Consider the following 72,089-nt stretch of genomic DNA (forward strand, 5'->3'; position numbering starts at 1 on the left):
CTTTGAAAGCTTCATGGTCTTTCTGAGCCATGGATCAAAGCTGATCTCTGTCTGGAGCCATATCCGAGTTATACTTGTATTGTCGGACAAAGGCCTTGCCTAGGTCATTGAAAGTTCGAATATTAGTGCTATCCAAACCTGTGTACCACTTCAGTGCGGCACCAGTCAAACTGTCTTGAAAGTAATGGATAAGCAACTGATGATTATCTGCATAAGTAGACATCTTTCTGGCATACATCACGAGATGACTTTGCGGACAAGAACTACCTTTATACTTCTCAAAGTCAGGGACCTTGAACTTAGCGGGTATTTGTACACTGGGAACCAAACATAGCTCCTGGGCATTCTTTCCAAACAAATCTTTTCCACGGATAGCTTTAACTTCCAGTTGCATCTTGTTAAACTGCTCTTGGAGATCTTCCACAAGGTTACGCTGATTCGTGCTATCACCCTGATCATGATAAATCTCATTACCGTCATAAGGAACAATGTGAACCGTAGGGGTCGGAACCATCATAGTGGGTTGAGAAAGTGCCATAGTGACTTGAGAAAAAGTTATCCCCTGATTTGGAGTGAACTGTGAACTCTGAGCAGCAGGCGCTTCAGTTGTGGATGTTTGAACCCCAGAAACATTATGGCGGAAACCTGTACCAAAGCTGAAAGGCGTGCCCCAACCTTCTGGCATGGAGAAAGATGGAATGCCGAATGCAACCGTAGAAACTGGAGTAGTGACCTCAGATGTTACTGTTGCTTGACTGTTAGGTGGCGGCGGCTGATTCTGTGCGGCCATTAAAGAGTCAACCAGAGTAGTGAGACTTTCCAACTTTTCCTGAAGAGTGGTCACTGTACCACGGAGCTCAATATTCTCTTGTTCAGAGTGTTCCATTACTCTTCTTCTGCTTGAACGAGTATTGTATCTGTGATCTGATTGCGAGCGCGGTCGAGAAACTTTGAGACGCGACAGCTTGACGATCTATTGGAGAAAGATCCAAAAGATGAGACTCTATACAACAGACTCGATATGCAGAATGATGCATGCAAAAAGAAATTTTATGATTTTTCCAAACATTTTAAAGATTATTCTCTTGCAAACATTTGAACACAAACAAATCTTTTATTCATTCATTTTTTTTTATTTTATTACAATAATTGGAAATGTTACAACATTGGAGCGTAGCTCCTTACAAAAGCAAATGATAAATAAAAAGCTAAACAATCCTAAGCATCTTCATCAGACGAAGAACCAAATGCATTGTGCAGCTTGAGCTTCATGATTTCTTTCCCATAGTAAGCTTTCAATTCGGCCTTTTCGGTCTTTAGCTTGTCAACAATATTCTTCCAATCGTCAGGAGTTGGAGCGTTGCTTGTTGAACCTTCAGGTTTTTTCTTGCTTTCTTTGATGTACCTCTTGATTGCAGCGTCTTTCTGACGAATCTTCTCATCTTTACTCATGAGCCATCCATCTTGACAGTAGAGAGTTTCTTCGTGATCTTTCACTTGTTTCTTCAACCTTCTGTTTTCCATATCGGTCCTACGAAACTTGTGCTCCCAAGCATTTTTCTCTAACCTCATCTTGGCTAAAGTGTCTTGGTATTCCTTCATAGTGGGAATGGGAATATTGGGTAGTTGAGGTACCACAAGTGACATGGGTCTTTCATAATCATAAGGCATTTGAAACTCCTTTGCTCTTTTCTTTACCCAGCAGGTGTAGGCGTCCGTAGCAATGCAATTCTTTTCCTCACCTTTTTCTTTCCATCGGACGTCGTACCAAGCTCTCATCATTCTTGTCTTCAACCTTTGAGGATCTTCCTTTTCTTGATAGAAGTAGCTTTCTACTGCGAGACCAACAGGTTTAACTGAATTTGCATACCCGAGTTGTCGTCGGGCTAAGATCGGATTGTAGTTAATTCCTCCTTGTGTACCAATGAGAGGTACGTTGGCGAATTCTCCGCAACTATCAATGGTCTCTGTACCACAGCGAGCCAAGGTATACCAACGGATATCATTATTAGTAAGAGACATAAGTCTTCGAGGCCAACGCAAACCTTCTCGGTTTTCTGTGAAAATAGGAGACTCAGGTAAGTGTGAAACAATCCATTTGAACAACAAAGGTGCACAACATACAATGATTCCACCGCCTTGGCGATTCCTATGATGGACAGAGAAATACATGTCACCAAGTAAAGTCGGAACAGGATTTCCAATCAGAAAAATCTTTATGGCATTGATATCAACAAAGTTGTCGACATTGGGAAACAGAACCAACCCATAGATGAGCAAGGCTAGTACAGCTTCAAAAGCTATCATGCTACCAGTTCCGATGAAATCAAAGGCTTTCTTTACCAGGAAGTGTGAAGTTAAACCCGGAAGGTTTCCTTTGGTAGTCCAATTACTCTCTACTTCAGATTTCTTCAAGTGGATACTTGTTGCAATGACATGTGACTTAGGAATGGCTTCCAAACCATTGAAGGGTATTTTGTCAGACACAGGGATACCCAAAAGATTGGCATATTCTTCCAAGGTCGGTACCAACTGGTAGTCTGGAAAGGTAAAACAACGGTAGACGAGATCATAGAACTGAACCAGAGTTTTGAGAAGTCCTTCATCAACATGGGTGTTCAGGATAGGCAAAAGCTTTCCATAACTTTTCCTAAAATTAGAAGGATTTTGTACAGAAGATGCTAACTCTATCAGTTTTCCCACATCAGGCGCTTTGAAACCGTATTTCTTGGTATGCCTTTTTACTTCTTCCATGACTAAATCCTAAAATGTTTGCAAAGAAAATTTCTCTAAATCTTTGGAAAAATCATGTTTTTATGGAAAAAATGGGTTTTTTTTTTTGAATGTATGAATGCGTGGATGCATGAATGCCACATATTCAAACATGGTAAAACAGACATGGTAATGCAAACATGATACACAAACATGGTAATTCAAACATAGTACACACAGGTTCAAAGGTCCGGCGTCACGAGCATGAGGTCAGAGAACCAAATAGGGATAGATCTAGTTAATCACCTGTACAACATGTTCTACTGATACGTCAGAGTCTACATTTTTCTTTCGGATATTACCGGCTTTCACGACTAAACTGATGAGCCAGAAATATTCTCAAGAAAAACTCGTCTGAGTGTGGTTCTCCGCATGACAACTATCAAAGTCTTCACCTGGATCGTTTCTGCACCACGTCCTAATAAGGCCAGGATGGGTTGGGGTTCTACGGCCAACTCAGCTTCTACAGTTCAATGCGGCAATAATGTCTTCGCTACGAAAGCATGCTAAACATATATTACCAACAAGGAACCTCCACTGAGCGGAAGGATTCTCAAGTGCGCCTGCACATGACTATACCCTCCACCTAATTTCTTATGTGTACTTAATCCGGGTTAGGATTTGTCCATAATGTATCACTTGTAACAGAACCACACAAGTAACAGAACCAAAGAATCACACATGTAACAAAAATTAAAATAAAAACAATAATTAGAAATAACCCTTCCTTTGGAAACAATAAAAAGATGGTCCCCAGTGAAGTCGCCATTTTTCTGTCGCGGGCGAAAAACCGTTTTCTGTTCCTCTTTTTTGTGGGATGAGACACCTGATGCCTTCTTTGGGCTCGAGTGCTCATAAAAAATGATTTTTCTTTTGTTCCGACCAAACTTTTTATTATTTCCAAAGGAGGAAAAGGAAAAAAGCTGCAATAACCTAAAAGTGGGGGGAGAGATCTTGGGTAAGAGGGTTGGTTATACGAAGGGAAGGTATTAGCACCCAACGTATCTGTAGTACTCTACAGGGTTCTTTATTGTTTTTCATTCCATGTTACGGTGGAGGTTCTGTTGTGAAATAGGTGGGACCTAAGGTGTTTGTTTGATTATGCTCGCAAAGATCATCGAGATCCTCTGCATACATATCCCTTAGAGGGAATCAGAGCATCTGTAGCTCGGGGTCTACGGGTGCTAAGGTTTGAATGGTTTTTTTTGTTTTGTTTTGTTTTGCTCGCCAAGGATCGACCTTGTGCCTACGTATTCTCAAAGGGATGTTGAGAAAGTCAGAGCAATCATAGTTCCCACTTATGCTAGTGGAAGCAAAGGAAAATAGACAAATGTCGTCTAAATGCTAGATGTATCTAATCTATATCATCACATACATCTATTTGATTTTGTTTGTTTGTTTAACCAGCCTTGTGGCAAAAAACTTTCAATGAAGTCAGCCTTGTGACAAAAAGTTTTGATTAATCAGCCAGCCTCGTGGCAAAAGTTTCAATGAAGTCAGCCTTGTGACAAAAACTTTGATTAATCATCCAGTATGGTGGTAAAACAGTTTGATTGATTAGCCAGCCTTGTGGCAAAAAAAGTTATTTGATTGATTGATTGTTTGTGATGATATATAAGAGATACTCCTAGCATAGAGATGAAAAATGTCTAATCTCCTAGGGTATTTGTTTTGGATATTGGGGGTGCTTATAAGAAGCCCGTGGGTCCTTGTACGAAGCCCAAGAGGAGGCTATCCGAGGGTCCTTGCATTGTAAGCCCAAGAGGAGGCTATGGGAGGGACAATCCAGGGTCCTTGCATTGTAAGCCCAAGAGGAGGCTATGGGAGGGTCACTCTTTTGTACAAAGCCCAAGGGGAGGCATGGTATAGTTGGTTTGAGCTCTTAGAGCGATTTCACCGGGAAACCATACTCTATGTCCTAACCTAAACTAGGGGAGATTCTTTGCACGAAGCCCAATAGGAGGCTATGGGGAACCTAGTGTTGTACTAAGTTGAATAAGCATATATAACACAATCACAAGTATGAACAAGTACGAACAAACATGAACAAGTATGAACAGGTTATGAATAAGCATATATATATGACAAAGTGTGTGTATATAATGGAGTTTATGAAGGAAATATACCTGTAAGCATGATCCATTTGTATACACAGGGCTCGGGACTCACACTCGGGGAGAGGTCCACTTGAATTTATTCAAAGCTATGTAAACATGTATTTACAAAGGGGCTTGGGACTTATACCTACATGGAGGCCCATGATATTTTTTGGGAAGATTAAAGAAACCTTCATTTTTGGTTTGTTATTCAAAGTTAAAAAAACAGATTGAGATACGTACAAAAGGCGTACAATGAAATACCTAATTTCATGTACTGGAATGGGTATGTACAAAAGGGCTCGGGACTTATACCTACATGGAGGCCCATGGTATATTGAAAAGTTTTGTTTCTTTGGAGTTTTGTTGCTTTGAAAATGATTTGAAAATTGTTTGAAAATTGTTTATTTTGAAGAAGTTTTATTGTTTTGAAGAATGTTTTGAAAACTGTAAGAAAAGAAATGAAATGGGACTTACACTCTCTAATATTCGAGAGGCCCCACTTCGTTTTGAAAATCAATTGATCAATTAAAAAGATTTAATCAAAAGTTTTCTTTGAGAATCAAAAAGAAATGGTTTATCGTTTTTGAAAAGAATCGCGATCGCTTGTTTTAAAACGATTTGATTTTGACAAAAGTCAACTTAATTAAGTTAAAACAAGTTTTAATGCTTAATTAAGACCTAAATGATTATGGTTTGATCACAAAAAATATTTACAAGTGATTAGGTTAAAAAAATTAAATGAAAAAACAATATTTAAAGTATTAAAAATACTTAAAAATAAGTCATTTTAAACCTAAATAAAAACATATTAAATAAATATTTTTTGATGATTTTTTTTTGATATTGTCAAAATAGGTATATTAAATAAGAAGTGTGTAAAAAATGAAGAAAAAATAATGAATTTTGATTGGTTAAATTAATTGATGAAGTTTGTTAAAAAATGAAAGAAAACAAGTGGTAAAAAATTGGTTTTGTCTCCACTAGGGTTTGAACCCACGCCCTCTCTCTCACAACTCAAAACACTTGCCAACTGAGCTGCGCGCGCAGCTTGTAATATACATGCTTCTATTGAATTATATTTTAAACTTAGCATTTGAAATTTCCAAACCAAAACTGGCGCCAAGAACACACCTTCAACTGATTTTCAAAAATCTTCAAAACTGTGTTGTTTTGATTAATCAAAGGGTCTATCTCACTCGGTTTTTCACGAGGAACATGATGATGACCTTTAATTTCATTTATTTTCACTCTAAGGGGGTCAATTTTCGCATGAACATGAAGAACCCTAAAACTGAATTTGATCGTGAAATCGTGTATGTGCAAGTTATGATGCAATTGATTGAGGGTTAATGATCCTCATGTGTGCAGAAATGAGATGGTATGTTCATATTTCATTTATGATGCGTGGAGAGTAGAGTTTGAAGTTCAAGTGCACTTACCTCAAAAACGGCCAAACTGAGAATTGGATTTTGATCTGGAGGTGTTACAGATGCTTTGTATCAATCTGAATAGCTTCTATGATGATTATGGAAGGTGTCTGGATGTCTGGAACAAGTTGAATTCATCTGAGCATAGTCATGGGACCCGATCTGCAGTTGCTTGGAGTGAGGATCGAATCTGATGATGGAGGTGTTTCAGGTCATGGATGATGATTGGTATAGCTCATATATGATATATGGAATGTGTTTGAAGCATTAGTTTGGACAGAAATGAGATTGTGTGGATTTTGGCATGATAAGGCTCATTTGATGTTCATATGGAGGTTGAAAAGTGAATCTGAGTTTTGGGGTGATTTGGGGTGTGTGAGTGGTTCAAACACATCCCATATGATGTTTATGAGTTGTTAGAACCATCACTTTGGCCATAACTTCAATGATTTGGAGGTTGAGTTTTCTACCTCTTTGAAAACTATGAAACTTGTAATTCAAGAAAGAAGAGAGAAAACCTATAATTGTGAGGTTTTGGTGTGAATTGAAGAGTGATTTGCACCTCTATTTATAGGCCAAAGTTTCTGAATACAAAGCTCTTGCAAGTTGATCAAGAATGATGATTTGGCTTAAGAGATAAAATGGAATCTTTCACATTAAATGCAAATGGTTAAAAGTGACTTAACCATGGTTATTTCTCAAGCTTCTTATCCTCTTCCATTCTGATCTCAAATCAGAAAATATCTACCAATTATTGCTTCTATGCATCATTACTTGGATCATTTGGCAAATTGGTTCATAACTTAGTGAAAATGGCATGTAATTTCAAGTGAAAAGTTCACTAATGTCAAAATTCAAAACCATGGCTACACTCCATATTTTTTCATGCTCTTGGACATTTTGGAAAGCTCATATTACACACTTCAAAACCCTAGTTGAAAGTTTCTTCAAGATCCTTAAGGAAGTGGGTGAAAAAGATCCATGAACTTTGAGAAAAATGAAGTTTTAAGTGAAATTTTCATAAGATACCAACTTTGAAGCTCCATATCTCTTAAATGGTTGATCTTATGAAAAAAAATTATATGTGACAAAGTTGTTCATTGGATCAAAATCTACAACTTTCATGTTGGAAGTTTTTTTCAGTTTGTAGGTGAAATTTTGAGTTATTCCCTTTCAAAGTTTGGAAAAAACCATTGAAAAACACTTAGAAATTTTTCTAAGTATGAAAGTCAAACTTTTGACTTTTTGATTCTTGATTGATTTTCTTGATTTTTCTTGATCAAATGACTTCTCATATCATATATTGATGATTTAAAACTTCAAAAGTCATGGTTGACCAAAATTCCCCAAAAGTCAATGGTGATCTTGTACAGTTGACTTTTTCAGACGAATCGCGTTTCTGGAGTTTTCAATGAAACAGGCTACCCTCACCAAATGAATGGTATGAATGAATCATGTTGAAGTATTAGAGGATATTGAGCCATGGTTTGAGTTGTGGCACCATGTCCTGATTAAAAATTCAGTGGTTCAGTGAATTAGGTCAAAAACCCTAATTGTCGACCTGATGAAATTTGATGACTGTGGATCTTGAATTGAGATGTAATTTCCATTGTATATTGTCATAGGGATTATTTGAGGATGATTGAAACCTTTGATTGACTTCCTGGGGGTTTTTAGGGTTTCCCAAATGTGATCCCTGATTTCAGTCCCTGATAGTTCAAAACCCTGATCTGAGGATTTGTCTGATCAATCTTTGTGCAGAAGATGTTATGAGCCAATGGATTAAGTCAAAATGATGCACTTGAGGTCTTGATATCATGTCCCAAGTCAATAGGTCAAACCATGAGCAAAAGTCAGGAGTATGCTAACTTCAGTCAAAACCCTAATCTGGTTGGTTCAGAGCCTTTGAGCTTGTTGAAATGAATCTCTGAGGACCAAATGTTGATTGTTGATGAAGATGATTCATTTGAGATGAAGGGAGAACAAAACCCTAGTTGATTGTTACTTGTACTGATGAGTGGTTTCTTGATTAAACCCTGCTGAGTCACAAGTAGCAAACACAAGCTATGCAATTTGTTAGAGATGCAAATGATGCATATGCAAATGATATGAGGTGGTATCTTAGGTCAAAAATTGGGGTATGACACAGTATTTGGTGTTTGCGTAAGAATAAATTCAACTGCAAGCCAAATTACTGTATAAGAAAGATTCTAAAAACTAAGTATTTCATATGTCAGGATATCTGTTGAAATAAAAATCCATGATTATATGAGACCCTTAATTTTCAGATTGGAGTTTTCTTGAAAAATATGTGGGCAAATTTTGGGGTATAACAGTTGCCCCTATTCAATCTTCTTAAACCTGAAGAGATTGTCTGAAATCTGAAGGTAGAAGATGATTGAATATTTAGATGCCCTGAAAATTTGCACTTACCTTGATCAGAAGAGATGTTGGAAGTTGCATTTGAATGTCGTCTGCGAAATGTTGTTGGCAGATTGAAACATTACCTGAGATGGGCTTTCAGATGCCACCTGGTAAATGGGTTGAGGGTTTGTTCATCAGAATGAATCCATTGATTATATCTTGATGAAGGATTTGAAAGTCTTTATGTTGACTGTTTCGGAACCGTCCAAGGTTACCGCTTTAAGTCTTGGAAGATAATCGTTACGGAACTTGTCCAAAGTTTTTTTTTTTTATTTTGGAAGTTGATCATTGTGGAACCGTCTGAGGTATCGCTGCAATGTTAGATCGTTCTGGAACCGTCTGAGGTATCGCTTTAGATCTGCAACGTTAGATCGTTCTGGAACCGTCTGAGGTATCGCTTTAGATCTGCAATGTTAGATCGTTTTGGAACCGTCTGAGGTATCGCTTTAGATCTGCAACGTTAGATCGTTTTGGAACCGTCTGAGGTATCGCTTTAGATCTGCAACGTTAGATCGTTCTGGAACCGTCTGAGGTATCGCTTTAGATCTGCAATGTTAGATCGTTTTGGAACCGTCTGAGGTATCGCTTTAGATCTTTGATGCTAGATCGTTTTAGAACCGTCTGAGGTATCGACTTTGATCTATGATGCTTGTTTTTGAGTTGGTAAGTGATCAGAATGAATCTTCGGCTTGATTATATCTGAGAGAACCGTTCATGGAATTCAGGTGAACACGGCATGTGATTGAGAACATCTTTGTTGAAGATATCTGCCTACCTGAAAAATCAAGTTAGTGATATGCAATGTTTATGATGCATGTAAATGTGAGATATTCCCGGAGAAATATGCATGTTATGTTGTGCATGATGTATGATGTATGACGCATGATGTATGATGTATGAATATGTGAATGTAATGTCAAGCTTCTAATTGGAAAAATAAATTCCCACTAGTCAGCTGGACATGAATGTATTGTGATCGTTGATGATCTTTTGTCTTGCTTGAGTACCCTCGTCTGGGGAAATTCTTTGAGAACCCGGGTATCCCGTTGAAGGATCTTTGACTACTGCTTGGGGAACCAAAAGTAACTGGAAGTTCTGATGCCCTTTCAAATGGGAATGAGGAAGTGTCATACCCCAATTTTTGACCTAAGATACCACCTCATATCATTTGCATATGCATCATTTGCATCTCTAACAAATTGCATAGCTTGTGTTTGCTACTTGTGACTCAGCAGGATTTAATCAGGAAATCATTCATCAGTACAAATACCAATCAATTAGGGTTTTGTTCTCCCTTCATTTCAAATGAATCATCTTCATCAACAATCAACATTTGGTCCTCAGAGATCCATCTCAACAAGCTCAAAGGCTCTGAATCGACTGAATTAGGGTTTTGACTGAAGATAGCACACTCCTGACTTTAGCTCAGGATTTGACATAATGACTTGGAACATGATATCAAGACCTCAAGTGCATCATTTTGACCTAATCCATTGGCTCATAACATCTCCTATACAAAGATTGATCAGACAAATCCTCAGATCAGGGTTTTGAACTATCAGGGACTGAAATCAGGGATCACATTTGGGAAACCCTAAAAATCCCCAGGAAGTCAATCAAAGGTTTCAATCATCCTCAAATAATCCCTATGACAACATACAATGGAAGTTACATCTCAATTCAAGACCTACAGTCATCAATTTCATCTGGTCGACAATTAGGGTTTTTGACCTAATTCACTGAACAACTGACTTTTTAATCAGGAAATGATGCTACAACTCAAACCATGATTCAATATCCTCTAATACCTCAATATGATCCATTCATACCATTCATTTGATGAGGATAGCCTGTTTCATTTGAAATCTCCAGAAACGCGATTCGTCTGAAAAAGTCAACTGTACAAGATCACCATTGACTTTTGGGAAATTTTGGTCAACCATGACTTTTGAAGTTTTGAATCATCAATATATGATATGAGAAGTCATTTGATCAAGGAAAATCAAGAAAATCAATCAAGAATCAAAAGTCAAAAATTTGACTTTTCATACTTAGAAAATTTTTCTAAGTGTTTTTCATGGTTTTTTCCAAACTTTGGAAGGGAATTTCTCAAAATTTCACCTACAAACTGAAAAAAACTTCCAACATGAAAGTTGTAGATTTTGATCCAATAAACAACTTTGACACATATAAATTTTTTCCATAAGATCAACCATTTAAGAGATATGGTGCTTCAAAGTTGGTATCTTATGAAAATTTCACTTAAAACTTCATTTTCTTCAAAGTTCATGGATCTTTTTCACCCATTTCCTTAAAGGTCTTGAAGAAACTTTCAACTAGGGTTTTGAAGTGTGTAACATGAGCTTTCCAAAATGTCTAAGAGCATGAAAAAGCATGGAGTGTAGCTATGATTTTGAATTTTGCCATTAGTGACCATTATGCATGAAATTACAAGCCATTTTTACCAAAGTTATGCACTATTCTACCAAATGATCCAATTGATGACACATAGAGGCAATAATTGAAAGATATTTCTGGTTTGAGATCAGAATGGAAAGAGATAAGAAGCTTGGCCAAAATAACCATGGTTTAGTTACTTTTAACCATTGCATTAAATGTGAAAGATTCCTTTCTATCCCTTAAGCCAAATCATCAAACTTTGAAGCAACTTGCAAGGCTTGTATTCAGAATCCATGGCCTATAAATAGAGGTCATTACCTCATTCAAAATCACACCAAAACCTCACAAAGCATAGGTTTTCTCTTTCTTTCTTGAATTGCAAGTTTCATGTTTCAAAGTGAGGTAGAAATCCCAACCTCCAAATCCTTGAAGCTATGGCCAAAGTGATGATTCTAGCAAACCATAAACATCATATGGGATGTGTTTGAATCACTCATGCACCCAAAAACACCTCAAATCTCAGAATCACTACCTCACTTCCATATATGCATAACCTAAGCCTTATCATGCCAAAATCAATTCCAGGTCATTTCTATCCAAACTAACACTTCAAACACCATCCATATACTTCATATGAACTATCCAAACACTCATCATCAACCTGAAACATCAGAATCATCAAGCTCGATTCTCACTTGCTCCTACTGCAGATCGGGTTCCACCAACTGATCCAGATGTTTTCAATCCACTCCAAGCATCCAGACACCTTCCATATGGTCCATTGAAGCTATCCAGATCATCAAACAACTTCTGTAACACCTCTACTGCAGAATTCGATTCCCAGTTTGGCCGTTTTTGAAGGTAAGTCACTTGAACTTCAAACTCATATTTGCACGCATCATAAATGAAATATTGCTTTGCCATCATGTTTCTGCATACATATGGATCATTAACCCTCAATCAATTGCATCATAACTTGCACATACACGATTTCAGATTGAATCATAGAATTAGGGTTCTTCGTGTTCATCAGAAAATTAACCATCTTAGAGCAAAAATAAATGAAATTAAATGGTACCATCATGTTCCTGGTGAAAAATCGAGCAAGATAGGCTATTCACTTGATCAAAACAACACAGTTTTAGAGATTTTCAAATTTCAGTTGGGATTGTGTTCTTGGCGCGTTTTTTGGTTCAGAAATTTCAAATATCAATTTCAAAATATAATTAAATGAACGCGTATGTTTAACAAGCCACAAGCGTGGCTCAGTTGGTCCATGTTTTGGTCTGCAAGCGTGGGTGCGTGGGTTCAAACCCTTGTGGAGACAAAACCAATTTTTTAGCACCTATTTTCTTTCATTTTCTTCACAACTTTAACATTTAATTTAACCAATCAAATTAATTTATTTTCTCTTCATTTTTTACACACCTCTTATTTAATATACATATTTTGACAATATCAAAAAAAATCACAAAAAAAGATTTATTTAATACATTTTTATATAGGTTTAAAATGACACATTTTAAGTGTTTTTAAATACTTTAAATATTGTTTTTCATTTAATTTTCAAACCTAATCACTTGTAAATACTTTTTGAAGCAAACCCTAATCATCTAAATGTTAATTGAAGACAATCTTTTTGTTTATCTTGATTAATTTGACTTCTTTCAAAATTCAAATCGTTTTAAAACGAGCGATCGCGATTCTTTTCAAAAACGATAAACCATTTCTTTTTGAAACTATTGATTAAACCTTTTTAATTGATAAAATGATTTTCAAAATGAAGTGGGGCCTCTCGAATATTAGAGAGTATAAGTCCCTTTTGTCTTTCTTTGTACAGAAAACTTTTTCCAAAACCTTCACAGTTTTTAACGCCAAATCTTTCAACTCTTTTTCAAAACCATCCACCCTGTTTTATGAAAATAAAACAAGGGCCTCTCGAATATTAGAGAGTGTAAGTCCCATTTCTTTTCTTTTTTGTACAGTTTTTCTTCAAACAGAATAAACTCTTTCAAAACAACTTTCAAACCGTTTTTCAAACGACGCGTCTGTAAATAAACAATCAACCATGTTTTAAAAAATACCATGGGCCTCCATGTAGGTATAAGTCCCAAGCCCTTTTGTACATACCCACTCTTGTACATGAAATTAGGTATTTCATTGTACACATACATTTTTGTACATATCTCATTTTGTTTTTAACTTTGAATAACAAACCAAAAATGAAGGTTTTCTTTAAATCTTCCCAAAAATATACCATGGGCCTCCATGTAGGTATAAGTCCCAAGCCCTTTTGTAAATACCTGTTTACATAGCTTTGAATAAATTCAAGTGGACTTCTCCCCGAGTGTGAGTCCCGAGCCCCGTGTATACAAATGGATCGTGCTTACAGGTATATTTCCTTCATAAACTCCATTATATACACACACTTTGTCATATACATATATAATTGTTCATACTTGTTCATGTTTGTTCATACTTGTTCATGTTTGTTCATATGTGTGATGTGTGTGCTTATTCAACTTAGTACAACACTAGGTTCCCCATAGCCTCCTATTGGGCTTCGTGCAAAGAATCTCCCTAGTTTAGGTTAGGACATAGAGTATGGTTTCCCGGTGAAATCGCTCTAAGAGCTCAAACCAACTATACCACGCCTCCCCTTGGGCTTTGTACAAACGAGTGACCCTCCCATAGCCTCCTCTTGGGCTTACAATGCAAGGACCCTGGATTGTCCCTCCCATAGCCTCCTCTTGGGCTTACAATGCAAGGACCCTCGGATAGCCTCCTCTTGGGCTTCGTACAAGGACCCACGGGCTTCTTATAAGCATCCCCAATATCCAAAACAAATACCCTAGGAGATTAGACATTTTTCATCTCTATGCTAGGAGTATCTCTTCTATATCATCACAAACAATCAATCAATCAAAAAATCAAACTTTTTTTTTTGCCACAAGGCTGGCTAATCAATTAAACCTTTTTGCCACAAGGCTGGCTAATCAATCAAACTGTTTTACCACCGTACTGGATGATTAATCAAAGTTTTTGTCACAAGGCTGACTTCATTGAAACTTTTGCCACAAGGCTGGCTGATTAATCAAAGTTTTTGTCACAGGGCTGACTTCATTGAAACTTTTGCCACAAGGCTGGTTAAACAAACAAAAACATCTTTATCATTCTAAGCACCCTAAGTGGCATGGCCCCGGGCTTATAATGAAAAGATTTTCAAACAAAATTAAACAGATGTATGTGATGATATAGATTAGATACATCTAGCATTTAGACGACATTTGTCTATTTTCCTTTGCTTCCACTAGCATAAGTGGGAACTACGATTGCTCTGACTTTCTCAACATCCCTTTGAGAATACGTAGGCACAAGGTCGATCCTTGGCGAGCAAAACAAAACAAAAAAAAACCATTCAAACCTTAGCACCCGTAGACCCCGAGCTACAGATGCTCTGATTCCCTCTAGGGGATATGTATGCAGAGGATCGCGATGATCTTTGCGAGCATAATCAAACAAACACCTTAGGTCCCACCTCTTTCTCGCAAGAACCTCCACCACAACAAGAATGGAATAAACAAAACAAAGAAACCTATAGAGTACTATAGATACGTTGGGTGCTAATACCTTCCCTTCGTATAACCAACCCTCTTACCCGGAATCTCTCCCCCACTTTTAAGGTTATTGCAGCTTTTTTCCTTTTCCTCCTTTGGAAATAATAAAAAGTTTGGTCGAAACAAAGAAAAATCATTTTTTTGAGCACTCGAGCCCAAAGAAGGCATCAGGTGTCTCATCCCACAAAAAAGAGGAACAAAACGATTTTTCGCCCGCGACAGGAAGATGCATAATCCTCCGATGCACTATCTGACCAAGTCCGGGTGCGGGGATCACACCTTCTGAAGATAGTAATCTGGAACAAACCTGCTGGGGAATAAGACTTCTTTTGAAGAGAAAATCTTTTTGAGGAATTTGCTGAGAAATGCGTTTCTCTTGGTGATTTCCTTCTGATGGAATGATGTCCAGATGATCGGGACATTTCCTGAATGCCATTCCTGTTTTTCCTGGTAAACATCAATCATATTCAAATGCATATGTTCATTCAAAATTATCATTGGGATGCTTACGTATTTAAACAGAAGAAATGAAAATAGTGATTTTTTGAAAGAGCTGCATTGAAAAGAGCCATGATAGGCGGGTTAGCACAGGGAGACAACAATCCTAGAAGTAGGAAATTGTCAGAAAGTTTTGAAAAATATTTATGAAGATAAATAGCTATGTGAAAATGATCCAGTCAAGTTTCAACTCTGCTATTGCCAATCTGTCTTCGAGCATCTCATCCCTCACTTGTTGGAAGAAAGTGATTAGACTGATTGGTGTCTTTGAGGTGTTGAATCTTGATGGTGAGTAGGCAGCTGAACGGAACACAGTTGTATGCTTCATTCCCTAACTTTTGCCTAGGCCGCCCTTTCAGGTTTTCAGCCTACCGGGATAGTATTTGTTTAGTCTCTAATTTTTGCCTGGACCGCCCTTTCGGGTTTTCAATCCACCGAGACGCTCATTTTTGCCTAAGTTGCCCTTTCAGGTTTTCAACTTAGCGAGCTGTTTTTTTTTTAAGAGAAGTATTTTTTGACTATGTCAGCATTCACAGGGTGTGGGAAATCCTCGCCATCCATGGTGGTAAGCAACATGGCGCCGCCGGAGAATATTTTCTTGATTATGAATGGTCCCTCGTAGGTGGGAGTCCATTTGCCTCTGGGATCACCTTGTGGTAAGATGATGCGTTTGACAACCAAGCCACCAGTTTGGTATGCTTGACTTTTGACTTTTTTGTTGAAGGCTTTGATCATACGCTTTTGGTATAGCTGACCATGACAAATAGCTGCGAGCCTTTTCTCATCAATCAAGTTTATCTGGTCCAACCGTGTTTGAATCCAATCGTCTTCGTCTAGATTGGCTTCTTTCATAATCCTTAGGGAAGGAATCTGAATTTCAATTGGAAGAACTGCCTCCATACCATAGACTAAGGAAAATGGAGTTGCCCCTGTTGAAGTACGCGCAGATGTGCGATAACCATGAAGAGCAAAAGGCAACATCTCATGCCAGTCTTTGTAGGTTACTGTCATTTTTTGTATGATTTTCTTGATGTTCTTGTTGGCAGCTTCCACCGCGCCGTTCATCTTTGGTCGATATGGAGAGGAATTATGATGCTTGATCTTGAACTGTGTGCAAAGTTCAGTAATCATTCTGTTGTTTAGATTTGTGCCATTGTCCGTGATAATCCGTTCAGGGATGCCATACCGACAAATGAGATTGTATTTGATGAACCGGGCCACCACATTCTTGGTAACAGAAGCAAATGAAGCTGCTTCTACCCACTTTGTGAAGTAGTCAATAGCGACCAGGATAAAGCGATGTCCGTTGGAGGCAGTAGGTTTGATTTCTCCAATCATGTCAATACCCCACATTGCAAAAGGCCAAGGAGCCGTCAGGACGCTTAATGGAACTGGAGGTACATGTACTTTGTCAGCATATATCTGGCATTTGTGACATGTTCGGTGTAACAGCCCGAGCCTTCGGCGTTCCCGGCACTGTCACCTCATGATCTTCTCTACCCCCCTCACTAGTAGAGTTTTTGCCTTTCGTGGGAATCGAACCCTGTACCCTGGGGTTCAAGTACATGTTCATTCCATTCCCACTACCAATTGAGCTAGTTAGCTCAAGTGGTAGTGGGAATGGAATGAACATGTACTTGAACCCCAGGGTACAGGGTTCGATTCCCACGAAAGGCAAAAACTCTACTAGTGAGGGGGGTAGAGAAGATCATGAGGTGACAGTGCCGGGAACGCCGAAGGCTCGGGCTGTTACATTAAAAAGGCAAGGTTAGATATGGTACTCATATGCTGGCTAAGGAAGCAGATGACTGGTGGTTAGAGACTCGTCAGAGATTGGAAGTTGCTGGTGAAGAGATAACTTGGATTGTTTTCCGCAGAGAGTTTCTGAGGAAGTATTATCCTGAAGATGTTCGTGGAAAGAAAGAGATTGAGTTCCTTGAGCTGAAACAGGGGAATATGTCAGTGACAGAGTATGCTGCAAAGTTCACTGAGTTGGCTAAGTTCTACCCGTATTATGATGGGGCGGGTGCTGAGTTTTCAAAGTGCATTAAGTTTGAGAATGGATTACGCTCTGAGATCAAGAAAGCTGTTGGGTATCAGAAGATTCGTATCTTTCCTAATTTGGTTGATAGTTGCAGGATTTATGAAGAAGATCATAATGCACATTACAAGCTTGTCAAGGATAGGAGAGGTAAGCAGAACCGTAGCACACCTTATGATGCTCCAGTTGGAAAGGGAAAAGCAGAAGTGGCTAATGGCAAGAGAACTAGTGGGGGAGGAGCTCCTGCTAGCGTGATTTGCTTCAAATGTGGAGAACCTGGCCACAAGAGTGATGTATGTACTGCTGGGGAGAAAAGATGTTTCCGTTGTGGTAAGACAGGACACGTAACTACTGATTGTAGACATAAGGAAGTTATTTGTTTCAACTGTGGTGAAGAAGGGCATATTAGTAGCAAGTGTCAGAAACCAAAAAGGGAACCAGGAAGTGGAAAAGTATTCGCTTTAGTTGGGACTCAAACAACTAATGAAGACAGGAATACCGGAGGTGCGTATTTCATTAGTAATACTTTAATTACTATTGTTGATTATTGGTGCTGCTAGTTGTTTCAATGTCCCTAATTGTGTTGAATGATTAGTATGTTAGATTTAAACCTTGTTGAGCTTGGTCGTTTCGAAGGAATGGTAGTTAGAGTGTTGTCAAGCACAATTTGGGAATCGGAGAGTCGGAAACTAGAACGAAGTTAAGGATGGTGGTATCGGATGAATTTTCGAGGACGAAAATCTTTTAAGTGGGGGAGAGTTGTAACGCCCGGAAATTCGATTATTCGCTTAATTTAGACGTTTGGAGTATTTAGTGAAATTTTCAAATTTTGGGACGATTTAGTCGGTATTAGTTCGGGATAGAGGATCGAAAATTAGTCGAGATTTTTAATATTTTTAGTATTAGAAATATTATTAGAGTGTCGGGTATTATTTTGGGAATTTTCAGAGCAAATAAAATTAGACCGTAAAATAAGAGTTAACGAGTAAATTTGGAGTTTTAATAAAATAAAATTATTGGGCTGTAAGTGTGCACATGTGTTTTGAGAGGTGGCCCAAATTGAATATTAGAGAGGTATTATATTAGGTTTAGAAACATTGACTCATAACACCAATTAGAAGAACAAGCAGCAAAGAGAAGAAGAAAATTAGGAGAGCATATCAGTGGACGCGAGAAAAAGATTTTGGGGATTTTTTCGGTCGGGACGAATTAGAGCAACCTTCGATTCAAAGGTAAGGGTGGGGTTCTTGCTTTATAAATAGGAACATGATGAATTGTATGTGGGTTTGGGGAATTTTATAGTCTCTATGTGTCGATTGAATTTTCTGCTATATGTATATACTGTGTGTGATACTGTGTTGAAACCTTGTTGTGAAAGTGTTGTCTGGTGTTGTGAATCCTAATAGCTCTGTGATGATTTTGTGGAGTTTAATTAATATGAAATTAATTATGAAATTGTATGAATCTTGTTCGGAATAAAAGTGGGAACCGTAATTGGAAAATCATTCTGGCAAAACCACTTGGGACGGACGAAGAACCCACATTTAATTTAGATTATTTCATGATATGTGATATTTTTTGATGTCACGTCACTTTTCTATAGCATTAGTTTTTGGTTCTAAATATGATTATTGTTAATATTTTATTTCTCATATAGGATTAGTATCAAATTTAAATGGAAGGTAGCAGGTGATGTTATTTCTACCTATATATTAGCTAAGCAAGTACCAATATATATATATATATATATATATATATATATATATATATATATATATGTATATAGGTTGATCTAAGCTAGTTATAAACTAGCATGTGATTTAATCACTAGTTATTCTCTTCACTATCAGTATTTTTATTTTGTACTATTAATTAAACAACTTCAGTTTCCAATGGACTAAATTAATGCCCCTATATAGAATTAACAAGAGAAAATTTAATCTTAGTAATGAATAAAAGGTATGCTCTAGTTTGGTTCTGCACAGTGTTTTAAAAAAAAATGACATTATAGTTTTATTTGGCCATTAGATAGCAGAAAAAACCAGTTAGTAATAATTGTGGTTTGCTTGGTTGCTCGACATATATGTTGGAATGACGTAGTGTGTATATGAGAAGTGTTTGGTTGTTTACTATAAATATATATATATATATATATATATATATATATATATATATATATATATATATATATATATATATATATATATATATATATATATATATATATATATATATATATATATATATATATATATATATGTGTGTGTGTGTGTGTTAATGTTAGATATGTTTGGTTGCTGGAGAAATTGATGTACTGTATTTCATACATAGCGGTACAGAGTCGGAAATATTAGTAATCCTAGCAGAAATTAATTAACCGAGTAGTATAATTTAGGCGAGTCTGAAATTAATTCGGTGTCCGTAAATCGAGGACGTTTTAGCGATGTTGTGACGCACTGCATATATTGAAATATTGTGAATTTTATGATGTTGCAGGAAATTAAAGTGGCGAGTAATTATCAATAATGATTGATATATTTTGGCGACGTAGGCAAATGCCTTATGCGACGTTGTTTTGTGATCGATTGTGGTTGTTGCATTTCATAGTGTCTCATAAATTGCATGTTGTAGCGACGGCCTGGATTGGCAAAACAGCGACGAAGGCCTATGCCTGTTTTTTTTTATGCCTCTTTTATCTGGCAATTAGCGATGGGGGCTGGAGCCCTGGGTACCACATGCATGATGCATTAGTCGTGTCTCATCCATTTGCTTTATTGTGACGTTGTGCGTGATTATGTGATTTTGATTTTTGAATTGTTTGTGATTGAAATTGAGACGTGAGATATATATTATGACTTGAACCGTAATATACTCTTTATCATGACTTTATTTATATTGTTTGATATCTCACCCTTTGCTTGTTTTCGCCGTTGCCTTTATACTGGTAACGTGCAGGTGATGCTAGTGAGTGAAGGATTAGCTGTCGCGAGTTGAGTCGGTTGTCGCTCTGATACGTAGCACTCGGGGGGATAAAACGATTGTTTTTATTATTGTTTTAATTTCTGAATTTTATTTAAGTTTTGATTTAAATTGTAACTCAAAGTTACCGTGCAAAGATGCTACGACTTGATTTAAATATTTATGAAGTTTGATGATTCCGTTGCGAAGTAAATTATTTGATGAGGTATTTTTGAGGATTAAATTAATGTTATGATTTGTCCGCTTTCGTTTAAGTGCTATGTATCTATGTGGAGGCGTAATTGCCGTAAGTGAATCAAATGACGAATGTGACATCCTATTTCATCGTATGAATTTTTTTTTAAATACTCTGATTTTCTGTATAAATTATCGGGTAGATTTGGGGTGTTACATTAGTGGTATCAGAGCTATACCTCTCCCAGTACGATGTGGTTCGAGGACGAACCATGCGGAAGCTGGTGGGCATGTAACACCTGAGGCCGAAGAAGGTGAGTGGTTGTTGCACCGCATGGAACACCTGAGGCCGAAGATGGCAAGGGTGGTCGCCACATCGGAATGAGAGGGATCCTGATGCTGTGCAGGTATGGGACTGCATGGTTGAAGGAAAGCTTATAAGGATTGATTGGTACTACCTATACCAACAAGATGCATCTTCTTTTCGGGAGCCCGTTCAATAAGAACTCCACAGTTAAGCGTGCTTGACTTGGAGTAGTATTGGGATGGGTGACCTTCTGGGAAGTTTCCCGGAAAGCGTGCGAGTGAGGTCAAAGCATGCTGAAAAGACTCGTGTTGGTTTGTGGGGTCAGTTGATCATCCCGAAAGCAGTCTGGGGCATTACATTCGGGAGTGATGATGGCAGTCTGTTTCCATGGTAGACCAGTAATAACCTGCTCTAAGGATCTTTTTAGCCATTGTATGTCCACTGGAATGAGTACCAAAGGCACCATTGTGTATTTCTTCCATGATCTGTTCTGCTTCCTTCTTGTTTACACAGCGAAGTAAAATCGAGTCATGGTTGCGTTTGTATAGGGTTCCATTGCTTAGAAAGAATTTGGCAGCAAATCTCCTTAGAAACTTTCTGTCATTAATGGATGCCCCTTCAGGGTACTCCTGAGCTTCGAGATATCTTTTTACCTCATAGAACCATGGTTTTTCCTCGGTTCCTTCGGTATCGATCTCATTGCAATAGGATGGTTCATCTTGCCTGTAGATGGTGATCATAGGCGCCTCGTTGTCCCACCTGACTTTGAACATGGATGACATGGTAGCTAAAGCATCAGCTAGTTGATTTTCCTCGCGTGGGATGTGTTCGAAAGTGATTTCTTCGAAGTGAAGAATCAAATTCAGCACATATTCTTTGTAAGGAATTAGATTTGGGTGCTTTGTGTCCCATTCCCCTTTGACTTGGTAGATTACCAAGGCCGAGTCTCCGTAGACTTCCAGGAATTTGATTCTTAGATCGATTGCAGCTTTGAGACCCAGAATACATGCTTCGTATTCGGCTATATTGTTAGTGCAATTGAAGCATAACCTGGCAGTGAATGGTGTATGACCTCCTGTGGGGGAAATGATCACAGCTCCGATGCCATTGCCAAGTGCATTAGAAGCTCCGTCAAAAACCATAGTCCACCGGGATCCTGGCCCGGGTCCTTCTTCTGGTCCTGGTTGTTTGTAGTCATTGACTAGCATAATGTCTTCGTCCGGGAAGTCAAAGTTCAATGCTTGATAATCATCCACTGCTTGATGAGCCAGATGATCAGCTACCACACTTCCTTTGATTGCTTTTTGTGAAGTGTATTGAATGTCATATTCTGTTAAGATCATTTGCCATCTCGCTATTCTTCCAGAGAGAGCAGGTTTTTCGAACACGTATTTGATGGGATCCATCTTGGAGATTAGGAAAGTGGTGTGATTTAGCATGTACTGTCTTAGTCGGCGAGCTGCCCAAGCTAAGGCACAACAAGTTTTTTCGAGTAGTGAGTATCTTGTTTCACAATCGGTAAACTTTTTGCTAAGATAGTAGATTGCGTGCTCCTTTCGGCCGGATTCGTCGTGTTGCCCTAGTACACACCCCATCGAGTCTTCTAGCACAGTTAGGTACATTATCAGAGGTCTGCCTTCCATAGGTGGCAACAAGATTGGAGGTTTTTGGAGATATTCTTTGATTTTGTCAAAGGCTAACTGGCATTTGTCATTCCACCTTTCCACTTGATCTTTCTTCAACAGTTTGAAGATCGGCACACAAGTAGTAGTCATGTGGGCAATAAATCGGGCGATGTAATTCAGACGTCCCAAGAATCCTCTGACTTGTTTCTCGGTACGAGGTATAGGCATTTCTTGAATGGCTTTAACCTTGGCGGGATCAACCTCAATACCTTTGCTGCTGACGATGAAACCTAAGAGTTTGCCGGATCTTACTCCAAAAGTACACTTATTTGGGTTCAGTCGCAACTTGTATTTCTTGAGTCTGTCAAACAACTTGTGTAAATGACCCAAATGTTCTTCTTCGGTGTTGGATCATGTCATCGACATACACCTCTATTTCTTGATGAATCATATCATGAAATAGCGCTACCATTGCACGTTGGTAGGTTGCTCCTGCGTTTTTCAGACCAAAGGGCATTACTTTGTAACAAAAGGTTCCCCAGGGTGTTGTGAAGGTTGTTTTTTCCATGTCTTCGGGTGCCATCTTGATTTGATTGTACCCTGAGAATCCGTCCATAAAGGAGAATACCTTGCATTGTGCGGTATTGTCAACCAGTACATCGATGTGTGGTAAAGGGAAATCATCTTTGGGACTTGCCCGGTTCAGATCTCTGTAGTCCACGCACATTCTGACTTTCCCGTCTTTTTTAGGTACAGGGACGATGTTAGCTATCCAAGGAGGATAACTTACAACTTTTAGGAATCCGGCATTGAACTGTTTTTCAACCTCGTCTTTGATCTTTTTTGACATATCAGGCCTACTCCTTCGTAGTTTCTGTTTGACTGGAGTGCTACCTTCTTTGATTGGTAGGCGATGAACTACGATGTCCGTGTCAAGGCCTGGCATGTCCTCATAGGACCAGGCGAATATCTCGACGTAGTCTCGCAGCATTTGAATCAGTCTTTGCTTGACGCTGTGTTCTAAATCAGCCCCTATTTTGACTTCTTTCTTTTCTTCGTTGCTGCCCAAGTTGATGACCTCAATTGGCTCTTCGTGAGGCTGTATGGCCTTGTCTTCTTGTTCTAGCAGCCTTGCAAGTTCTCTTGGCACTTCACAATCTTCCTCACTTTCGTCCTCAGTTTGGTAGATCGGATTTTCAAAGTCATGACGGGCAATAGCAGAATCGTTGTTGACTGGATCCAGAGTGTATGTGAATCTGCATGTTAATTATGTGAGTATGTGTGAAGAAAAAAACATAGCTATTAGAAAGCGAAGAAAGAAGGAAAAAGGATCACAAAATTTAAATATGCAAGCGTCCCATGATTTTATTGAATGCACATGATCATGATATGATAAGCCCTTATAGAAGGACCGGGGTGCTAAGGCACATGTCTTTCAAGCTCATGGTTCGATTGTTCAGGAACCACTTTTATCTTTGCACAATATACACAAAGAAAACAGGAAATGGCATTTACTCCTGGTCAAAGGAGATCACATCCTCAGCTTTCCAGTTGTTCAATCCACTGTTGTGAGCAGGGGGTACCCAGCTGTTCCAGTTGCAGTTGTCTTTTTCATCTCCCACAGCATTGATTTCATTAGTGGGAAAATGAGCCGGTGATCCTTCGGGATAAGGGATATACTCTGCTGGATACGAGAGCCCAGGCTGAGATATCTCTGTTGGCTGAGCGAGATGCTCGATAAGGCCGTCCCATGAAGTCGGGATGATGTCTTGAATAGAGACTTGTGCATCTTGATGAGGAGTGTATGCTGACAGAAAGCAACCCTCGTTATTTGGTATTTCCCTGGCTTTTTCAAGAGCGAAATTGTCATCGTAATGTTCATCCCATCCAGTTGGGACAATGTCCTCCATGGCAATTTGTGAGCTCGGAGGAGCGGAATATTTCACCATATAGTCATATTTGCCGCTGGGTTCTCCTAGCGTGTCCCATACTTCTTTGGGTGGATTTTGATATTGCTCAGTGGTGGGACTTGTGAAAATTTGATCATTTCCAACTTCATCACCCCATCCAGTCGGGGTAAGGTCCTCCATAGCAATATAAGAATTCTGAGGTTCGGCATACTGATAATTATACCCGCCGTTTGGTTCTCCCACAGCATCCCACATTCCCATGGAAATGGGTGGAATTTCATCTGGATATGGCTGAATGATATGGTTCAAGAACACTCCTTCATCTTCAATAGCGTTTACTTCTTGGCTGACGAAGTGTGACATTAATCCTTCAGAACGAGGACTTTGATCATTCTTTTGATTTTCACTATCATAGCCCAGACCTAGCTTGTCAGATTTGTAGGGTATATCGGGAAGCTGTCCCCATACTGTGCAATCACCCTGTTCAATCATGGCTTTGGCATCTTTGAGAGAAGCCATAGTTGTAGTTGGAGTAGCAGGAATATGCTTGGTGGTAGAGACATCTGGAGAGACCACCTCAAATGATTGGCATGGAGTTTCGATGAATTCGTCCTCCAACTCGACATATTTGGAATTGCTTAGGTGACTAACCACATATTCCTCTTCGCCATAGACTGTGACAATCTTTCCTTTTACTGGATATTTTAACTTCTGATGCAGGGTAGAAGTTACAGCGTTTTCCCCATGTATCCAAGGGCGTCCAAGTAAACAGGAGTAGGCTGGGTGAATTTCCATTACGTAAAAGATAGAATCAAAGATTTGAGAACCCACTCTGATTGGGAGATTCACTTTTCCGTATATCGTTCTGGTTGACCCGTCAAAGGCTCTTACCACAACATCGCTTGGTTGTAACACAATTCCTTCGAAGTCAAGCTTTTCTAGTACTGTTTTCGGTAACACGTTCAGAGAAGAACCGTTATCTACTAGCACATGAGATAGAGTGGTGCCATTACATTCAATGGAGATATGTAAGGCTTTGTTGTGATTTTTCCCAGCAGGGGTTAGATCCATATCAGAGAAACCGAGACCATTGCTCACGGTTAGATTGGCAACACAATTCTCAAATTGGTCGACTGAGATCTCTTGAGGTACGTGCGCAGCTTTTAGGAACTTCATCAGGGCTTTGGCATGAGCTTCTGAATATTTTAGCAGAGATAGCATTGAGATTTTTGAAGCAGTGTGCCCCAGTTGCTCAACAATATTGTAATCACTCTTGTAGATGATTTTCAATATTTCCTCCATTTCTTGCTTTGATAGATCCTCAGCAGTGATCTCCACCGGGGTTTGAACTTGTTCAACTTGTGGCTCTTTGCCTCGAGCGTTGACATTTTGATTAGGAACTGGGACTCGGACTGGACCAGCAGCAACATTTGGAGAAATTTCCGGTGAAAAGATTCTTCCACTTCTCGTGATCTTGCTGGTACCCACAATATTACCCACAGTTGGAGTAGTTAACTTTGCGGTCTCTTCAGTCGAGGTACCCTGCTTAACTCCATGAATGTAAACATTAGTGTCGTATCCCCATGGGACAGCTTTGTCTGAGGAGTATGGAAATGGAGTTGGACTAGCAATGACTACTGATGCCACTTTGAGTGTAGCAGAAATTTTGAATGGAGCCTTGGCAGAGATTTTGAATGGTAAGCTGGAGATCACTGAGGCATCCTCTATTCTCATCCCGTTTGCAAAGACTTTGCACAGCACGTCCATAGAAGGGAGCCTCTCAAACATAATGATACGGCGATCCATCCATTTTTGAATTCCCATCCTCAGATTTTCACAACCATTGGGCAGACAGGAGCAATAAAAGCAGTCGGGGTCACATCCTGGGAAGTAACCAGCTCGGATTAGCTTTCCTTTGACTTCGCAGAGTGAAGTTGATAATTCGTTCACATCATAGATGTAAACAGTGTCCAGGATAGCGTTGACAGTTTTGTCATGCTTTGGCATAGGTGCAGTGATGACATTTGGAGTTTCTGGAGGATCAAACTCAATTTCCCCAGCATCTATCATATCTTGTACTTTATTTTTCAGGGCCCAGCAGTGATCTGCGTCATGTCCTGGACAGTTTGAGTGATAGGCACATGTCGCATCAGGGCGATAATTCGGAGAGGAAGTGTTGACATTCCTTGGAGGATCTCTTAAGGTGATCAGATCTGCTTTTAGCAAGTGCTGCAATGCCTGAGAGATTGGCATGTTGATTCTGGTGAAATTTCTTCTTGGTGCATCTGGTCGATGCGTATATTTTGGCTGTTGATCTTTTTGAGGTGCAGATGCGGAGATCAGAACTGCCCCTACAGATTGATGCTGCTCACTTTTGCGACTTTTCTGAATTTGTGTTGCATTGACCTCATTTCTCCCGCTGATGGGCCTTTTTGTAGTACCAGAGGAGGAACCTATTTGAATTTTTCCATTTTGAATGCCACTTTCGACACGTTCTCCGGTCAGTATCAGGTCAGTGAAACCTGATGATGAACTTCCCAGCAAATGGCTATAGAAAGGGCCAGTTAAAGTGCCCATGAACATGTCAACTAGTTCGCGATCAGATAAGGGTGGTTGAACCCTTCCAGCCATATCTCTCCACTTTTGTGCATATCCTTTGAAACTTTCTTTTGGTCCCATAGACATGCCCCTTAGTTGAGTACGGGTTGGCGCAAGATTAGCATTGTATTGGTATTGTTTGTAAAAAGCAGCAGCTAATTCTTCCCAAGTATGAACCTTGGTATTTTCCAGCTGGTAGTACCACTCGAGTTGTGTACCCGACAGACTTTCTTGGAAGAAGTGAATCCACAATTTGTTATCCGTTGTATGAGGTTGTATCTTCCTCACATAGGATCTCAGATGTAGTTTCGGGCAAGAAACTCCATCATATTTTGCAAAGACAGGAACTTTGAATTTTGGAGGGATAACAACATCCGAGATGAGCCCCAGATCATTGAAATCTAAGCCAGGTATTTTTTGTATCTCCATAGCTTTCATACGGTCTTCCAGCTGTTGGTATTTTTCATCATCCGGTTCGTCTCCAGAATGATCATTTTCTTCATTTGAAGAGAGAGAGGGTTTAGCAGAACCCTGGTTGCTTTGATTGTCTTCTTGTTCATCATCACCGACTGTTTCAGGGATCGGTGGCTTTTTGAACTTTTTGACTGGGATTTTGATCTTCCTTTTCAGGTGACTCACGCCTACAGATCCTTTAGGCTTCTTTTTCTTCTTGATTATCAGGGCTTTCAGTTCTTGCCGCCCCTTTGCCAGTTCCAGAATTGCCACTTGAACTTGGGCATTCTGTGCTTCGAGATTCTTGATGCTCATTTCGGATTCCATCTCTTCTGACTGAAATAAACAGCGAGAAGATGAGAAATCCGTCATGCGAACCTGTTATGCAATGTGTATGACTGGATGCCATGTGTATGCAATGTATGAAATGTATATGCAATGTATATGAATGCAATGTATGAAATGTATATGCAATGCATGAAGTGAAATGTGTGTGCAATGTTTCAAGGATCTTAGAGTTTAGATTTGTTAAAGAATGTCGCACGCTCGCGAAAAATGAACAGAGTCGCCACCAATATATTTATCCCATAAGGGAAAGGAATACCGGATAACCTACAAAGGAAGGAACAGGGTCTTGCGACCAGAGAATCAAGGTACGGGAGTCGGTTACGCGAGGGGAAGGTATTAGCACCCCTCACGCCCATCGTACTCGATGGTATCCACCTATGTTTGTTTCTATCTAAAGGGTGTGTAACTATGTCTATGTCTAAATGCGAAATGAATGCAAAATGTAGGGAAAATAAAGAATTGTACTCGCACGGGCCCTACCCCGCTGCCTACGTATCCTTTTCAGGAATCAGAGTTACCGTAGCTCGGCTAACGATTTTCTGTTTGTTTTTGTGTTTTTTAGTTGGGCGGAGTCAACGTTCACGTTCTTGCATAAGGGATCGCCTACGATGCGTACGAACGGAAATGACATTGCCCTTAGGTGCCAACGAGGCAAAAGGAAAAGAAATGATTGGTTTGTGTCTTTTAGCGTAGATGAGTGGTGAACAGTTCCCAATACCGGGCCACTCACCACTTTCTCTACTTTGCTTTAGTCTGAACCATTGTTAGATGTTTTAAAGTGTTTTTGGTTGTGTGTTTTTTAAGGGAATTTACTTCACGATTCGAATCACATAAAATGTATAATGATCGAGAAGCAGATTAGAGAATGAATCCCACTCACTTCTATCCCATTATGTAATGTTTGAGAAACAGATTAGAGAATGAATCTCACTCATTTCTCTCCCATTAATTAATGTTTGAGAAACAGATTAGAGAATGAATCCCACTCGTTTCTCTCCCATTAAGTAGCGACCGAGAAACAGATTAGGGAATGAATCCCACTCGTTTCTATGCCACTAAGTGATTGAGAAATAGATTAGGGAATGAATCCCACTCATTTCTCTATCACTTGCTTAATGTGATTCGCATCTTCCTTTTATTAATGTTTTAAAGAGTTGAAAAGAAAAAGAATGCAATAGGGAACTAATCTTAAATGCTAATCTAAGTTGTCTATACAAGTCTAAATCCTAATGTTAACATCTAAACTAAATTCTAAGGGGAAGAAAGTTGTTTTAACAACTAAGGGCATTTTGGACGATTCACATGCATGGGAAATATTCATAAAAAGAAAAAAAGAGTTAAAATCTACGTTATTCACAAAGATATTCACAAACAACTCTATCTCTATTTCACGCAAGAGAGTTAATTGAATTATCAAGGAAATCTATTATTTACTTATGACTTTTTAGGTGAAAAAGAATCTATTAAAATTCTAAGAAACTACTAACTAAAAGTCAATTAAAAGAAATTAAAATTTCTAGAGAAATATAATTGGTTAGGAAAATGTTTTGTGGTTCTTTTGTATTTAAAGAAAATCCAATTAATAGGCAAAAGAATTAAAGAAAAATCAATTATATTTTTTATTAACAGCCAGGGGGTGCAAAAGCATTTTTTACATGAATCAAAATCTAGTTATAGCAAAAATAGGCTTAAAACAGGGGGTGTGGGGAGCAAGCAGCGCTGGGGCCCAGTCCAATAGGGCGCATGGTGCATCAGTCATAGCAAGGGTGTATTCAGAAAGCAATTAAGGCCCAGATCCATCACATTACTTGTTTCATTACATCAATTTTTTTAAGCATGCACTAATGTTATTGAAACGTGACAAAAATAAAACGAACATAGCATCAATCGGTCACCTTCACCTTAAGTGACAAAAGGACAAAAGAATACCATGGACCAATTAGAGCAAGCCACTTCAACATCTAATCATTTGAATAAGATAAAGATTAACAACTAAATGGGAACAAGATCCAATGGGACCATGCCACGTCTGCAGCTGAAGTAAAACATAACAAAAGGACTCGGCCGCCGGAGACGTTCACCGATCATCTTCTCCGGTGACTCTCGCGGCGGCGCCACACATGCCACGTCCAGAAAATCTTCAAATCACCATCACCTTGCTCGGAATTTCCCGTAGATTCCGGATCTATCCTTAGATTTCATTAGTTCTTTCTCTAACTCCATAACTGAACCTAGATCTAAAACCCTAACCTAAACAAACTTCAACAAACCGCGCTCTAAGCCTAACAGCGTGCACATGTTCACGAGTCGAATTCACACATTAGATTAAACACATATACCAGCAAGCATTTCATCCGAAAATGAAGTCTCATAATCACAAGATGCATGATATTTCGTTTATGGCTTATAGTGACGAAAGAGACTCAAGGAACTTACCTGAGCAAGCTTTGAACACAGATGTATGCCTCAAGTCGCGCGCTCCACGTAGCTATCGAAGATCTTGGAGTAGGTCTTCAAATCTTTAGCTTCAACTTTGAGAGGTAGCCTCAAAGTGTAGTATGCATATCGTAGAGGAGCAAAGCTTCAAGATGACACCATGACTGCAGAGCAAGGGTTGGGAACGAGATGTGAAAGTATGGATGATGTGCAGCGGCCGGAGTTGGTTGAGATTGTCAGTTACGGTGGCCGGAGTTAGTTGTGAGGTTGGTTGCGATGGTGGAAAGGGTTGCCGGAGTGAGGAAAGAGTGAGAGGGAAATGAACGAGGGAAAGTGTGGAGAATGACTCGTGAGTGAGAGGGAGTGAATGAATATGGAGTGAGAGTGCTTTTTTCAGAAAAAAAAATCTCCTTGAGTGTGTGAGGTGTTCTTGTTTATATATGGTAAGTAGGAGATAGGTGGTGGGGATTTCTTGGATATGGGACTTGTGAGTGAGCACCTTGCAGCAGCATAGTTTCCCTCGATGCGGGACACTAGAGTGTAGCTTGCAGCATGAGTTCCTTTGGTTTTCTTTAGTGTGGGACTTGGTTTGGTGTGTATTGTAGTGCAATGCTTAGTGAACAAGTATACCTCATGGAGTAAGTCTTATGCATGCTTTTGTAAGCTGAGTCTTTGCATGGCTATGTGTGGCAATGTGTTGGTGTTGTGGAATTTATGCTGCAGCAACAATGTACATGCATGCCTATGATCATAATGCTTCATGCACCTCACTTTGAGGGTTGATATCTCTCTCCATGTGTGACCAAATGATGCAAGGTTGGTATCATGGCCAAGAGGGCATGGGGGGAAGCAAGGTTGGTGTTGGAGGTATCTCAAAATGAAGCCTAGAAGTGTGAGAAAAATGATCATGAACACATGTAATTCCCACTGCCCCAGCCCTTGCGCGCAGACAGCCTTGCTCTAGCCCGTGACTCCTTCAGCATGTAGTTTGGTAGGAGCATGACTTTGAGGGCTTCTATCTGGATCAATGCATGTCCAAAACTAGTGACACCGGGCTCAATAGATAGGGGACATGTCAAGGAACAATTCAACATCAAGCTTGTTCAGGATGGTGACTTGTGGAGGAAGAAACACGCATTGACATTTGGCCCACCATGTGTTTGACAAAAAGCCTTGCGCATGCCTTAAACTTCTGCTCAGCCAGACGCATCATTGCGACTTGATGAGGGCACGACTTTGAAGACTTGTATCTCATTCAATATTTGCTCAATTGTCCCAATTCTGGTTTCAATGGATAGATGATATGGCAAAGAAGAGGATGATACCAAGTTTGCATTCACATCACTTCTGCAGAGCTCTAAAAATGGCTGGGGATTTGGCATGCCATGTGTTTGTGAAAATGCCAGGTCATGACCTGACTGATGACCTAGAATATGACTTGGTTCAAATGAGTTTCCAGCAACTTCACACTACTTTAACTCTTCATACAAGCTTCAAATGAAAAAGTGTCCAACTACAAAGTTGTTCTTCTCCATGAAAGGAACAACTTTGATGTTGGAGATTTCTCCAAAAAATGCCATCTGCCACGTGTAAATCAGGGCTGAAGTGGACTGCTCAACAAGATTCCAAAACACCCAAAATTTTTCTAAGTGTTGGAATTTTGCCTTTTTACTATTTTTTCCCAACTTTTTGCTGAACTCCCGATTTTATCCATTCTTCGACTTTTCTTAATTAATTTTCCACCTCAAGTCAATATTTGAATAATTCTTCTGATTTTGACCCCAAAAGTCAGCTGTTCCGATTTTTCCGACTATTGATGAAATTCCCGATTAAATCTCCTCCAGTCGATTACAGTCAAACAAACACATCCACCTAGTCAATATGAGAACTTTTCCACACATAGAAGCCATTCTTGATTAAAAGTCGACCAGAAAGTCAACTGGTTGACTTTGGCCAAAGAAAACCTGATTTAAGGAACCAGATGACTTGCAGGCTTGTACCTTTCAATCAATGCCTTTAATTGAGATTGAGAAAAACCCTAAGCCAGGAGGGCTTCAAATGAACAGGGATCCACATGATTATACCTCAGTCTCCTTATTCTATGATCACCATTCTTTGCAATGGAGCTTTTTCTTGATAACCCTTTGAATAGCACCAATGATATGAATGCATGGATATGGATCATGACCTAAGTGATGCATGTACGTGAATGCAAAGCCTGAGCCAGTTAGAAGTTAAAGGGTAGGACAAATTTGGGGTATGACAGCTGCCCCTATTTAATCGTCTTAAACCTGAATGCGAGATTGGCGTCGGCCTTTCGAACATTCAAGGTAGAAGAAGATTAAATATCAAAGTACCAGAAATTTGTCCTGAAGAGAAGATGGTGTGAATATTATCTTTATTTTTGTTTCGATATCTGCTGGGGAAAGAGAGGAAATTTTGTTTTTTCTGATGGAAATATTTACAGTGAGTAATTGGAAGAAGGGTAATAGCTTGTGACGTGGTAGCGGTGCCGACACGGGGTTTTCGAAGAGAATGGTTGTATGAAACAATGATCGAAAGAGAAACCTCGTGCGATTTACGACTCAACATCAGGACTGAAAGGAATAAGATCTCGTGGCGATCTTATGACTCAACATCGAAAGATGATCTCGTGGCGATCAACTCTTCAACCGAAGAAAAGGGAATGAGATCTCGTGGCGATCTTATGACTCAACATCGAAAGATGATCTCGTGGCGATCAACTCTTCAACCGAAGAAAAGGGAATGAGATCTCGTGGCGATCTTATGACTCAACATCGAAAGATGATCTCGTGGCGATCAACTCTTCAACCGAAGAAAAGGGAATGAGATCTCGTGGCGATCTTATGACTCAACATCAAAAGAAAATCTCGTGCGATTTTCCACACTTTGGAAAGGAATAAGATCTCGTAGCGATCTTATGACTCAACATCGAAAGAAAATCTCGTGCGATTTTCCACACTTTGGAAAGGAATAAGATCTCGTAGCGATCTTATGACTCAACATCGAAAGAAAATCTCGTGCGATTTTCCACACTTTGGAAAGGAATAAGATCTCGTAGCGATCTTATGACTCAACATCGAAAGAAAATCTCGTGCGATTTTCCACACTTTGGAAAGGAATAAGATCTCGTAGCGATCTTATGACTCAACATCAGGACTGAAGGGAATAAGATCTCGTAGCGATCTTATGACTCAACATCGAAAGAAAATCTCGTGCAATTTTCCACACTTTGGAAAGGAATAAGATCTCGTAGCGATCTTATGACTCAACATCGACTCGACATCGAGGGATGGAAGAAGACATTGTGTCAGACACTCATCAGAGATTGAAGATACCTCGCATCGGCACCGTGGTTGGAAGTGTTTGTAGTATGATAGCAAATATCAGGCAAAGTTTGTACAGGTAACAACTTGAGAGGATGGGTCATTATTCTGATTCAACATTGGCTCCTATTATCTGGCTTATGCTTTGTATGCATGTTTGAGTTTTTACGGCGTAATGATCCATTGTAATGGCTATGCTACGCTTTCGAGGATGCAGTGTTATATGCAATGGATACTATATGCAGAGAGTGCCAAATAAGGGCCCTTGGTGGAACAGAAGAGTAGGATCATTGGGGTCCGTTGCCTGTGATCTTGAACCATCATCGTGAATTGATATTGGAACCCTACAGTACCAAAGATTATTGGTGACTGTGTTGAGGGTTGGACCATAGCCCCTTGGGGATGAAATGATTTTGCTCGACTTTCCTTACATCCTATGCTGCTTGGGGAATCATGAGTTTTGAGAGACCGCTCTTCGTCTGCCATATGGAAGAGGGATATGGACCTTTTCATGTGCTCCCTGCTTACCAGTACTGATGAATTATATTCTGGAACTTTCCTGCGGGATGATGATGACCTTGTGACACATCATGAGTCAAGATGATGGCTAGAACCTGCAACCTGCACAGAAAACAACGTTTTGGATGCAAATGGTGCCCCTTCGAGCACTTTTATGTTTACGTAACATCATGTTTCGTTTTGATTTTGTGATTATTGCCCCCATGTTCTCAATGCAATGTTTAATAACGAATTAAATCACACCTCGCATGCGTAAAATGAAAAGAAAGAAAGAAAGCTTTTGCATCAAAAGATTATTTCATTGATGGAATGCCTGTGAACAGGCTTCTGTACAAGGAAGCAACTCCTAAATGAGGTAGTTGCGAAAAAGAAAATAAAATGCAAAGAGCGAAATGGCAAAGAGAAATGCTCGGATTTCCACTAAAACTGATATTGCTACAGTTCCCATATCCTCGATCCTCTCAATGCTTTGCTTCAGAAGGGTAGTGGTTGGATTGATCTGTCCGTTCTGCCAAGGGCGTATAGTGGTCTTTGTGAAGGATATTCAGACTGCAGCCTCTCGCTTTTAATCCCTAACTTTTGCCTGGATCGCCCTTTCGGGTTTTCAATCCAGCGGGATGCCCCTTTTTGCCTAAGCCGCCCTTTCGGGTTTTCAACTTAGCGGGTTATTCTCTTTTTTGTTTTATCCCTAATTTTTGCCCAAACCCTTTTGGTTTGCCGGGATGCCCTTATTTTTGCCTAGGTGCGTCGACCTAGCGGGTCTTTTATGCGTAGTATTTTTTGACTGAGTCTGAATTGACTGGAAGCGGAACGTCTTCCCCATCCATCTTCGTCAGGATTAAAGCACCACCTGAAAATGATTTCTTCACAATGTATGGTCCCTCATAGTTGGGAGTCCATTTGCCCCTTGGATCGGTGTGAATTGGCAAGATCTTCCTTACAACTAGGTCACCTGTGTGGAATTCTCGAGGCCGAATCTTCTTGTCATACGCTTTCTTGATCCTCTTTTGGTACAACTGGCCATGGCAGATAGCAGATAAGCGTTTTTCCTCAATTAGATTGAGATGATCAAGCCTCGTTTGAACCCATTCTGTTTCATCGAGTTTGGCGTCCATCAAGACTCTCAACGAAGGAATTTCCACTTCGACAGGTAGTACGGCCTCCATGCCGTAGACAAGAGAGAAGGGAGTTGCCCCAGTTGAAGTACGAACAGAAGTTCTATAGCCATGCAAAGCAAATGGCAACATCTCATGCCAATCTTTATACGTTCTAACCATCTTCTGGACAATCTTCTTTATATTCTTGTTAGCAGCTTCGACGGCGCCATTCATCTTTGGCCGATAGGGTGATGAATTGTGATGTTCAATCTTGAACTCTTCACACAACTCTGCCATCATTTTGTTATTAAGATTGGACCCATTATCAGTGATGATCTTGTTTGGAATCCCATATCGGCATATGATCTCTTTCTTGATGAAGCGAGTAACGACTTGCTTGGTCACGTTCTTGTAAGAAGCAGCTTCAACCCATTTGGTGAAGTAGTCGATAGCAACAAGAATAAATCTGTGTCCGTTTGAGGCTTGTGGCTCTATCCGTCCGATCATGTCTATGCCCCACATAACAAAGGGCCAAGGCGATGTCAGGACATTCAGAGGAGTCGGAGGAACATGAATTCTGTCAGCATACACTTGACATTTGTGACATTTCTTCACGTACACATAACAATCACTTTCAATCGTCATCCAGTAATATCCTGCTCGCAAGATCTTTTTGGCCATAGAATGCCCACTGGAATGAGTTCCAAAAGATCCTTCATGAATTTCCCGCATGATTAATTCTGCTTCGTGTCTATCCACGCATCTGAGCAAAACTGAATCATAGTTTCTTTTGTACAGGACGTCTCCTGACAAGAAGAATTTGGATGCTAACCTTCGAAGCGTTCGCTTATCACCAATCGTAGCATCTTCGGGATACTCTTGCTTCTCAACATACCTCTTGATGTCGTAATACCATGGCTTTTCATCATACACATCTTCAGTAGTGAGACAATGAGCAGGGAATACATGGGCAGGTTCCTTGTAACGGAGGATCGTTATGTCTGGTACTTCTTTAGGGGAGCTAACTCTGAACATAGCCGCCAAAGTAGCCAAAGCATCTGCCAATTGATTTTCCTCTCGGGGGATGTGATTGAAAGTGATTTCCTCAAAAGCAGGCAGCAACTCCAAAATATAATCCTTATAAGGAACTAAATTGGGGTGTCGTGTTTCCCAATCACCTCTCACTTGATGTATAACCAAGGCAGAATCCCCATACACCTCAAGGATCTTGATCCTCATATCAATGGCCGCTTCGAGACCCATTATGCAAGCTTCGTATTCTGCGACATTGTTTGTGCAATCAAAGCATATTCTAGCTGTGAAAGGGATGTGAGTTTGACGAGGAGAAGTCAAAACTGCCCCAATACCATGGCCCATAGCATTTGATGCACCATCGAACGTGAGAGTCCATCGCTCTCCTGGTTCGGGTCCTTCGTTATCATCCAGTCTCATGATATCCTCATCAGGAAAGTCAAACTTCATTGACTGATACTCTTCTAATGGTTGATGAGCAAGATGATCTGCAAGGACACTTCCTTTGATGGCCTTCTGTGTGACATACTGGATGTCGTATTCTGATAAAAGCATTTGCCATCGGGCTAGTCTCCCTGTAAGAGCCGGCTTTTCAAAGATGTACTTTATCGGGTCCATTTTAGAGATCAATAGAGTGGTGTGAGTCAACATATACTGCCTCAGTCGGCGAGCAGCCCATACCAAAGCACAGCAAGTTTTCTCGAGTAGTGAGTAGCGGGATTCACAATCGGTAAACTTTTTGCTCAGGTAATAAATGGCGCACTCTTTTCGACCAGACTCGTCATGTTGGCCCAGCACACACCCCATAGATCCTTCAAGCACAGTTAAGTACATAAGAAGGGGCCTCCCAGGAACCGGAGGCATGAGAATTGGCGGCTCTTGGAGATACTGTTTAATCTTCTCAAAAGCTTCTTGACAATGATCATCCCAACGGATATCTTGATTCTTGCGCAGCAGTTTGAAGATGGGTTCACAGGTGTCGGTGAGATGAGAAATGAACCTGGCTATGTAATTCAATCTCCCAAGGAACCCTCGGACCTCTTTTTCATTCTTTGGTGCTGGCATATTCTGTATTGCTCTTACTTTGTCAGGGTCGACCTCAATCCCTCGTTGGCTCACAATGAATCCAAGTAATTTTCCAGATCGCACTCCAAAAGTGCACTTGTTTGGATTAAGCCTCAACTTGAATTTACGCAAACGAGCAAACAGTTTCTCAAGGTATATCAAATGTTCCTCCTCAGTTTGGGATTTTGCAATCATATCATCGACATACACCTCAATCTCCTTATGGATCATATCATGGAAAAGGGTCACCATAGCTCGTTGATATGTTGCACCAGCATTCTTAAGACCAAAAGGCATCACCTTATAACAATACGTACCCCACGGAGTGGTAAAAGTAGTCTTGGTCATATCTTCAGGAGCCATTTTTATTTGATTATAGCCAGAAAAACCATCCATGAAGGAGAATACCGAATACTGAGCAGTGTTGTCGACTAGCACATCAATATGAGGCAGAGGGAAATCATCCTTCGGACTTGCCCTATTCAAATCTCGGTAGTCGACACACATGCGTACCTTTCCGTCCTTCTTAGGAACAGGTACTATGTTTGCAATCCAAGGGGGGTACTCACACACAGATAAGAAACCAGCCATCAACTGTTTTTCAACTTCTTCCTTGATTTTCAAAGCCATATCAGGTCGAGTTCTTCGTGGTTTTTGTTTTACCGGCGGACATTCTGGTTTGAGAGGTAGCCTGTGCATAACTATATCCGTGTCTAAACCAGGCATGTCTTCATATGACCAGGCGAAGATATCAACATACTCTCGAAGCAACTCAATCAACCTTCTTTTTACATCACCTTCCAAAGCGGCACCTATCTTGACTTCTCTCTTTGCTTCTTCTGTACCGAGGTTGATGATTTCTATGGCTTCCTGATGTGGCTGAATAGATTTCTCTTCTTGTCTCAAAAGTCTTGCCAATTCCTCGGGGACTTCACAGTCTTCCCCACTATCCTCATCAGCTTGGTCAATTGGATTCTCAAGGATATTAAGACGTGGAACTGTAACATTATCATTTTTGATGGAATTCGAGCCAGATCTGCACGATGGATGATTTATGCCTTAGAATGCAACACATAAAAAGAAAAGGGAAAAGAAAAGCTTTGCCATTTTTGAAAAAGTTTTTAAAGTAAAAAACAAAAATGAAAGAAATGGAACAGTAATTGCATGCGAAGATATGATTTTCATTCAATATTAAACAAATTGAAACAACATGGGGGCCCTTCTTTATACAAGCGGTCAAAATGCTTAGGGCGAAGCATATGACTTATCGAAACAAGAAAATTACATCTCCATAAAAGTGACTCTGGGGATGTCCAAGATAGTCCAATTGTTGAGCTCCTGTCCAGGCGCAGCATGGCAAATGAATCTGGAGAGATCTTCTTCATCATCATCATCCACGGCGAGAACCTGACTTCCAGAACTGGTGCTTGCACTGACGAACACTTGAGAGATGGGGGGAATCACCTTCTTTCCAGGAATTATGCTGAGCTGAGTAGAGGAAGATGGTTGATACCCAAGGCCATACTTGTCTCGCTTCTCATGAACATCAATCAGCTTGCCCCAGGCACTATGGGGAGTACCAGCTTCTAAGAAGGCCTTAGCATCATTCAGAGACGAGAGGGGTGCTCCGAGTTCTTTCTTATTTTCAGCCACGGGGAGTTTATCAACCGACACAATCTCTAAGGCCTGAAAAGGTGTCTCTTGTATCTCTCCCTCCACTTCAACATAACGGTATGACGCCAGATTATTGACGATCAAATCCTCTTCACCAGTGATCACAACAATCTTGTCATTCACAACAAATTTCAAACACTGATGGAGGGTAGATGTCACAGCCCCAGCAGCATGGATCCAAGGACGACCCAAGAGGCAAGTGTATGAAGGACTTATATCCATGACATAGAAGGCAATATAGAACATGTGAGGGCCAATCAAAACAGGCAGATCAATTTCCCCTTCTACGGACCTTCTGGAGCCATCAAACGCTCTGACACTCATAGTGCATGGTCTCATCATAATCCCATCCATACTCAGCTTAAACAAAGTAGTCTTGGGCATCACATTAAGAGAAGAACCGGTATCAATCAGAACTCGAGACAACACAGCATCCAGACACTTGACAGAGATATGCAACGCTTTGTTGTGTGCTCTACCCTCAGGTGGAAGCTCATCATCAGAAAAACCCAAACAATTACCAGCAGCAATGTTGGTCACAACCCCTTCAAACTGAGGCACGGTAATGTCTTGAGTTACGTGAGCGGAAGCCAGAACTTTCATCAGAGCATCACGATGAGCTTCAGAATGTACCAGGAGAGACAAGATGGAGATCTTGGCTTGGGTCTGATCGAGTTGGTCAATCACTTTGTAATCACTTTTCTTAATGATTTTCAAGAGTTGCTCGGCATCTTGTGCATTACGTGTCACAGGAGGATCAACAGCAACTTGCTTTCCTTTTGCTTGTGTACTAGCCTCTTTATTGGTCTCTTTAGGAAGCGGAGGAGGGGCAGCAAAGATCCGACCACTACGGGTAATGCCACTAGTGCCAGTAATATTAGTGATGCTCGAATTACCCACCGGAGGACAATCATATTTCTTCCCTCGAATATACACGGCATTATAACTCCAAGGAACAGCCTTAGAATCATTCACAGGAGAGGGAACAATAGACGAGGTTGAAGGAGTCGAAGGAACATTTGGAACCTGAATAACCAATGGAGTCCTCGGAGCTTGAACGACCAAAGGAGTACTCGGAGCATGAATGACCAAAGAAGTGCCCTGAGTCTTTGATATCTCAGCAGGGTAGTAAGGGATCTCTAAAGTAGCCACATCTTCGACAGGAACGACCCTTTCCACTCTAAGAACACCTTCATCCATTAGTTTCTGGATTTCCTCTCTCAACCTTGTGCATTCCTCAGGATTAGAAGAACATTGCAAACAGTAGTCATGTAGTTCACACAAAACCTTTTGTTGCATAAGATACTCTCTGACAACTGCTAGCGGCATCCTAACCTCATTAACGTCATTAACCAGGATCTGATCCTCACATAACTCAATAGCATTGGTCGTACCAGCATGAGGAGGCATAGGATTATTCTGCACATTAGGACCAGTAGGAGCGAACGAGATAAGTTTGTCGTCAAGGAGATCCTGAACCTTCAACTTGAATGCTCTACACTTTTCAATAGTATGGCCTGGGGCCCCTGAATGAAATTCACATCGAGCATTAACATCATAACCAGGAGGGAGAGGACTAGGTGGAGGCCCCAGTTCACGGAGTTGTACCAATTGGCCAGCAAGCAACTGAGGGAGGAGTTGGGCATATGACATCGGAACCGGATCAATACGCCTATCTTGGAATCTTGTTCTTTGTGGGCCCCTTTGACCTTGAGGCCTAGGGTTCTGTTGACGATTCTGAGGAGCAGCAGTCTGTTGTTGTGGTATGAAAGGCTGTTGGGGTGCCATCCATGGTTGTGGAAGAGCAGCAGCATATGCCTGAGGGACATATGGACCAGGAACAGCATAAGGCATCGGATAATAAGGAGGCGGAACAGCAGAATATGCAGGAGCTCGGCTTTGGTCAACAGAAGCGGTGCTAGTCTCACCTTCCTTCTTCTTCACAAACCCAGAATACGGCTTTTTACCATTACCACCTGAGGTGCTAGGATTAGTAACACCTTGAATGGTACCGGCTTTGACACAGTTCTCAACCCTCTCACCAATGATGACCACATCCGAAAAGGAAGGAGAAGTATTACTAACCATGTGCTGAAGATACGGCCCTTTTAGAGTTCCCATAAACAAATCAATCAATTCTCGGTCCAATAAGGGAGGTTAAACTCGAGCAGCAAGTTCACGCCATCTCTGGGCGTATTCTTTAAAGGACTCTTCAGATTTCTGTGACATATTCTGCAGCTGGGCACGGCTAGGAGCCATAGCAGTATTGTAGTGGTATTGTTTCAAGAAGGCATCAACAAGTTCTCCCCAAGTACTAACATTAGACCTCTCGAGTTTCATATACCACTCCAACGGGGCTCCAGTGAGACTATCCTGAAAGAAATGCATCAGTAGTGGTTCGTTCTCAGCGTGAGCGGCCATCTTACGGCAGTAGGAACGAATGTGAGTCTCTGGGCAGGTAACTCCTTTGTACTTATCAAAATCTGGCACCTTGAACTTCGGGGGAATAACAATTCCGGGTACCAAGCACATAGCAGCAGTGTCGAAACTCGAAGTTTTAGCAACCTCAATGGCCTTAAGGCGTTCCTCGAGGGCTTGGTACATCTTAGCAGTTTCGGTCAACTCAGCAGTAAGATCATGTTCGAGATCAATAACCTCATGGTGGTCATCCACTACCTTTGGTATCCCCTCAACAGGAATCTCCTTAGTTTTCACCCCTCCGTCAGCAGAATTGGTAGGAGTATCTTTGATCAGCCCAGCAACGCTCTTTCTGAGCTCTTCCTGTCCTTGGACAACGACATGGAGAGTCTCCATAAGTTGGGTCATTCTTTCCCCCATAACATCCATATCCCTACGGAGGGCAGCTTGATTCTGTTCAAATTGTTCCATGATTCTCTCGTTACTCCTGGTGCGGTAAGGATGTAAGAAAGTCAGCTTCGTCGTCGGAAAAGAAATCTGTGCTGAAAGGGACCCCAATTAATTTCTTGCACAATAACCTGAAAATGCAATGTGATAATGTGAATGCATGAGTGCATGTGTGCGTATGACGTGATGTGCCATTTTCAGAGTATCCAAGATTTAATATTGATCCAGAATAGCTAACAACGTGACAAAAGATAAGTATCAAGAGAAACTAGTTCTTTTTTATTCATAACAGAAATTTAAACTTGGGCAAGCCATACATCAACAAGATAGTTCAACAAAGGAAATAAAAGACCCCATCCAACAAGTCTGGTGGTGGTCGAGACATACAAACTCAAACATCAATCCATCTGAACATAAAACAGAGGTCCTCCTTGTCTGAAGTGCTCGTCACTCCACTTCTTAGTTTCATCAAACATTTTCTTGGTTGCTTCTCGATCTCTTCCTTTAAGAAGGCTTTGAATCACCTCATCTTTGCGAAACAAATGCCCATCCAACTTTTTGCAGCATTCCCTAAGTTCGTCACACCCTTTACATTCTGGGAGATAATCTTTCTCAGGTGCATTCTCCATATTTGCCATTTGATTTCTGAGCTTGACATTCTCTTCTGTTAGTCGTGCGGAGCGGAGGTGACTTCCTTTCAGCTGTGTCTCGACTGCTATTCTCTGAGTAGTCTCATCTTCCAGTTTCTTTTTCATAGTCCTCAGCTGGTATTTAGTCTCTTTTTCTAACTGGAGCTTGTAGGCCTTCAAGTCTTCTCTGTAGGGGTGTACATGGGTTGGGTCAACCCACAAAATCCGGTCAAACCCACCCAAAAAAATCCACAAAAGTGGGTTGGGTCGGGTAATTGGGTGGATATGGGTTTTAAAACTAAAAAGCCCATTAAAAAATTTGGGTTTCGGGTAAAACCCAACCCAAACCCAAAAGACCCATTGACCCACTAATCAAATATTTATGATTACAATTTTAATAATTTTGATGAATATTAACTTAGAAGTTGTAATTTTAGTCTCTAAACATTTACTATTTTAGTGAACCATGACTTTAACTAATTTTGAATGTTTCACTTTTTGGTTATTTTAATTCTAATACAATTTTATGTCATGCAACTTTAATTTGTTGTTAGTATTTTATGATAATTTTTATTAGTTAATATTATCATTTATTATTATATAATGCTAAAATATAGTAAAAATAAATTATCTAATTTTTTTAAGAAGATATAAATTTTGAGTAATTTTTATGAAAAAAAATATGATGACTCATCATTTAATGTTAATAAGCAAAAAAATTATTTGGACAACCCACTACCCAACCCAACCCAACCCGAAAATTAGTGGGTTTGCCCAAACCGACCCATTGAAATAACGGGTGGTTAATTTACCTCACCCAAACCGGTGTGTCTAATATGGGTTGGGTCTTGGGTTTGGCCAAACCCAATCCAAACCGGCCCATGTACACCCCTACTTCTCTGTACTCTTGTTTGAGCTTCTCTTCTGCCTCTTTTATGGCCCTTTTTATGATCTTCTCGTTATCCTCGACAATGATAGTGGTAGCTTTTTCACCCCTTTCAGTTCTAGTCCTCTTTTGAACTCTGGAAGATTCTCCTTTCAACATTTTAACCTCATGTGCTAATTCAGCCCTTTTCTGATTCACCAAGAAGTACTCTATCTTAGCATCTTCCCCCTTCTCACGCAACCAGATGTTTTCCACATGTACCTGGGTATAGTCTTCAGCTGGCACGGTGGCAGTTAAAACTTCAGGTGGTTGTTCATACAATGGTTTAACCTTCGGGAAAGGCAACAGGCGCTCCTTGACTCTATCTTTCACCCAATCAGTGTAAGCTTGTTTAGCAACGGCATTCTTCCCTCCTAAGGAAGTTCGGTTATCTGTATGAATACTATTCCAGGCGCTCCTCACTTTTTCTAGACCCTCCAGATCAGCCCCTTTTTTAAAGCAAACGGATTCGAATATTTCTTTGTCTAACGGCTTGTCCTTTAGCGCAAAACCCAACTGGCGCAGCGCTAGCCTCGGATTGTAATTGATGACTCCCTTCGTTCCTATGAGGGGAACGTTGTCAAAACTACCACATCTAGTAATAACCTCCTCTATCCCTTTCCCAAGGTGATACCAAACGATGTCATTCGCCGTAAGCCCCATGATCCTTTGAGGCCATTTCTGTGAGTCTCTTGTTGTAACAAACGGTCCACTTTTAGGCAAGTGTGAAGTGAACCACTCGTATAACGGTAAACAGCCTCCAACTGCTCCCTTCGTCCCATACCTGGAATGAACAGCATAATAAGTATCTGCCAAGAGAGTAGGCACGGGATTTTGATCCATAAAGAGGCAAATGGCAGTGAGATCGACGAAATTCGGGATATTCGGGAACAACACCAAACCATAGATCATAACAGCTAAGAGAGCATTGAATTCTTTCCATTTCTTCTCAATAACCAGGGCATCAGCTTTTCTCATCAGAAATTTAACATAGAATCCGTGGGTTCCACCATTAGGCTTCCAGTTATCTGTAGCATCTTTCATGCTCAAATAAAGAGCACCAGCAATTCGGTCCATTTTCGGTTTCTCAGGTACACATACAAAAGGAATCCTGTGTTGAACCTTAATCTTGAGGATGTCAGCATATTCTTCAAGGGTTGGTGCCAGTTGGTAATCAGGAAAGGTGAAACATCGTAACTCAGGATCGTAGAATTGAAGAAGTGTGTATAGAGCCCATTCATCAACCCGAGAAGTTAACATATGTAAGATGTGGCCATATGTTTTCCTGAACTCATCCAAGTTTTGCCCAGTAACTGAAGTGCTCAAACGAATCAGAGGCGTTATATCCTCACGGAAGAAACTGCAGGTGAAAGTACGCCTAGTAACCTCTTTGGTAGCGATCACGTTGTTAGCCATTTCTAGTGAAGAAGATACTAACCTTGGATACCCTGAAAAGAATGGCATGCACATGAGAAATAATAATACTTTTTTCTTTCTTTTTTCTTTTTTTTTCTTTTTTTTTTTTTTACATATCTTTTCTTTTTTTTTTGAAAGGTAAACATGCCATGATGTAAATGATGCAATAGAGGTTTCCCCACATAGGAGAAGTGTGTGTGGCCTCTGGATGAGATCGGACGTTGCAGGATCAAAGGTCCGGCATAGGCACAGTGAAACCATAAGAACACAAGTCACCAACAGAACGGTCACCAACGGTACCTGTCATGTATATCCCACCCCACTCACAGGTGTAGTCTAGGTCAGGGTAGGTCAATGGCTTCCAGCGTTATCAGTTCTCCTGAAATACCATCATTGTCGCAAATACATGCCAACAACGGTATTTCATTTGAACCTCGACTGGTCGTGGGTCTCATGATCACAATCAACAGAACCTGACATTCTGTTGGCGTCACGACTATCCACTCTATCCTAGGTATCCTATGTGTCACTCTGGCCTGGGTATTGGGCCTTTTACCTCATAGAACATCCCACCCAACCTGCAAAACAGAACAGAAGACCCCAAGGAACACAGAATATAATCCATATGCATGATGTGCAAACAGAAATAAACATGATATGAAAGCAGAAAAGTAAACATGCAAACATATATACAAGGTATAGACATAAAAACAAATAAACACCCAGTAAATAAACAAACAAACGCAGGCTAGGATCGACTCACTAAGGATGGACCAGCAACAGGTCTAGCAACATCCCCAGCAGAGTCGCCAGCTGTCGCACGCTCGCGAAAAATGAACAGAGTCGCCACCAATATATTTATCCCATAAGGGAAAGGAATACCGGATAACCTACAAAGGAAGGAACAGGGTCTTGCGACCAGAGAATCAAGGTACGGGAGTCGGTTACGCGAGGGGAAGGTATTAGCACCCCTCACGCCCATCGTACTCGATGGTATCCACCTATGTTTGTTTCTATCTAAAGGGTGTGTAACTATGTCTATGTCTAAATGCGAAATGAATGCAAAATGTAGGGAAAATAAAGAATTGTACTCGCACGGGCCCTACCCCGCTGCCTACGTATCCTTTTCAGGAATCAGAGTTACCGTAGCTCGGCTAACGATTTTCTGTTTGTTTTTGTGTTTTTTAGTTGGGCGGAGTCAACGTTCACGTTCTTGCATAAGGGATCGCCTACGATGCGTACGAACGGAAATGACATTGCCCTTAGGTGCCAACGAGGCAAAAGGAAAAGAAATGATTGGTTTGTGTCTTTTAGCGTAGATGAGTGGTGAACAGTTCCCAATACCGGGCCACTCACCACTTTCTCTACTTTGCTTTAGTCTGAACCATTGTTAGATGTTTTAAAGTGTTTTTGGTTGTGTGTTTTTTAAGGGAATTTACTTCACGATTCGAATCACATAAAATGTATAATGATCGAGAAGCAGATTAGAGAATGAATCCCACTCACTTCTATCCCATTATGTAATGTTTGAGAAACAGATTAGAGAATGAATCTCACTCATTTCTCTCCCATTAATTAATGTTTGAGAAACAGATTAGAGAATGAATCCCACTCGTTTCTCTCCCATTAAGTAGCGACCGAGAAACAGATTAGGGAATGAATCCCACTCGTTTCTATGCCACTAAGTGATTGAGAAATAGATTAGGGAATGAATCCCACTCATTTCTCTATCACTTGCTTAATGTGATTCGCATCTTCCTTTTATTAATGTTTTAAAGAGTTGAAAAGAAAAAGAATGCAATAGGGAACTAATCTTAAATGCTAATCTAAGTTGTCTATACAAGTCTAAATCCTAATGTTAACATCTAAACTAAATTCTAAGGGGAAGAAAGTTGTTTTAACAACTAAGGGCATTTTGGACGATTCACATGCATGGGAAATATTCATAAAAAGAAAAAAAGAGTTAAAATCTACGTTATTCACAAAGATATTCACAAACAACTCTATCTCTATTTCACGCAAGAGAGTTAATTGAATTATCAAGGAAATCTATTATTTACTTATGACTTTTTAGGTGAAAAAGAATCTATTAAAATTCTAAGAAACTACTAACTAAAAGTCAATTAAAAGAAATTAAAATTTCTAGAGAAATATAATTGGTTAGGAAAATGTTTTGTGGTTCTTTTGTATTTAAAGAAAATCCAATTAATAGGCAAAAGAATTAAAGAAAAATCAATTATATTTTTTATTAACAGCCAGGGGGTGCAAAAGCATTTTTTACATGAATCAAAATCTAGTTATAGCAAAAATAGGCTTAAAACAGGGGGTGTGGGGAACAAGCAGCGCTGGGGCCCAGTCCAATAGGGCGCATGGTGCATCAGTCATAGCAAGGGTGTATTCAGAAAGCAATTAAGGCCCAGATCCATCACATTACTTGTTTCATTACATCAATTTTTTTAAGCATGCACTAATGTTATTGAAACGTGACAAAAATAAAACGAACATAGCATCAATCGGTCACCTTCACCTTAAGTGACAAAAGGACAAAAGAATACCATGGACCAATTAGAGCAAGCCACTTCAACATCTAATCATTTGAATAAGATAAAGATTAACAACTAAATGGGAACAAGATCCAATGGGACCATGCCACGTCTGCAGCTGAAGTAAAACATAACAAAAGGACTCGGCCGCCGGAGACGTTCACCGATCATCTTCTCCGGTGACTCTCGCGGCGGCGCCACACATGCCACGTCCAGAAAATCTTCAAATCACCATCACCTTGCTCGGAATTTCCCGTAGATTCCGGATCTATCCTTAGATTTCATTAGTTCTTTCTCTAACTCCATAACTGAACCTAGATCTAAAACCCTAACCTAAACAAACTTCAACAAACCGCGCTCTAAGCCTAACAGCGTGCACATGTTCACGAGTCGAATTCACACATTAGATTAAACACATATACCAGCAAGCATTTCATCCGAAAATGAAGTCTCATAATCACAAGATGCATGATATTTCGTTTATGGCTTATAGTGACGAAAGAGACTCAAGGAACTTACCTGAGCAAGCTTTGAACACAGATGTATGCCTCAAGTCGCGCGCTCCACGTAGCTATCGAAGATCTTGGAGTAGGTCTTCAAATCTTTAGCTTCAACTTTGAGAGGTAGCCTCAAAGTGTAGTATGCATATCGTAGAGGAGCAAAGCTTCAAGATGACACCATGACTGCAGAGCAAGGGTTGGGAACGAGATGTGAAAGTATGGATGATGTGCAGCGGCCGGAGTTGGTTGAGATTGTCAGTTACGGTGGCCGGAGTTAGTTGTGAGGTTGGTTGCGATGGTGGAAAGGGTTGCCGGAGTGAGGAAAGAGTGAGAGGGAAATGAACGAGGGAAAGTGTGGAGAATGACTCGTGAGTGAGAGGGAGTGAATGAATATGGAGTGAGAGTGCTTTTTTCAGAAAAAAAAATCTCCTTGAGTGTGTGAGGTGTTCTTGTTTATATATGGTAAGTAGGAGATAGGTGGTGGGGATTTCTTGGATATGGGACTTGTGAGTGAGCACCTTGCAGCAGCATAGTTTCCCTCGATGCGGGACACTAGAGTGTAGCTTGCAGCATGAGTTCCTTTGGTTTTCTTTAGTGTGGGACTTGGTTTGGTGTGTATTGTAGTGCAATGCTTAGTGAACAAGTATACCTCATGGAGTAAGTCTTATGCATGCTTTTGTAAGCTGAGTCTTTGCATGGCTATGTGTGGCAATGTGTTGGTGTTGTGGAATTTATGCTGCAGCAACAATGTACATGCATGCCTATGATCATAATGCTTCATGCACCTCACTTTGAGGGTTGATATCTCTCTCCATGTGTGACCAAATGATGCAAGGTTGGTATCATGGCCAAGAGGGCATGGGGGGAAGCAAGGTTGGTGTTGGAGGTATCTCAAAATGAAGCCTAGAAGTGTGAGAAAAATGATCATGAACACATGTAATTCCCACTGCCCCAGCCCTTGCGCGCAGACAGCCTTGCTCTAGCCCGTGACTCCTTCAGCATGTAGTTTGGTAGGAGCATGACTTTGAGGGCTTCTATCTGGATCAATGCATGTCCAAAACTAGTGACACCGGGCTCAATAGATAGGGGACATGTCAAGGAACAATTCAACATCAAGCTTGTTCAGGATGGTGACTTGTGGAGGAAGAAACACGCATTGACATTTGGCCCACCATGTGTTTGACAAAAAGCCTTGCGCATGCCTTAAACTTCTGCTCAGCCAGACGCATCATTGCGACTTGATGAGGGCACGACTTTGAAGACTTGTATCTCATTCAATATTTGCTCAATTGTCCCAATTCTGGTTTCAATGGATAGATGATATGGCAAAGAAGAGGATGATACCAAGTTTGCATTCACATCACTTCTGCAGAGCTCTAAAAATGGCTGGGGATTTGGCATGCCATGTGTTTGTGAAAATGCCAGGTCATGACCTGACTGATGACCTAGAATATGACTTGGTTCAAATGAGTTTCCAGCAACTTCACACTACTTTAACTCTTCATACAAGCTTCAAATGAAAAAGTGTCCAACTACAAAGTTGTTCTTCTCCATGAAAGGAACAACTTTGATGTTGGAGATTTCTCCAAAAAATGCCATCTGCCACGTGTAAATCAGGGCTGAAGTGGACTGCTCAACAAGATTCCAAAACACCCAAAATTTTTCTAAGTGTTGGAATTTTGCCTTTTTACTATTTTTTCCCAACTTTTTGCTGAACTCCCGATTTTATCCATTCTTCGACTTTTCTTAATTAATTTTCCACCTCAAGTCAATATTTGAATAATTCTTCTGATTTTGACCCCAAAAGTCAGCTGTTCCGATTTTTCCGACTATTGATGAAATTCCCGATTAAATCTCCTCCAGTCGATTACAGTCAAACAAACACATCCACCTAGTCAATATGAGAACTTTTCCACACATAGAAGCCATTCTTGATTAAAAGTCGACCAGAAAGTCAACTGGTTGACTTTGGCCAAAGAAAACCTGATTTAAGGAACCAGATGACTTGCAGGCTTGTACCTTTCAATCAATGCCTTTAATTGAGATTGAGAAAAACCCTAAGCCAGGAGGGCTTCAAATGAACAGGGATCCACATGATTATACCTCAGTCTCCTTATTCTATGATCACCATTCTTTGCAATGGAGCTTTTTCTTGATAACCCTTTGAATAGCACCAATGATATGAATGCATGGATATGGATCATGACCTAAGTGATGCATGTACGTGAATGCAAAGCCTGAGCCAGTTAGAAGTTAAAGGGTAGGACAAATTTGGGGTATGACAAAGAAGAAACAAACGTTAGTTAATCAATTTATTTCTTTTTTCTTTTTGCTTCTTTTTTCTTTGCCTCATTTGGGCTTACAAGACAGAAATAAAATAAATGATCCTTCAGGTCTCCCGTGGACGCTTTCTCTTTGCCCCCAGGAATGTGTTGATCTGCTGTTCTTCTTGAAGCTGTCCGGTGAGCTCCAATATCCTTCTCTCATAGTCCTGACAGTATGATTTGAAGGTGTCTCTTTCCTCTTTGAGTTGAACCCAAGATTTTTGCAACTCTTCTAGGTCAGTTGGCATATCCGGGTGTAGAATAACTTGAGGTTCATATCCTTCGACCTCTGGTTCAATAGTCACAGGTAGAATAGCAGGATATGGCATAAGGAGTTTCTGAGCATGAGTGCGGACCCATCTGAGGTAGGGTTCCATAGGAATAGAATTCCATTGCCCCAGAGTTTTGCTTTCTATTCTATAGACACTGCCCCATGCATGTATGAACCTTCGTCGGTGTCTATGAGAATCATTCTCGTAATCAAACACAACGCCATGGATAATCATGTCATGAGGACCGTTGCTCCTTGCATATCCGAATTGGCGTAGAGCTAAAGAGGGATTGTAAGTGATGCCTCCTTTGATGCCAAGGAGTGGCACATTAGGGTACTCTCCACAATGATCAATGATAGTAATGTCTCTTTGAAAGAAGTTGTTCCACCGGATATCTGAATGAGACAAAGACATAATCCTGCGAGACCAATGCATTCTTTGTTCATTTCTCAACACTGATCGGGGAAGATGAAATATAAACCACCTAGCCAGTAGTGGTATACAGCACATGAGAGTTCCTCGTTTCTTCATGGTACGAGTGTGTAGAGAATGTAGAATGTCTCCCAGCAATGTTGGTACCGGGTTACGGATTAGGAAAAGGTTGATGATGTGTACACTTATGAACTGGTCGGGATTAGGGAATAAAACCAACCCATAGATCAAAAGTGCCATAACTTCCTCAAAAGCTGGATAACTTTTGTTTTCTAGCAGTAGTCGAGCCTTTTCCAATAAGAACTTGGCAAGTAAACCCTTAACTCCACTTTTTGTTTCCCAATTGGACTCGATTTCTGATTTCCGCAGATGTAAAGCAGCAACAATGACTTCAGGTTTTGGAATCCTTTCTAAACCAGTGAAAGGTAATTGATCTCGAATAGGTAATCTAATTAGTTCAGAGAATTCTTCCAAAGTGGGTACCAACTGGTAATCAGGAAAGGTAAAGCAATGATGTTCAGGGTCAAAGAACTGGAACAGGACCCGTATCATGTCTTCTTCAAATTTTGAAGTAACCAAATGGAGTAGGTGACCATGCTTTTCAGTCAATTGAACATTCCTGGGGAATTCTGACACTAAGTCTTTTAGTTCAGATGGTACCGTTGAGATGTTGATTCGGATGTAATCTTTGGTGGCGGGAGCCATTACCTGCAAAAACAAAGGTAAACTCTTTGATCCTTGAAGTGTTTGGTGCAAAAATGATATGCTTATGATGCAAACATGTGGCACACAAAAACAAATCAAACAATAGCCTTAGGTTTAAAGGCTTGTATGAAGCTGATAGGTGATACCCTCCCCACTGAAGTTGAGTTGGTTAAAACCTGTCCTAGAATTGGATTCGGGTTCTATGATCCTTGGAAGTAACATCTCAATACGGCGCTCGAGCGGCCGATCAAAATATTCCTCGAGGATAACTAACTTCGATCAATTTCAAAGCTAGCCACTTAAAAGGCCACAAGTCAAGTTCAACTAAAAAGGTTCTAAGACAAATTAGTGTTTAATGACATTTCGGAAGCCTAATATACTCCTTGATCATTTTCAAGGGACATCAGTATAAACCAAAGTATCGCACTAACGATGACTACCAGATCAACCGTATCAGTACATGCCGTACAGTTTCCTTGGTCTATTGTCATATACTTAAGGTATCTCGAGATTCGGGTTAGAATCTTTCACACAAGCAAAATACCCAAACAAACCTTTGAAAAATAGAGCAATCAAGTCAATCAATTGAAAACATCGAAGTGATCTATTCTCTTAAGGTAACCCCTTTTGAAAACATTTTGTTTTTGAAAGTATCTCCCCAGCAGAGTCGCCAGTTCTGTGGACCTCCGATTTTTTTTAATACCGGGCCATACCTCTGATCTGTAGAGATACGTGAACTGACTCTTTTTTGTCGCTTAATGCTTTCGCATTTTGGAAATTCACAGAGTCGCCACCGACCTTTTATTTTATCCAATTAAGGAAAGGTTTATAAAAGAAACAGAAAAAAGACCTTTAAGAAATTCTGGGTAAGGGGGTAGGTTATACAAAGGGAAGGTGTTAGCACCCTTTGTATCCATGGTTATCCATGGGCTCTTAAGTTTGCTTAGCTCACTTGTCTTTCGATCACTTTTCAATTGCTCTGAAATTGCTCATATGTGGCTTCAAATACTTTTGTAAATTGAATTTTGTAATGATCCGTGTGTGGATGTATACAAAATGCTTGTTTATCTTTCGAAAGATGTTTTGAAAAGAACGTTAACTTTGTAATAACCCGTGTTTGGATGTATACAAAGTATTGTCTTTTTTTGAAAGTTTTGAAAAATCAACAGTGTATGAGAATTTTGTTTGTTTTGATTTGAGCAAGCAAACTAGGAGGTCTACCCTGAGTTGTAAGGTCTTTATCCTATTTCCTTTAAAAATCTATCCTTTCACCGGATATAAAAGCAAGGTTCGATTTTGTACTCAAAACAGTGGAATTTTGACTTTGATTTTGAAAGGAATGAGAAGGGATTACCTTAAGAGGTGCAAGTGTGATTGTGATTGGATTCAGATATTTATCTTTGAAGTTAGTGATCTAACGGTTCCATTTTATCTTTGACATACACGCAGTTTATATGTGCTGGAAATTAAAATGCGGAAATGTAAAGTGCGGAAAGTAAATCTACGCTATTACATCGATTGTGCAGGAAACGTAAACTAGCCTATTTACATGAATTTGACATCCTATACATTTATCTAGGAATTTTAAATTGCAAGAAAAATAAAAGGCATGTTTTTGGAATTTTTATGATTGGTTTTAATTATAATTAATGCATGATTAATTAAATTAAAATGAAAAAAAGATGAAAATAGATTTAAACCTAGAAATTAAGTTTAAAATATGTACAAAATATTTGTTAATTAATTTTAAAACAAAACTAATTTTTTTGGAATTTTTGAAATTGATTGGAAATTGATTAAGCTAATTAATACATAATTATACAAATAATTATACAAATAATTAAAACTTAAAAAGAAAATTATTCAAAATATGTACAAAATTAGTTTATAATATATAAACAATATTTAACACAAAGAACAATTTTTTTTATGATTTTTTGATTGGTTAGAATAATTAAAAAGCCAATATATAAATATATACTAATTAATTATGTAAAATATTGAAATTATGAAGAAAAATAAAATATTTTTATTTCAAAAAATAGTATATTATTTTAGGAGTATAAAAATATTTTTTTGTGTATTTTTTGGATTTTTAAAACTATTTTTAATTAATTTAACAAAGAAATTAAAACAAAATAGAAAATAAAATAGAAAATAAAAGGATACTGATCCTGTATGGAAATTAAATGAGGGAGTATGATATGCGTGCGTGTTCTGAGGCGTTGGATGAGTTGATGGATGGATCAGAAGGCCCAGATGGTGAGGGACCATAGCACGTGGAACACCTGCAAAACACTGAATTCCAAGTCAGTTTAAAAAACACGCGCGCGCCTCCCAGCGAATCAGAGGGCACCACGCATCATCTTCAACCTTCAGATGGGTTTTCACACCGTTCATTTGCAGGTGGTGTAAAAAACCCAATCTTTTACACCTGGTAATAATAGCGAATACAAGCAAACGTGAGTATAAATTTGGCGCGATGGTATGGTTGAGTTCGTATTGTTCATGCGAACTCAATGGTACTATTCAGAACCTGTAATTTTGCCTAATTTAGAAAACCCTAATTTTGGGATGAAGAACCCTAAAATGGTGGTTTCGTGTATACGCATCTAAAACTTAATTAAAGCTCCAGAAATGATCTACACCTCAAACCAAACTCAATAGTATGTCTACATCTTGTTAAACATGTGTGAATAGCCAGATACGAATTGATTTTAGTTTGAACAATTTTTGACCTGTGTAGCTCGATTCAAGGCTTGTAATTGATTGAGATAGTTTCAGTGATGTTCAAGGAAGGTGTATGAATGCTTAGTTTGTATTGAAATGAGCAGAAATTACAAATTCGAATTTGAGTTTTCTTTGAATTTTTTCAAGTGATTACAAAGGTGTTATGCTTAGCTTTGCTTCTGAACTTGTCCCCCCCTTTGGTTGCTGAACTAAGATAGCTTATTTATAAGCTATGTGTGCTTAGAATTGAAGCTAATATGTAGCTAGTTGCCTTTGTTGAAATCTTGCATTCTTTAATATTAAAAAAGCTTGAATTCTTGACCAAGTCACCTTGCCTTCAATGCACCTGCCTTGCCCTTTACTTCTCTGCAGAAAGATGAAGATTCTTTGGGGTGAGTCATGCTTGATTTGTAAGCTACCATTTATCCATGCATTTTCCTTTTAATTTTAATCTTAAAGTAAGATAAAATCATGCAAAAATGGATAAAAAAAAGGTATGGGCTTAGTCTTGGTCGTGGGAGGCCCATAGTAACATGGAAATGATGTTTGAATGCTGAAAACTTGGCCCCATTTGGAAAAAATGCCATTTTGAACAATGTTGATTTCATGTATTTTCCCAAAATTTAGCCAACTTCAACAAGGTGTAAATCCTTCAATTTTTGCCATATGAAGGAGATCTTGCACTTTTTGGAAACCTCAAAGAGTCCTCTAACCAATTCCTTTGGTCTCATGTCAAAATGATTTTTGAAGCTCCTTGTGTGTCCTTTTGAAAAAAGTGTCTTTTTGTTGACTTTGAAAATGACTTGTAATGTCTTTGATCATATTTTTCAAATGGTGAATCCAATGACCATGGGATCAATGGCATTTGAAAGATAATTGAATTTCCTTCAAAACAAGCTTTGGTTTGAATTTTTTGGATGAAGGATGAGAGAGTTATGATCAGTCAAAGTTGAGTTGACTTTTCAGGCAAAAACCCTAATTTTGAATCTTAGGGTTTTGTTGATTTTTGATCTTTCCTTGATGAATTATGATCATCCAATGATCAAATGATGAATCCTTTGACAAAATATGGACTTTGACAAAAAATTTCATTTTTGACTGTCTGTTGACTTTTTTGGTCAAACGGGTCGTCTGTTGACTGTTTGAGCTGCTGACGGTGCGTCTGAGTGATTTGAAGTTTGAAAATTTGTATGATGGTACTTTGAGATATATGGATGTGTATGAAATCCATTTGAGCTCTCAAAAACTTGTTGCTCCTGTAAAAACAAGAAAAACCCTAGTCAGGGACTGTTTATGTAGGAGACAGTTAAGCGTACCTGATTTTTGTGCAGTGTTGAGTCTCTGCTAATCGCGTGATATTCAGAAGACTTCTAGAACAAAAATCTTGGAATTTTGAATTGTGAAAGATTGATTTGATTGATGGTACAAAACACTGAGAATTGTACTGCCAGCAGTTTGGCTGTCAACTGACTGTTCAGGTATTGATGTAGCAGTTAGAGTGAAAAATCAACAGTCAAAGTTAATTTTCTTTTTTGTTGTTTTTTGTTTTTGTTTTATGTAAAAAATGAAAGTTTATTTACATGACTTGTTAGAAAAACACAGACATAATAAATAACTAATATTTACGGTATGCGGGCAAAATTACCGATAATAACCCTGAAAATCATTTAATGCTCAGAAATAGGAATATTTGACTGGCAGAAAACACACAAAATATTATCTTAGTAATTAAGCAATATTATGGCAAATAGTACAACATTTAATACTGACAGTACAAATATCACATACTATATTGAACAGTACGACGAATAAACGGTACATTTAAGAAATAAGAAATACGGCAAATTTTAAGAATGACGATTAATGACCCATGCTATGAACAATAACATGTAGATGATTGGGAGTGCAACCATTGCAGGTCCACACTCTTCAGGACTATGCAGGCAGAAGAAAGTCATGATCACCGTAGCAATGGTGATGACTGTAAGAAACAGTGTCTCTATCCACTTTGCCATTCTTGTTAGGGAAGAAGAGAAAATAGATATGAGGTAGGAATTTGAAAGATGAGTTGGAATTTGATGTGAGATTTTATGGAAGAAAATGAGAGGTATTTATAGAATGGAAAGAAGGAAAGAGACGTTGGGGAATGATGTGATTCCGTACAAAAGGAAAATTTGAGTGGAAGTAAGATTTGAAAGAAAGAGTATGATAGTGTTGAAAAAAGAGAGATTTGATTTTTGAAAAAGAGATTTGAAAAGATTTTTGCAAATAATGGAATATAGTACAAAAATTAGTGGGAAACAAAAGATAATAATAATCTACTTGTTACCAGTACAGTCTGAGTTTCCTGATTCTGCGCCTGCAAAAAGATTTAACTCTGTACCAATTGTGTCAGTACTATTTATCTGTAAATAAATAAATAGCATGTGTGAAGTAATAAACAGTATTTGGTGTTTGCGTAAGAATAAATTCAACTGCAAGCCAAATTACTGTATAAGAAAGATTCTAAAAACTAAGTATTTCATATGTCAGGATATCTGTTGAAATAAAAATCCATGATTATATGAGACCCTTAATTTTCAGATTGGAGTTTTCTTGAAAAATATGTGGGCAAATTTTGGGGTATAACACGTATGACTATGATTTATGCTATTTGACACATCTTGATGTCATTGTAATTTTGATGTTTGATCTTATCTTGAAGATGCTCAGCTGGGGATTTATGATTTCTGCTTGGGGACGATCAGTAACTTGATGTACCCTGATTAGGGATTAGAGATATTAATACACCATGTTGGAGAAGAGCAAAGTGTTGGAGAACCGGTAGTGTTGAAGATGTAAACTCTGTTGGGGAGCCAGGTCTTTGTCGGGACGTGTATGTTTGAAGATATCTTCTTGTGAATTGCTCTGTGGGGATATGATCTTGTGAAATCGGAGTTGTGGGAAGGCATGGATGCCTTGAACATTGCCCCCGGTAATATAGTAACTACCATTCCTGGATTTGATTAGGACACACCGCTGAGTATTGATCAAGATGTTAAATTGGTCTTGCATAAATTTGCCCCTGCTAGTAGGGACTTTGGAAAGATTCGCCTTGCGAGGACTTTATGAGATGTGCACTATGGGCGACATGCCCCTAGTAATCGTAAACTTAGGATGATGCCCCTGACTGATCGAGCGATGGCTTCAGACCCACTTGGGTGCATGCCCCTGAATGTTTGGCTTTTGGGAAATTCTTAGAATCTTGACTTGATTGCCCCAGATTGATCGGGAAAAGCGTGTCATGGCCCTCGTATACGTAGGAGACATTGCTTCTCGGAGTATTCTTGTCCGTCGGGATAACTTTCAGTCATTAGTTGTACCCTGTGCAAATTCTTTCTGTTGCTAACATTTGAAATTATGTAGCAGAATCTGTTTAATAATGAATTCATGAGATGCAATGCATACGTCTGTCTTGAGTTTTTGAAAAACATTAAAAATGGAAATGTAAAAGCGTGATGTTTATAAAAACGTGATATCAACTCAGCACTTTTGGTAAACCTTAAGGAGTCAGGATACCTTTTGGTGACAGTATGCTTTCGAACTAACCATGCTTCAGTTAGGACTTTCAAGGGATGTAACGTGGCTTGGTTCACGGTTTAAGAAACAAAGGATAAAGGCTCAAAATTTTATTTATACCCATCCCAATTTTCGTGATGTCCTTCAATCCTATGCTCAGTTAACTTTGTGTTTCAGCTTCAGCGAATCTTGAAGTATTAATATTGATATTTGATGGTGGTTGAAGCACCAGAAGTTTATTTGGACAGGCAGTCCTCCTTTTTTATAATTTTTTTTGAGGATTTGTAGTGACCTCTTTTTTGACATTGATTTTGTTATCCCTAACTTTTGCCTGAACTGTTTATTTTGTGATTACAGTCAGCGGGATGTTTTGACTTTTCGATAAGTCTCTTTCATAGGTTTTGACTTAACAGCTTTTTCTTTTTGGTGGATATTGACTGCATGACTTACTGGTTGCGGGAACTCATCATTATTTGTATAAACAACAACTAGTACAATTGAGTTAACTGAGTAACTACCCTGCCCCAGGTTATGATTAAAGGTTTAATTTGTATGAGAAAGAAACTTCTACTTCTTAGGCTCAAAGGGGTTGACGAGGGATTAACATCCTTATATCTCCACTGTTTAGGAATTGAAACAATGCTTGTACATCGTCAACATAGTCCGTTCAAAAGCATACTGTGTGAGGCTGCGGTATCATTTTCGTCATCCCCCCTCAAAAGGCATACAGCTTTAGCAGGAGTCGAGTATCACAAAACATATGCAAAGTAAAGACGCAATTTAAAATGAGTGATAGCGAAATGATTTGTTCAAGACAAACATATGCAATGCACTGATGATGATTATTAAAACGGATAATGTCTATCATGAGTCAAATGTTTAAACAAACAGAAAAGTAACTTGCAAAAATGACAATAGATCTAATGATCCAAAAGTTCGTCCGTCTAGACGTCAGTCAGTCTTGTCATGACTAGGCATAGGAGCAGTGATCATCCCAGGAGTTTTCAGGAGGGTTGTATTTGATTTCTCCATCATTGATCAGATCTTGAATCTTATCCTTCAATGTCTAGCAATTGTTAGTGTCATGTTCAGGACAGTTGAAATGGTATGTGCATCTTGCATTGGGTTGATAGCCAGTAGCGGAGGTGCTAGGATTCTTAGGAGTGTCCCTCAGAGTATTCAATTCGATATTCAACAGATGTTGTAATGCTCGAGCCAACGACATATTGATCTTGGTGAATTGACGCTTAGGTACGTCTGGCTTTCTTCGTTGTTGTAGAACTGCTTCAAAAGATAGGTTGCGTTTATTACGACCTTTTTGGTTGTACATAGCATTAGCCATATGAGGCTTCTCAGGTGAGTAGAAGTCAATGATCTTGTCGTCAATTAAGTCTTGTATCCCATGCTCCAACGGTCTACAATCTTTGATATCATGGCTAGTAATGTTTGAATGATAAGCACATCTTGCATTGTATTTGTGCCTAGGAGCAGGATTGGCAGAAACTGAATACGGAGGCAATAGAGTTATCAAGCTCCGATTGAGTAATTGTTGTAGAACTTGAGACAACGGCATATGTAACGCAGTAAATGACCGCTTAAGCTTGGATCTCTGATTATCCTGACCACCTTGATGCTTATGTTGATTCTTCTCCTTCTCGATCAGAAGTGCCTTTAATTCTTCTTGCCCCTTGGCCAAGTTAAAGATCATTTCTTGGAACTGGTTGTTCTGAGCCTGAAGATTTCTAACTGATTGCTCGAGATTCATGATGTTGAAATAAACAGCGAGGAAGGATGAGAGACCTATTGTAAGAAACCTGTGATGCGATGTTATGAATGCAGATGCAATGTTTTCAAGGATCTTTAAGAAATTTAGTTTGCAATATTTAGACATTGAATCAATCCCAGCTTCATCTGAAGAACTCTGATTGTCGTCTTTGCACATCCTTCTTTGAGAATCAAGCTCACCATATCGAGTGGGTCATCGCCTCTGATTCGGGATATCTCTGCATTTGAAAGTATATGGCTAGAGGAAAATAAATCCTTTTGCCCCTTGATAGGTACTGAGTCTCTGAATCGGAAGGTATGTGGCTAGAGGAAAATAAATCCTCTTGCCCCTTAATAGGGATTCAGTTCTTGATAAGAGCACCTGAAGTTGTGCGCCTTAAATCCCTAATATCCTTGAAAGGGATAGTTAATATGCTATGTCATGATGTCATGCTAATGTAGTGCATTAAGTAAAGCATAAGGTTATAAGGACGAAATGTCCTACAAGCAAAACCTGCAAGGAAATCAAAGGGTTAGATAACAAACAAGTCACACAAGAGTCCTAAGTTTAAAGGCTTGCGTGAAGTTCGTAGGTAAGTACCCTCCCCACTGAAGTTAAGTTGGTTCAGCCTGTCCTAGAATAGTAACCGGGTTCTATGGTGCTCATATCCCTGATCTTTCTCGCGGGCATTGTCTCAACATGGCACTCGATCGACCAGCCAAAAGCATCCCTAGAGTCCAATCTCAATGAGTGTAGCATCGAGTATCAACCGACTTCAGTCAGGAATCCAAAGCCAGCTATCTCGCTACTTCCTATAGGCCAAAGTCAAGTTCAACTAAGGTTCTAAGGGCGAATTAGTGCTTATGACACCACACGATAGCCAAATGTCTCCTCGATCATATTCAAGGGCCATCAGGACAAACCAAAGCGTCGCACCAACGGTGGCCACCAGTTCAACCATAACGATACATGTCGTACAACCTCCCTGGTCTAATGCCACATACCTAAGGTACACTAGATCCGGGTGTAGGATCTTTCACACAGCAGAATACCCAAAACGGCCTTTAAAGATAAAGCAAACAAGTCAAACAAATTTAAAGTGACCCTAGCTCTAAGGTAACCCCTCTTTTATTCGAAAGTATCCCCAACAGAGTCGCCAGTTCTGTAATACGGTGAACTGACTTTTAAAAGAAATGTGCGGATAGCAAGAGTCGCCACCGACTTTTATTTTATCCAATTGGAAAGGCTAAAAGAACAGGAAAATACCTTTTAAAAAAGATTTTGAGTTCGGGGGGTAAGTTATACAAAGGGAAGGTGTAAGGCACCCTTTGCATCCATGGTTATCCATGGACTCTTAATTGCTTAGCTCACTCGTTTGTTTGAATTGTTTGAAAAGTGTCGTGTGTGAATAGTAAAAAGATTTTGTTAAGGACTTTAGCTTGTAAATAAGCGTAGCCTTGTTTTGAATAGTTTTGAAATAGGAGGTGTGAAAAGCATTTGACTTTTGAATTGATTATGAGCAAGCAATTAATAGCTACCTACCATAAGTTTGTCTTTCTTGTTCTTTAAGTCTTTCGTTTGAAAGGGTCTATCCATACCATGAGAAGGCAGGAAGTCTTTCTATTGGATGTTAAGGGTCATCGAGTTAAGTATCGTTCGCCATAAGACTGTCCCTTGCTATAAAGAGCAGGTAGTCTAAGGGAAGGATATAATATTCATTTAGGCAACAGTAAGGATACCTTAGCATTTGAAGGGACTATCACCATTTAATTGAGGGACGAGATCATATTTATCATAGGCAACTCGAAGGGACTATGATCTTTTATTGGAGGGACGTGGTGATTTTTGAATCGAAGGCAGCAAGCTAAGGTATCCCTATGCTCGAAGGGACTTGACTATTTGATCGAAATCGAAGGCAACAAGAGGGGTACCCTAAAGGTGAGTGTGTGTAACAAGCATGTGGTTGTATTCGATTATATTTATCTTGAATTAATGAGCTACGTTTGATTAATGATCTTGCACTCCCTATTTTACTAACCACGCAGTTAATATATTTACAAGAAAATAAAAGTGCGGAAATTAAATCCTACGTTATTACATGGCTTCGGGATTGGGGGTACATAATAAAAACCGGGGGATGCGGAAAGTAAAAAGTCCTAATTACTATTACATCAAAATCGAATGAGCGACCTATACACCTTCTAGAATTTAAATGACGGAAATTAAATTCAATAATTAAATAAACAGCATATTTAAATAAAGGACAGAATTTAACAATCATGCGACATTCAAGAGTTTTGAGATGAGAATAGAATCGCGAATTTGGAGTTGAGTAAAAAGTTTGATTTAAAGAAAATGAAATCCTAAATTAATTACTAAATGGAAATTAAATTAATTGAAACCTAATTAATAAATTAAGGTTAACTAATTAATCACCTAATTAACATAATTAATTTTAAATCCTAATCACTTAATTAAATTAATAAAAATGCTAATTAATAATTTAATCTAATTATTAAATCCTAAAAATTAAAATAATTAAGTCTTAAAAAAGATTTTAATGGTTTAACTAACTCTAATTTAAAGTAGGTAAAATTAATTAACAATGAAATAGCAATCAAATTAAAAGAAAACAAGAAAGATAAAATAAAAGAAGAGTAAAAAGCTGAAAGAAATAAAATGAAACAGACCTGGGGCGAGTGATCTGGTGCTGTGCGTTGGTGAGGGTGTATGATAGACCATCGACCTTGGCCTTCAGATCTTGTCGTTGTGGAGATCCAACGGAGGAGGCGTGAGGGCTACCGTATGGCTGATGAGTGAGAAGCGCTGGATTCGTGAACAAGCAATGAGGAAAAATATTACCTAGCCCAGCATCGAACCCAGGTTAGGAATAATGCATAGAAATGCCTTTGCCATACATGCTGTTACATTCATTTGTAAATAATATAATTAACAAACAATAAATATAAAAAGCAGAATTAGTTTGACTTCCCAAAAGAATATTCCACGCATGGGTCCCACACTCTCTGCTTGTGCCAATGAATGATGGAGAGAGGAGTGAAAATGTTGACCAGCCATTAGCGGACCGACACGTGTGGAGAGAGACACCAACGTTGCTGACCAGCCAACGAGAAGACACCGCGTGTAATCCATAGTCCAAGAGTACTGTTCATCTTCTTCCTTCCCATTACCTGCGGATTTCGCTCTGAATTTTGCTGCGATCATACCTGCGCATTTGCTGCGTTTTCGTAGGAAAAGATCTGCAAACATGGAACTCGTGAAAACGCTCAAGGGAAATAAAACTAAAGGCTCATATCGACTTAAAATCACGTCCTGATCATGAATACGGTCTTTGTTTGAGCTGAAACGTCTTGAAAACATGAGCCCGAAGTAAATCACGACTTGTGCCATAACCATGGTAACTCGCGTCCTACGCCTTAAAGCTTCAACCTATTAATCCAAAGCTTCTCTATATGGCACCAGGAACTCAAGTATGCAATTATTATGAATTAAAACGTGAGGACATGCGAGATATGAGAGTCCGAATTTTGAACAAACATGATGAACAAAATATGAACATTCTACGTGTTATAAAGCTTACTCACGGGTACCTCCTTACCCTTTGATGTCCCAGGAGTTTGATAGGATGACTTGTTGGCCTTGAATCTTTCTGAAAACCAATGCTTTTTTCGTGCCCTAGTTTTTGCAAAGTTTGAGAGTTTAGTCGTGTTTTGAGGCAAGGTCTCCTTTTTCTCGTGTGGCTGCATCATTAGCTATATATATGTGTTGGATTAGGTCAAGAGATAATGGAAAGGAAATAAGAAATTTGATTGAAAATATTTTCCTTGATTCGTGCATAAAAACCTTCTATTTTGAACTAAATCTAATTTGGTTCTATTTCTCACGATTTGTTTTCTTGGTGAATGGGATATTGACCTTTTCAATGAATAAGATATCTTGTATAATTTAATTTGATTTATTTTTGATTTTTATTTGATTTGTTTTGAATTTAAATTGATAAATTCAAGAATAAAAGAAATAAAACCATTAAATAAATAAAAAATGATCTATGGGCCTCTTATAAACTCATTGTCACATGGACAATACAATAGTATAGGCCTATTATTAAAAGGTTTGAATTTGCTCACTTAGGGTTTCATGCATTTCCCAAATTTCACCCAACTTCTGTTGATCATAACTCTCTCAATTTTTATGCTATGAATATGTTCTAGGACTTTTTAGAAACCTCAAGATGTCCTCTAAAACCTCCTTTTGGTTTCATCTCAATTGAGTTTACCATGTTCAAGTTATGAGCTTCGAGAAAAAATGACTTTTTGCGATCCTTTAGGAGGACCTGTAATGTTTTTGCTCATATCTCTCAAATGAAGCATTTTTAGACTTGGCATGTGAGAGGAAAAGTTGTAGAGAATTCAATTTCCTTCAAATTGAGCTTTGGGTGGGAAATTTCTGATGTTCCATGTGGGAGTTATGACCGGTCAAAGTTCAGTTGACTTTCCTTAAAAACCCTAATTTAGAAACTCAGGTTCTTGATGATTCTGGAGCTTTTCTTGATGAATCATGATCAGTCCTTGATCAAATGATGAATGATACTCCATAATGAGGATGTTGACCAAAAATCAGAAGTTTTGACTGTAGTTTGTCCATAGTTTGACTTTTAGGTCAACCAATCGATTATTGATCGTTTGAGCAGTTGATTGAGTAATCTTTTGAATCAGGGCTTGAAACTTGGCCTGAGGATACTATGAGTCATATGAGAGACCATGAAGTCCACTTGAGGTATCAGAAGTTGATTTTTCTTGGAAAGAAACGAAACCCTAGTTTTGGTCTTCATTGTTTAGGAGGAGAGTGAACACGCTTGCAATTGGATATCATATGAGCCTGAGGAGACTGCCTGAGCCAAGACATCTAAAAATGTGATGGGCAAATTTTGGGGTATGACACACATTACTTACAATGAGAATAATTCTTTACCTTGCCACTTTTGTCACTTAGCTAAACACAAACATTTGCCTTATGCAAATAGCACCAGCCTTACTACTCACGCCTTTTCTTTATTCCATGCTGACATATGGGTCCTTACTCTACCCCTTGTGTCACTAATAAGTGATACTTTCTTACTCTCATTGATGATTTCATTCACTTCACCCTGGTCATTTTCATGTCCCATAAAAGTGAAACTTTCACTCATCTTACTAATTTCATTTCTCTTATTAACACTCAATTTTCATCTAACTTACAATGCATTCTCACTGATAATGGGCCTGCATTTTTTATGTCCGAGTTTTACAAATCTAAAGGTATATTCCATTATAGATCATATGTTGAATGTCCTCAACAAAATGGTATTGTTAAGCGAAAACATCAACACATTCTTAATGCTGCTCGATCCTATTAATCGTTTACCCCCCTCTCATTCACAATAGCACTCCCTTTTACCTCTTATATAATAAACATCGTGATTATACATATTTTAATTTTGTTGGATGTTTGGCCTATGCCTCCACCATCCATTAACATCCTACAAAATTTGATCCTCGTGCATACAAATGTGTGTTTTTAGCCTATCAAGATGGTATTAAAGATTATTTACTTTATGATTTTTCCATTAACCAATTCTTTGTTTCAAAGAATGTTACTTTTAACGAGCTTCACTACCCCCTTCTCCACTAATCATGACCATTTCCCCTACCTTCACCACATATCATTCATCATAACTCTACTGACCTTGAACCTATTTCTCCCACTCCCGATACTCCTCCAAATCTGCTAACACAACTGATAATCCTCCTACCATCCCCGTTCCTCGACTTGTCCTACAAGATAACACTTCCACAACCACCATTACCCACCCTGCATCGGCAACTACAATTCCCCAACAAACCTTATATCTCATTTCTCCACCTGTCATACCTCAACCTACCCCTTTAGGCATTCCACTAGAGAAACAAAACAACCCTCCCACCTCAATCAATATCATTGTAATCTCCTTAATTCTGATCATTATCCACCTACACTACCACATAACCCATTTCCCCTATCTCTCGTCCTCTCTTATGATAACTTTCATACTAACTATAATTTTTTTTGCTTATCTCTCTCCTTAATTCTTGAACCGAGCACTTTTAGCCAAGCTTCCAAACACACTTGTTGGCATCAAACTATGAAAATTGAATTACAAGCTCCTAAAGACACCAATACATGGACCATTTGTTCTCTTCCCCCTAATAAAACTCATATCGGTTGCAAATGGGTTTATCGTATTAAATACCTTACAGACGATTCCATTGACAAGTATAAAGCGCGCTTAGTCGCCAAAGGTTACACGCAACTCGAAGGTGTATACTACTTTGATACCTTATCCCCGGTGGCCATATTAACCACTATATGCACGTTACTTGCTCTAGCCTCCATCAGATGATGGCATATTGAGCAATTTGACGTTAATAACGCCTTTCTACACGGAGATTTACAGGAGGAAGTCTACATGACATTACCTTAAGGTTATAATGTCCTTCATCCTTATTTCCATCCATAGGTTTGTAAACTCGATAAGAGTATTTATGGCCTCAAGCAAGCTAGTCGCCAATGGTACTCTAAACTGTCTTAATCATTGATATATCTCAATTACGCTTATTCTAATGATGATCATTCATTATTCACCAAATGTAATGCTAATGCTTTCACTAATTTATTAGTTATGTCGACAATATAGTATTAACAAGTAATAATATTTTGGAATTCAACATGTCAAAGCTCTACTTCATCATCAATTTCATATCAAAGACTTAAGTCCCCTTCGGTACTTCCTTTGTCTTGAAGTAACTCACTTTAAATTTAGTATTTTCATTAACCAACGTCACTATACTCAATACTTACTAAATAAAATAGGTATGTTAGCTTCCAAACCTCTCCCACTCCTTACAATTCATCTATTCAACTATATAGTGATACTTCACCATCCTATCCGGATGTAACACATTATCGTCGTCTTATAGGGCAACTTATTTATTTAAGTACCATGCAACCGGACCTCTCCTTTGTTGTTCAACAAGTTAGCCAATTTGTTTCAAAACCCACTATTACTCATTATCATGCTGCTATTCGTATTTTGCAGTATTTAGAAATCAGTTGTGCACTGGGCTTATTTTATATTGTTGGAACTGATTTATCTCTTTCAGGTTGTGCATGTAGCGACTGGGCTACTTGCCCAAAGACACGCGGATTTGTATTGGCTTTGCCGTATTCTTAGGAAAATCTTTGATATTCTGAAAATCAAAGAAACAAACGACAATCTCTTGCTCTAGTTCGAAGGCTAAGTATCGTGCCATCGCCAATATCACTTGCAAAGTGCAACGACTGCACTACCTATCTAGAGATCTCCATCTCAATTTCCCAAGCCTACCTCTCTCTACTACGATAACAAACCAGTTGTGTATCTTGCACACAATCCGACATTTCACGAAAGAACTAAACACATCGAAATTGATTGCCATCTCATTCACGAAAAACTAGAATTCGGAGTCATCAAACTGTTCCATATTCCATCCACTGCTCAAATTGTCGACGTCCTCACCGAAGTTTTATCAAACCATATTTTTCTACTTTTCTACTCAAGCTTGGCCTTACCACTTTGTACAGTCCACCTTGTGGGGTGGGGGGGGGGGTATTAAATAATAAATAGCCCTTTTATTATCCAATAAGGCTTGACTTAGTCTTAACTACTTCCTATATTTTAGGAACTGGCGGTTTCCACCTTTATATATATATATATATATATATATATATATATATATATATATATATATATATATATATATATATATATATATATATATATATATATATATATATATATATATATATATATATATATATATATATATATATATATATATATATATATATATATATATATATATATATATATATATATATATATATATTACACATTGCCTTGTATTTGAATTAATTCAATATGAATAAAGTTGGTTTTTGTTGCTTTACTCAACAAGTTTAATACCCAATTCAACTCCTCAAATTTTAGCCTTCCATTCAAAAAGTTGTTTTTTGTTTTTCAAAAGATTACTTTTTTTTAATAATAAAATCTTTAAAAATAATTATCATTAACAATATATATTTCATTTTAATATAGAGTTTATACAAAAATAAAAGATAAATAGACAATAAGTTGCGTTGTTACTCATTTTTAGATGACAAAGTCAATCCTCTTAAAAACTACACTCATAGACCAATGAGATACAACATTGCTGCTATACTCGCAAAAATAAAATGAAAGTTCATATTTGATTCAGAATTCGAGGCAACTTGTCTTGCATGTGCTACCAAGTTTCCGGTGACAAAACTATAGTCTATATATGCCTCATTCCTTAGCCTATTATCATTGCGAATGAGGCAGAACCAAAGTTCCTGAAAAATATTTTAGCACCCGCCTCACAGGTATGATGGAACTGCATCTCTGTAAATGAAAGAGATTTTAACGTAAGAAAAACAATGTGGTTCCAATAACCATAACCCACGTCTTATTTTTTATCGTGATTCTATGTATTTAAGTTCATTCATTATTTAGTAGAAATAACGTTGAGATGTTTCATCATGAAAATGATGAGTGAATAGTGAATCTTTGAAATGTTGATACATTAATCGATCACTAACGATCATAATAATATATAATATAATAAATCTCCATTTTAACATAAATACATCTGTTCAAGTCAAGTGAAAATATAATAATGCAAGTGGCGTGTTAGAATAATAATATAAAAGTGTGAGTAAGTGGAAAAATAGTTCCATATTGGATAGGAGTGTGGTGTGAGTAAGTGGTGATTTGAGTATTTATAAGTGAGAGAATCCACTCACATATCACCTTAAAATTTTCGATGGACAAGTGGTGTGTCTCTCACAAAAGGTGTGTTGCTTAAAGGAAAATCCCAAAAATAAATGGACACTTAGAGTGTGTTTGGATGGAGCATTTTAATGAAGGAAAGTAATTATTTTAGGGAATTTAAAATGATTTGACCAAAATCCATTGTTTGGATACAAAAATGAAGAATTGTTAAAATAATGGAAATTTTTGAGGTATCTCATCTAAGTTAAATTCAATCATTTTGAAATGACACCAAAAACCAAAGAATTTGAAATTCCTTTCATGTTCCATAGAATGTATTTGTTATTATTATTTCTTCAAATTTTACAAATTGGCCCTCATATTTTCCAAAATTACAAAATTGACCCCAAAAATTTTCAAAAAAATGCAAATTGGTCCTTACTAATTTTTTAAATTTACAATTTGGTCCTTCAAATTTTTAAAAATTGCAAATTAGTCCCTATTTTTTCATTTTTTAATTTGGTCAAAAAAATTTAAATTTTCTAAAAAATGACACCAAAAATCTAACAATGAATTATTTTAATACTCCATCCAAACAAAATAATTTAAAAATGAATGGATTTGAATTGAATCATTTGAATGGTTTTAAATTTTAAATTGCTTTAAATTTTTCAATTACCTCATCCAAACACACTCTTAGAATAATAATACAAATACAATTCACATTATATTTGACTAAATCAAGTAACTATAAACTTTCTAGATAAAAAATTGAAATAGTACACAATTTTACAATAAACAAATGATTTGCAATAACATTTCCACGATATTTATGTCTTTAACCCTTAATATTTTTTTATAAATTATATTTAACCCTTAAGAAACTAGTATCTTGTATCTTGATGTGTTTTTAATAAATTATTTTTATTAAAAATAATCTTATATGAAACATGTTGAACACTTGATATAAATACCTCTCTACAAATGATTAAAAACTTTTTTAATCAAAATATACACAAATGATTAGGAGGCGTTGGAAAAGTTTATTTTACATAATCTATCACATGCTCATTTATATTCTTATGGGGTACAGACATAAACAATTATATTTCTAATTAAATAATATATTTTTTTTATAAACTTTTATAATATTAACATAATTTTATAAATGAATTTTTTAAAATAAATTTACAAATCAACTTTTAGGATGTTAGTTTGATAACCAAAATCATTTATAACTGATCTAATGATTAAGAAATCATCTATTATAATTCAATCTATTATTAAACTAACAAATTCATCATTCTTAATAAATATAAAAATAAAAATTCTTAATGCTAAAAGTAGGAGTATGATAAAACAAATAGAAATATTGACCAAAAAACAAAAGAATTATAACTTTAAGATCAATTTGAATCGATGCTAAAAGATACAGTATAAAATAAGAATTCCTATAAAATATTTGATATAATTCATCTGTTAAAACTGGTACCATTATAAGTAAAGTAAAGCTTTGAACTCTACCAACTAAGCCCGTCTAGCTCAGTTGGTAGAGCGCAAGGCTCTTAACCTTGTGGTCGTGGGTTCGAGCCCCACGGTGGGCGCTTTGTGTTTTTTTGCAATTATCAGACTTTCAAACTGCATGCATTTGTTTATTATTTTCCAGCTTCATACAAACTTGGCCCCACAATGCGTTAAATGTATTTCTGAATAACAACTCCTCCATAAATTCCACACAATAACAAAAAAATTCAAATTTCCCATATTTAAACTAGAGTTATTTATTTTGAAAAATTCTTTTTAAATATTTTCTTTCCAAATTTCTCAATAACAACCCCCTCCAAAAAAAAGTTAGCTAATTTTTTCAAAAAATTCTGCTTACAGCCATTTATAATTCTCAATATATTGCATTTGTTTTTTTATTTCCATCCATCTTCATACAAACTTAGTCCCACAATTGGTCAAATGTTTTTCTAAATAAAACCCCCCTCCAAAATTATAAACAATAACAAATGTAATATTGTGGCTAATCAAACAATTTTTTATATATTTAAAATAGAGTTATTTATCTTTTTTTTTTAAAAAATTCTTCTCAAAAGTGTTTTTTTAATTGATTATTAAAATTGTATTTTCAATAAAATATAATTAAATAAACTCTAAGCATGCTTAATTTAGTGTTTCTTGTTTGTAAGATTTAGAAAAGTTATGATGTGCTTAAATTTTAGTCAAAATCAAAGAGATCATATTTTGTTTTCTCATGATAAATTTGATGATTGGCTAAGTGAATGTCATTTTGACTATTACAATCTATCTTCACACATTCTCGAGTGATTCCTAACCCCATATTCTTGTCTCTCGGCCCTTTGACTTCCTTTAACCCATCAACAAGGGCAATATATTCCTTTGGAGTAGTAGATAACGCAATCACACGTTTTTTATTGGTCTTCAAAATTATAGTTGTCCCAAACAATGTAAACACAAAATCTGATAAGGATTTTCTAGTGTCCATGTTATCAGCATAGTCCGAATCTACAAAACCCTTCAAAGCACTTTCCTTTTGAATTTATGTTGTGTACTTTAAACTACCAATTAGAGAATCATTCAAATACATAAACATTCGCTTCAAAACTTTAAAATGAACTTGATCGTGTATACTACAAACCATACCATTCATAATTCTTCTAACCCAAGTTGCACATGAAGTACTCTTCATTATCTTTCTCGATTTGAGGATATCAATTAACCGAAAGTTTTGTGTGGTGATTTAAATGAGTGTTTAAGACTTTAGTATCTTGCATTCTAAATCGCTCTTCCACTTTCTTCAAGTAAATAGATTGAGATAAGAACAATTCACTCTTCTTAAGCTTTCTCATGATATCAATCCCCAAACTTTTTTTAAATATACCGCGATATTTCATCTCAAATTCACCATTCAAGATCTGCTTAAGCTTACCGATTGATATCTTGCAAGAGCTTGCCATTAAAATATCATCATTACTAAAAAGAAGTAAATAATGACTTTCTAGTTCCTTTTTAGTATGTATACATGATTGTCATAATTACTTATTACAAAACCATGTTTAAGAACAGATTCATAAAATCGATGATACCATTGTCATGGGGTTTGTTTCAACATATGCGAAGATTTCTTCAATAAATATACCTTATACAAAACCTTCATGTTACTCCGTTTGGATTGTCTCTTCAAGGTCTCTATGTAAGAATGATGTTTTGACGTCCATATGTTCCAACTTAACAATGTATTAATTTACAAATTTCATAAGTACCCTTGTAGAAAATTGTTTTACCACATGTGAAAATATTTCATTATAACCAGTCCATTCCACTTGAGTAAAACCCATTGATACAATTCTTGCCTTAAACCTTGGGTATTCAATTCCTGGAATACCTTCCTTCCTCTTAAAGATCCAAGCTAGAAAGAGTTATGCTGAGAACTTCCTCACCGGTATAAAAGAGAAAGGGGAGAAAGACGATGCCTTTGTCTCACCCATATCTTGCAACTAAAGTAACCATGAAGCATCCCATTGAAGGAGATGGAAGCTAAAAGCCTTATCTAATTATTGAATTTGACATTGAAGCTAAAAGCCTTAAGAATCTATATTAAGAACAACCAGTTAAAAGAAAAAAACTTTAGTAATGTCTACTTTCATGGCCAGGTTACCCACAAAGGCTTTCTTCTTGAGCAAGTTAATAGCC

General features: G+C 38.5%; 2 protein-coding genes and 1 non-coding gene across 3 annotated transcripts; 2 read left to right on the top strand and 1 right to left on the bottom strand.

Moving 5' to 3' along the window:
- Positions 1 to 17,193: 17,193 nt before the first annotated feature.
- On the top strand, positions 17,194 to 17,838 carry LOC131657721 (protein air1-like). The gene has a single exon (XM_058927088.1). The coding sequence runs from the start codon at positions 17,194 to 17,196 to the stop codon at positions 17,836 to 17,838; it is 645 nt and encodes a 214-aa protein (XP_058783071.1).
- An 11,717-nt stretch (positions 17,839 to 29,555) lies between these two features.
- LOC131657722 (uncharacterized) lies at positions 29,556 to 44,173 on the bottom strand. The gene is made up of 2 exons (XM_058927089.1): positions 43,388 to 44,173; positions 29,556 to 29,633 (listed from the first exon to the last, which is right to left on the bottom strand). Exons 1-2 carry the CDS (start codon positions 44,171 to 44,173, stop codon positions 29,556 to 29,558), a joined length of 864 nt encoding a protein of 287 aa, XP_058783072.1.
- A 25,730-nt stretch (positions 44,174 to 69,903) lies between these two features.
- Positions 69,904 to 69,976, top strand: TRNAK-CUU (transfer RNA lysine (anticodon CUU)). Its single transcript has one exon. It is a non-coding gene; the product is annotated as a tRNA-Lys (tRNA).
- Positions 69,977 to 72,089: the final 2,113 nt, after the last annotated feature.

Source organism: Vicia villosa, linkage group LG3 (genome assembly GCF_029867415.1).
Source record: "Vicia villosa cultivar HV-30 ecotype Madison, WI linkage group LG3, Vvil1.0, whole genome shotgun sequence".
NCBI lineage: Eukaryota > Viridiplantae > Streptophyta > Magnoliopsida > Fabales > Fabaceae > Vicia > Vicia villosa.

Bases quoted from the DNA above. Each gene is read 5' to 3' on its own strand.
- LOC131657721 (XM_058927088.1), top strand. From the start codon at position 17,194: ATGTCAGTGACAGAGTATGCTGCAAAGTTCACTGAGTTGGCTAAGTTC.
- LOC131657722 (XM_058927089.1), bottom strand. From the start codon at position 44,173: ATGATCTATGGTTTGGTGTTGTTCCCGAATATCCCGAATTTCGTCGAT. The intron at 29,634-43,387 runs GTTAAAATGTTG...TCAAATGATTAG, and splicing joins GGGCTGAATTAGCACATGAG to ATGTTGAAGTGGCTTGCTCT.